This window comes from Amia ocellicauda, chromosome 2 (assembly GCF_036373705.1).
Source record: "Amia ocellicauda isolate fAmiCal2 chromosome 2, fAmiCal2.hap1, whole genome shotgun sequence".
NCBI lineage: Eukaryota > Metazoa > Chordata > Actinopteri > Amiiformes > Amiidae > Amia > Amia ocellicauda.
Genome location: NC_089851.1, coordinates 34,408,216 through 34,480,304, shown reverse-complemented (window position 1 = coordinate 34,480,304; position 72,089 = coordinate 34,408,216). Strand labels below are relative to the sequence as shown.

The following is a 72,089-nucleotide window of genomic DNA, read 5'->3' as shown; positions in this document are numbered from 1 at the left end:
TGTTTACAAAGCAGTTTACACTGTAAATTTTGTAAACTTGTAGATTACTTGAGTTTACAAAGGGTTTGAAACCTTTCATTTCATGTAGTGTTTTCTGTGTCAGGTGTACTCAACTCTGGAGGGCTGCAGTGTCTTTAGGTTTTCATCCTACATTAACTTCTAACTACTTAATTCAATTGAACATTTGTTTAATAAAGCCAGTTTGAAAAGTGCTGATGATTCAGAGAGCCGTATATAACCTGCTGGAATACCACCCCTAGTCTATCACATCTGTGAATGTACACACATGTGAACATCACATTAGAACCAAAAAATAAAGTATTCTTCTGTATTTTCCAAAAGCCACATTGCTGTTATCTGAAACTATTATATTAACCTTTCCTAATTTCAGACAGTTGCAAGGATGAACGCATTTCGCAAGGGAGTTTATGGAATGTGACAACTTCTATCTTTCAACGTCATCCTGTTTTTTTATTCAAACTAAGTATCTAACTATACTTTGCTCAGTAATATTATTGAAATGTCAGTTAAGAGTTCTCAGTATGAGTGACTTATTTAATGTATTCAGGCAAGCTGATAGCTAAAAGAAGGATATAACAGAAGGAGTTCTTCATTTTATGCATCTCAGAGCTTATAAAATTGCTTTATTCCTGTACAGCAGGGGCTTTCATCTCTGGTCCTTAGAGACCGATAATGGCCCAGGTTTCCGATCCAATAGGCACCTAATTATTTATATTGACATTTCCCCTGTTGCACGTTTAAAGGAAAAGTCAACTTATTCTTCAATCTGTTTTTAATTGTAATGTGTATTATTATTATTATTATTATTATTATTATTATTATTATTATTATTATTATTACAAACCCTAATGGAAAGAAACAAACAGATCCCTGCCAAGATCATCCTACTTCATGCTGCAGGAGATGCTTTTTGTTGTTTTATATAATGTGGTGCCAAGAATATCAGCAGGTTTGCAAGACTGCATATACATTAATTGACTTTAAATGAAAAACATCACTAGTTATAATTTGCAAGAATTAATTTATAGTGCTTTTTTCAAAAGAGACTTGATTTAAAACTTGATTTTTATCCTTTGGTGATACTCAAACACATATCAAATAACGGAATTGCAGCATTATAGAGCAATGTGCAATTGTTTCATTGTAAATGAATAAATAGTCCTAACATGTGGCAGGAATACTTGAATACGTGAGAAACTCTATTCTGTTATATATATTCTCCTGGTCTAATAGTACAGGAAAAGGTGCAACAGTGTTCTTTCAAAGGTGGAGTAGAAACATAACAGAAACAACAAAACCAAATGCGCGTCTATTTTGTTGAGTGTTCTAAAATCCTATCATCCTCACAATTACATATTGATATGGTTCTCTCATTGGTACCATTTTTAAAGAATACATTGTTATTCTGTGGGTAATTTAGCCTTTTCTGTGTTCATCCTCTCATTTGCATCATTTGAGGAAACACCCAAGTGTATATTGCTTTGGGTAAAATGAAAATTGCAACTAATTAGATTTTTTTAAGTTAGATCAAAAGCTGAATTAATTTGTTTCTTGGACAGTGTAGGAGACACATCAGGTAACAATATATAATGGTTATTACAATATTAATGTTGTAAAACAGGTTGTGGCTAACAATAAATCATCCAGATAAGGCATATCACCAAATTGGCTTTCCCAAGCCATCCCTGTTCAGGATTTTTGCACATTATGTTAGATTAATAGAAAATTCTCTAATGCCTCAGTTTATTGAATACAATGCAGACTTATTTCAGCAGGTTAGCACAGTACAGATAGAAATGGGATCAGACCCTACTATCAGGCACCTCACAATGAACCCATTACAGTGAGCCCCAGTAAAACTAGCAGACTGGACACCTTGTATTGAAGCCCTTTGTTGGGCTACCCTGCCCCTGGCGCTGCACCAACCAGCTGTGAGCATATGCACCATCAGTTAGCACTGCATGCATGCTTCAGATCAGGCAACCTCAGCTATACTGACATACACATTGTGGCACCCACAAAGGTTATGGTTGGAATATTCTCGAACCAACACAATAACACAATATATACAGATTATTATGCAGAGTCCTCACAGAATACCCCCTGGCACATTACAATAGTATATATCTTTGCAAATCAACAAAATGTTATGCACTAGGCAGATTAATTGTAATTGTTTATTTCTATAGAAGGTGCATAACCAGTGTCTGAAAAATCTTTTTCAGGTATTTCTTTGTTAGGTATGAATGTTCAAAATTATAACTTTGCACTGAGTAGAGGAGACAATAACGTGTCTTTTAATACTTTACCTATGTTGTGCTAACCTTGAGATTTAGCATTTGCACACATGTCAGTTTGTCAGTTGTCTCAGTGAGCTTGGGGCAAGTCTTAATGTTGACATGTGACAACTTGCCCCAGTATACATAGACACATAGAACATGCTCAAAAAACATTGTGAAATTGTTTAATCAGCTCTTAAATGTTACTGTAAATTGATTATTATATATACAGTGAGGGAAAAAAGTATTTGATCCCCTGATGATTTTGTACGTTTGCCCACTGACAAAGAAATGATCAGTCTATAATTGTAATGGTAGGTGTATTTTAGCAGTGAGAGACAGAATAACAACAAAAAAATCCAGTAAAATCCTTTTCTAAAAAGTTTTAAATTGATTTGCATGTTAATGAGGGAAATAAGTATTTGATTTGCTATCAATCAGCAAGATTTCTGGCTCTCAGGTGTCTTTCATACAGGTAACGAGCTGAGATTAGGAGCACTCTCTTAAAGGGAATGCTCTAATCTCAGCTCGTTACCTGTATAAAAGACACCTGTCCACAGAAGCAATCAGTCAATCAGATTCCAAACTCTCCACCATGGCCAAGACCAAAGAGCTGTCCAAGGATGTCAGGGACAAGATTGTAGACCTACACAAGGCTGGAATGGGCTACAAGACCATCGCCAAACAGCTTGGTGAGAAGGTGACAACAGTTGGTGTGATTATTCACAAATGGAAGAAACGCAAAGTAACTGTCAGTCTCCCTCGGTCTGGGGCTCCATGCAAGATCTCACCTCGTGGAGTTTCAATGATCATGAGAACGGTGAGGAATCAGCCCAGAACTACACTGGAGGATCTTGTTAATGATCTCAAGGCAGCTGGGACCATAGTCACCAGGAAAACAATTGGTAACACACTACGCCGTGAAGGACTGAAATCCTGCAGCGCCCGCAAGGTCCCCCTGCTCAAGAAAGCACATGTACAGGCCCGTCTGAAGTTTTCCAATGAACATCTGAATGATTCAGAGAACTGGGTGAAAGTGTTGTGGTCAGATGAGACCAAAATCGAGCTCTTTGGCATCAACTCAACTCGCCGTGTTTGGAGGAGGAGGAATGACCCCAAGAACACCATCCCCACCGTCAAACATGGAGGTGGAAACATTATGCTTTGGGGGTATTTTTCTGCTAAGGGGACAGGACAACTGCACCGCATCAAAGGGACGATGGACGGGGCCATGTACCATCAAATCTTGGGTGAGAACCTCCTTTCCTCAGCCAGGACATTGAAAATGGGTCGTGGATGGGTATTCCAGCATGACAATGACCCAAAACACACAGCCAAGGCAACAAAGGAGTGGCTCAAGATGAAGCACATTAAGGTCCTGGAGTGGCCTAGCCAGTCTCCAGACCTTAATCCCATAGAAAATCTGTGGAGGGAGCTGAAGGTTCGAGTTGCCAAACGTCAGCCTTGAAACCTTAATGACCTGGAGAGGATCTGCAAAGAGGAGTTGGACAAAATCCCTCCTGAGATGTGTGCAAACCTGGTGGCCAACTACAAGAAACGTCTGACCTCTGTGATTGCCAACAAGGGTTTTGCCACCAAGTACTAAGTCGAAGGGGTCAAATACTTATTTCCCTCATTAACATGCAAATCAATTTATAACTTTTTTGAAATGTGTTTTAATGGATTTTTTTGTTGTTATTCTGTCTCTCACTGTTAAAATACACCTACCATTAAAATTATAGACTGATAATTTCTTTGTCAGTGGGAAAACGTACAAATTCAGCAGGGGATCAAATACTTTTTTCCCCCACTGTACTTAATCAATGCACCAATGTGCTTTAATAGAATCTAATTGAGATGATTAGAGTCATGAGATTATTCATGAATTAATTGTTTAATTAAGCTCCATGACTACATGACCACCTTGCAGTGGGAGGAATGAACTGCAGCCTAACAACAGAGGTCACATAAAATGCAAGGCCCTAAGTTTTTGAAACTCTGAAAAACACATATTTGTTAAATATATATATATATATATAAAATACAAATAAAATCATTCAAACCAGCAATAAGAGAAACAGCTTTGACGCTCAGGTTTCGATTTGCCTTGGCCTCCAGGGATTTGCCATGTGTTGTACTTGGGGAGACTCAATTTAAAATACTTGTAAATTTCTCCATAAAATAATGTATTAATCTTCAACAGATTACCATGGTTACCAAAGAATGGGTTACAGTCTGTTTGTTTCATAAGAATAAAGGAAATGATGTTCCTTGAAAATGCAGCTTTAAAAAACGTAATTTCCATTATAAGAGAAACCATAAAAAGGACATTGTCAGTTTTATTAGGGAATTAAAAGAAACTAGTTTTGAAGTGAAAGAAGAGAGAAAATGGAATAAAAATAATAAACTGAAACACAAAGTGAATTATTCATTGTAAAAACACAATTATATCCAATTAAATTTGTAAAAATGCTTATAGTTTGTATAGCTAGAAGGAGATGATAATGAAAAAAAACTTTTCAGAAAAGATGTATGACTTCTGACTTCAGCAGTTTTAGAAATGGATCGGCATTCTTGTCATGTGACAGTAGCAGGACCTTCTCAAGGCAGGACCTTACCCCAGTAACGTGATATCATCCAAATACAAAGCTATCAAACCTAGCACAGAGAGTTCTCCAATTTCACATTTAGGTGTCTTAAAAACATTTCCACACGTCTGCCTTAGACTTTGACTTTGAAAATGGCCTTTATTAGACCCTCAGGTCCATGTCTTCATTTTCTTCCTCCTCATTTTTTACACCTTCACATGTCACAAGTCTTCCTCAGTGAGTTCCGGTTCATTTGATTATAGGAGTTTCATCACTTCCTGCTCCTCCATGTCAATGAATCCTTCCCCTCCGACTTGATGGCCGAGCTCCATGATTTTCTTAATCCCCAAGGTCACTGTCGGGAAACATAATAAACCTTTAACATAACAAAACATTATCAACATGTTTTATTAAGATCAGATTTTCAAACCTTTAAAATCATGCATTGCCTCCTGCCACAGCTTCCTCCAACACACGTTGATAGTTGATGATTTTACTTCATCCAGACACACTATCACGTATATGTGAAGCAGTCGATTATGTAGTTCTTCCAACATTGCTGATTATCAAGGTCAGGGTCTGTATCCATCATCTCATGAACCCTGCCGAAGGTATGGTGTACTTAGTAAGCCTTAAATGTAGAGATAGCACCCTTAACCATAACGCCCACAGCATTGGCACAGAGGAGACGGGTCATTTGGGTTTTAGCCACCTTAAATCCAGATGCCTTACTTTCTTCCTCGGATAAGTACGTGCACGTGGCCATCCTCTTCCACCAGGGGGCAGTCTCATCAGCATTGAAGAATTGTTGAAGAAGAAGAAATCTGAATTCTGAACTGCCACCACCACCAAAAGGTTAGAATGATGTATCGCTGATGATGCAGGAAACGAAACAATTGCCAGAGCAGTGTGTGACATTCTGATCGTCAATGGCATGGTTTGTGAGTGTCAATTTACTGCAAAGTGAATTATTTGAATGGCATTGTAATTGTTTTCTGGTGGAAGCCTTGGCCTAGATGGTACGGGCATATCCAATGGTAGACAGAGTAATTTTTGAGAAACCAGCAGGACACATCTCCTGAAACTGTGACATTGTTGTGTATACTCACCACAACACCAATGATAACTGTAGAATCTGAAAGATGTTTCTCCATGCTGAAGAGAATTTAAACATTCTTAAGGAACACAATGTCACAGGATCGATTCATTGGTCATACTGTCAATTGAAAAAAATGCAAAATGAGGAGATCATGGGATTAAATTAGTGAACCGTTTAAAAATGTGCTGCCCTAAAGGATCGCCGGGCAAAGTTCATGTATAGGTAGGTGAGTACATTTTCTTTTAAGAAATAGACCACGGTAAGATCAAGCTCTTACGTACTTGTCAGTAAAATGTTCTGCTCTTTTAAAGCCCATGATTGAACACTGTTAATTTGACATTTTTAGTATGTGTATATATATTTGTGACTTTTTAAAAACAAATTAGTACTGAATGTATATGGATGGCATGTAACATAAATGTTTTTTTAGATCATCACCACACCTATTTTCAAATTCACCATCTTCTACTGGTCTACAGGCACATTATTCTCCTTCATGTTTTCCATCAGGAGGCTTAATGCTCTTTCCATTTTCACCAGTGCCTTTTCATGTATTACTTGGCACATTTTAGTATTTTGGGGGGTATTGTAAGTAAAACTATCCCTTATTTATTTTTATTTTCTGAATATAAGGTGCCATTCATTTTTTTCATGACAAATGCTCTACCCACAGTGGAAGCCCTTTTACTGGTAGCAAGTGTATCCAACAAATATATCTTTTGTACAAGAGTCATCACTTTCTTCTCCCTATTCGGATCTTTCACATTCCCTTCTGCTATCACCACTTCTTTTAGCAGGCATGGCTGTGAGAATTACATGACATTGTTTGAGGATTGTGAGTGTTATGTTTATAAAGGTGCAATACAGACTGAGTGTGGCTTGGGGGTCATGGACGGATGTTTGTCAGATGCATGTAGGGCATGAGCTGCTGTGTGACATTTTGTGAAGTGGATCAAATACCTGCTTATACAGTTCCAGATTCAATATTCAAAATCACAAATGCTATATTGGAGTGGAGTAAGTGGATATAAGTGGAGCGAGTGACCAGCATTCTTCCTCATTGCAGAGGCGGATAAGGAACTAAGCAGTTTCAAAGTTAACACAGCTGCAGTAACAACTACCCCAGGGATTCCAAAGCACTTTGGCTTCATGGCTTGCATGTACCATAGTTGTACCAATTTTTAAACCAGTGAGGGCACATTGCCTAAGATTATTTTATTTGTTTCTTGCAACTATCAACTATATCAAGAAGTTAATCTGCAGGGATCATATTTGCAACCTGCTCATTATAAACCAAATGAGCCCCGTTAAAGCAGGCATACACTGCAGTTAGTCCAAGATTTTCTTTGCATGTACTGAAGAAAATAGGTCTGTTTTATAATCAGGTTGTATGGGCCCCCAGACCTCTCACCCATTGACACACAGACGCACGCACACACACACAAAACCAAATCGTCTCTGAGACCATGTTGTCATTATTTGTAGTTATCTCTAGAATGATAAACCAGCAAAGGATATTTTAAAATATTGTAACATATGAACATTTTTCAATATCTAGGGCACCTGTTTTGTGACTATAATTTCAGTGCATTAATAACAATCTGACAGATTAATTCTGGACTATGACCATTTGATGCTTGATAGTAGTCTCTTCAGGTGATTTATATATTGTTTTGCAACAAAACTGCTGAGTATTTGTCTGAAATACTGCTTTATTATGCACTTATCCTTTTTGTGAGGCTAGGTAAGGAATTCTTCACCTAAAAGTGTCACTTTGAGGTTAAGGAAGCTGTTGCTCTGATTTTACCATGTAATGGAAAAGTTAATTACATAACATTTTACATAAAAATACAATGTATGTTTATAGGGTGAGGATAAAATCTAAAAAAACACTGTAAAAATGGTTGCAATGGTATTTTAAGTCCTTAGGAAGATAGGAAGATTAAATAAATATTTACTGGTGTAACCTGGAAAAGAGATGCTAATGATCAAAACAAGTGGAAATGTCTTGGGGAGGCCTTCATACAGCAGTGGATTGATAAAGGCTGATGATGATTTAAAAATATTGTTTCTGTTAATAATTATGTTTTCAAGACATACATTTCAGCTGACCTTTATTATCAATACTCATACAAAAAACAATTAAATATCAAATAATTTTATTATATTTAGATATGTTATTTTACATTCATATAGCATATATTCATAAGGAACCATTGCACTTTAATTACATTATTTTTGTGTCCATTTTCAGATGTGTAACATAAATGTGGCAATGGATTACATATTACAATATAAAAGTATATTTATTTTCAAAGTAATTCCTTCGAGCACAAACAATATATGTTTGAAATACTATCGATTAAGATTTTTTTATTATATATTAATGTATTTGAACATTGAAGTACACTGAAAAAAATGATTTGTTGGATTTACCTGAAAAAAACTGGTCACAAGTAGCTGAATTGTTCTCAATTCAAAAATAACAATTTGTTGAAATTAGTCGAAAAAGTTAGTCGAACATGTTTTTGTAATTGTTACAAAACTAATTATTTGGGTTTAATTCAAATCAACACTTCAATTTATAATACATTAACTATTATTAGGTCAAGCCAAATCAAGTTTGTTCACAAACAAACAAAAAAAACTATTTAAAATCCAATCCAGTAAATTTTATTTACTGTCCAATAACTTGCCATACACATGACAAAAAATGTAATTTCAAGCCACTGTCATTGAAACATTGTTTTGGGAAAAGACCCATAAAGAACATGTCACCAACAGCAAACATGCCAATTAATACAGCAGCATAAACAGACTTGGAATGCCTCACTAGTAATTTAGCAAGACAACATGCCAGGGGACATACGTGCACTGCCACTTCCTTTTCAAATAAATCAAGACAGTTCTCCCATTTCTCTCCTTCTCAGTGTGAAGACAGGTCACACCCTTTCCCCGCACATAACAAAATGTGAACCGTTTTTAGATACAAGACATTAATACAAGACACATCCAAACTAGGCAAGCATATCAGTTGAGGGAACACTCATATTTGGACCCTCTCCTCCAATCTCCCTTTCCTACCCAAACCATGTTAACATTTTACAAACTCACAAGAAAATATATTTAAAAAAGTTCACCTTGGCAGACATTCTGTGTACATCCAGCTGCATGAGAATCTTGTGGACTGTCTCAACAGTGTATCGGTGGAGCTTTGGATAGCTAAGATTAAGACAGTATATGAGTCCAAACAGCATGGCGATAGCTGATGCCACCGACTGCAGTTCATTGAGCACTTCTACTCCCTCAATGACAAGGCCGATGTCCTCAGTGCAACCTAGAGCTGCTTCCCCTTCCCTACATAGCACATATGTGGCCATGGTCTGCTTCTTCAGCTCCCTGTGTGCCTCGTCTCCTTCAAAGTCCTGAAAAACTAGTAGAGGACACACATAAGGACCCTCCATCCTTCCTCCTTTACCACCTCTGAGTACCCCACTCTCCCCTTACACCCATCGTACTACCCCACCCCACCTGTATCCTACCCATCCAATATCTCACTACATGGAACAAATTATCTTACCAGATACTTTTTGATAAGGCCTGCCTCATCCTCACCCATGTACATGATGAGTACACACTCTCACCATATACTGATGTCCTTGGTCTACAGACAAAAGAAGTTATAAAAGTCACATTAACAACATACCTCATCAAATGCACAGAAGATCGCCTCAGTCTTGGTCCGGATTGCTCCTCCTCTGGATCGGATTATTTTGATGAGTTTCTCAGAGAGGGTGTCCAACTATGCCATTAATCTGGACTCCAGGGGAACAGTCATCAGCCTCCATCAGTTTTTCATATTTAATTGTTTTGTAGAGTTGGTTGTTTGCAAACAAATGTGATGTGCATGCTCAAATGTGGCGGAAGTGAATGAGATGAGCTATCTGGATCATTCGTTCATCCAAGGGATGAATCCCAGACCAGTCAAAGGAGAAAAAAGCTAACAGTTTTATTGCGAATGCAAGCAAAATGTGATACTGGGTATGGAATGTGCTCTTATGGATAAGACCTTTCAATGCAGATAGCAACAGCTCCATGATATTGCCTCAGTTTGTGAAACTTGCTTCTGAACTTTTGTCATTTCCCGTATTCCTCCAATTTTATCACTGCGGTTCACTTCCGTTAAAAAAAAGCGCAGCGTCCCTGCATACATATATTCTTGTTAACATGCGGAGGATCTTTGAAGCTGCAGACGCCAATAGCTGTATTTTTATGTTGGTAACTGCAACCTAAAATCCCTTATTTTGCTAGACCTGAGCACATGTTCCACAGACGTTATTCTGAAACTCTATCTGCTCCGATCTCTCACTACACTACACGTTTGTGCCTGAGAGTGCCAGACAACTATTTTTTTTTTTTTTTTTAGATTAAATTAAAACCTTTTGTTGCTCTTCCCCTCAATAAACTTTATTATGTTTATTTAATAAAGTTTATTTAAAATTTAGAATAAGCATCGCGGACACAGCAGACACCTCTCGCGGGAACGACATTGCGGACCACTGGTTTAGAGGAATGGGGATCTTACTGTCATTAACATTTCTCATATTCAATCAAAATCTTTGTTTTGCTAGCCTAGATACAAGTCATTGCTGGTGGTGCACTCTCCTGCTAGTTATAGCTAACGTTACTCTAGGTACTACTCAGGACCTGACCCAGCTTCCAATGTGCAATGAATACCCTTGTCAATACAACAGCTAGCTAGCTATCTATCGTTATCTTCCCCATGACAAACGAGACACCTAGCTAGTTAGCTAGACTACTTAAGTTAATGGGATAGATGTTATTAGCAAGACAGGTGGATCATGGGTGCCTAACTTAGTTTAAAAGCAGGGGGGTGAAAAAAAATTAACATTTTTAATTTTGAAATCAGAATTCTTCATTAATGTACACTTGCAGATCTATGTAAGGTTTTACAATTCATGGTATTTCACACACACAAAAAATACCTCTGAAACGGCACATGCAGACCAGTTCTAAGACTGTACAAAAACAAAGACTGGAAACATGATCACCCTGTTTGTGATAAAAGTGTATTTATTTATGAGATCACAAAAATTATGACAATCAATGCAATCATCCTAATATCTTCCTCAGTGGAGTCTTCTTCTGTGACAGTATCATGTGCTGGAACTGGCTCTGGTCTCCAGCCATCTTTTGGCCTGCGCTCACACACAAACACAATATTGAAATTATTAATAACTCTCCATCCTTTTGCATAAACATTGAAAAAGTAAACTAACATAGCTAAATAATGACTCCATCCATTTATGAGACACACATCACTGCTATGCAAAAGTCAGTCATGTATTCAAAACTTTTACTTCCCTTATGCGTACCTTTGCACAGCAGTGTATAAACAAACAAAATATATTGCTGAATAATGAGCCAATGCTAAATAAGCAGTCCTTACTTTTACACACCGCTGTAAACCAAAAATAACTAATATTAAATAAAATTACATCAAATGTTGACAGCTAATTACTAAATTGTACACACCCAGCTAACACACAATGTTGCCACAATTTTGTATAACGTTGTGTGTTAGCAGAGATACAGCTAATTTATAAAATTATATAGAAACAAAGACAAAGGTAACTACTACTATGAATAGATTGCTAAATAACACTAATGAATACAGCTAAATAATGACTCTCCATCAATTTTACACACTCACAAAGAATAATATACTGTTTCTATTCATCTAAAGTGATCTTTTCCTGCACTGCAAGCATGGTCTCACACACGCACACATGAGCTGGGGGGACAGGTTTATTATTATTATTTTACAAAAAAAAGATGCCCTTTTCCGGGATGTATAACAATAGCACTATAGGTAGCTAATCCAGTTACTCACCTTCCCAGATGAGTTGTAGATCAGTACTTCTAATCTGGAAACAGGCATTTGAGGCTGACTTAATTCTGGTGAGTTCGATAATATATGATTGACCTCGACATTACAACACTCCAGCAAAAAGGCTACAGCCAAAATAGTCTAATGAAAAACATATTTTGTGCACAAAAGTGGTACGTCACGTCCCACTAAAAAAAAAAAAAAAATGAGCTAAACTGAAATTAAACTTTTTATCCATTAAATGAAAACTCTTTTGCCTTTCGTGGAAGATATTAAATTGTTTTTGTTTATATATTGTAGACAAAATGGTGCACCAATGCTTTAAAAAAATGACAAAATAGGATTGAGTTTTTGTCACCGGCAAAGACGACGGAACACAAAATCACCCAAGAATGGTGGGCTTTGCCTTTTTGTACAATATTTTGAGCCATACCAATTTAGTCATGAAATGCGTATTTAACTAAGATCATGCTCCAAGCTTACTACCTAGCTATAGTTAACCAAGGATTGTTTGCTAACATTACAAAAATGTCAAAATGTAATACAAATTCAAATATTTTACTGGCAATGTTCACTAGTTTAAAGTATTAACTGAATAACACGCAAACATGAATGGATGATTATTGATTATCTTGCCTCGAACATAAAAACAAAAAGAGCCTCGGATCTTCCCCCTGGCCTGATTTTAGCCCTCGCATATTTTGACGTTACGTGCATCACTTACGTCAGACTGGTATGTAATGTGCATGCCCAAGAAATACTGAATTCAAAAAACAGGATTCATTCAAATAAAAAATAAAAATGTAATAAATATAATATAATATAATAAAATATAATTCTAAGTAATACCCATTCATAAAAATTATTAAAATCAAAAACAGCCCAGTTACACTTTTTTCAGTGTACGTTTTAATTATAAATGCCTCTGTACTTAATTACAGTTTTTGTTTTTCCATTTAACTTTACCAGATGTAATTTTAATAATGTCTCAGAAGCACATTAACACACCATGACTCATTTCAGAAATGTGGATCTGCTATTTTGATGGATACTCTGTAGCATATTTGTTGAATATATGTAAATTAATTTACAGTAGTTGATTGATAATTTGCTACAGCATTTAATTAAATGAAATTCAATACTGATTAATTGCTTAAGAGAACTCTCAGGTAAATTGAATGTGGAAGAATGAACCCCTGCAGGAAAATCATTGGTATTAGCTCTGAATTTAGCTACTACCCTGTCTAGCACTGCTGTGATGTATTCGCAGATTCTCATGTTCCGCCAACAATGCTCTGAGGCAAAATAATTCACTCAAGCATAATGGCCCTGATTTATCAAGGCCTTTACAACAAAATTTGATTTGCACAACTTTTTATGAAAGGAAATCTGTTGCTGCTACAAAGAGCAACCAGCTGAGGTACTCTATTAGGTTTTATCTTAGTTTTTGTATAATTTAGTTTCTACTACAGGGCATGAGGCTTTCATTTCATGTTTAGTACATACCTCCAATGCAAATTACATTCTGATGAATTGTATATGTCCACATATCCCAAACTACAATACTTTACATTATTTTTCTTTAGCTCCTACTCAAATGGCAGTACAAAATCTGTGTTCTAATATGCAATATGAAGAGCATAACTAGAACAAACTACCCAAGTATATCCTGAGATTAACACTTGTGGGATATACATGTTGAAGAGACAAGTGCTAGAAAGAGAACTATACATTAACATGCTATTGAGTTTGTCATACTCTCATCTTTGGGACAGGACAGCTGGATTTTTATAAACACTGTGGGAACAGCGACCCATCAATCAATGAAAAGGCCTTTGTTAAAAAATTTGAACTGAGCTGTAATTCATATTTAATGAATGGATTTTCCTGTTAGGGGACTGGATTCTAGACATTTCCCCCTACACTAGAGGCTTTTCAGAAATGAACCAGGGTTGAAAAACTGTTGAGAAAAGCGAGGAAAAACAGACACTGGAATGTTGTTTAAAGCAACACTTTCCTAAGATATTGATGCAAAAGACTTTAATAATTTGTGTTTAATTGGTCTAATGGTAGAGTAAATATTCTACTTGTATGCTGCTTTCCAGTTAAACTAAATATTTATAACATGTCACAACTAAACACACAGCACTTTGTGATACACACTATGAAATGCATCTGTAAAATATTGAAGGTGATTTCAAAAATGAAAAATCTGATGACATCTTGCATTCCGATTTCAAAACAAGATAGTATACAACCGTTTTTTTGTAAAAGTTTGTGTGTGTGGATGTATTCTGCATTTTATTGAGGTTTAGTGACCACCTTTTACTGAATCTATGATAAGAGTTTAATTCTATCGTTCAGTTAAAAAGTGTATATTCTCCAATATGCAGGCATTTTCAGTTTGACTGCTGTATTTTGCTGTTTCCTACTGGATCTGACAACAACAACAAAAAGGTTTAATTCAAGTGTTTGCATCCTTTTGGATACACACTCTGGACGGTCCTAATTCGTGTATTTCCCCTGATGTGCTCCAGCCTATTTTGTAATGTAGGTTAATATGCATCAATATTGATCATTGTAAAACTGAATAAATGTGTGAACTATATTGAAATATACACATACATACACACACTAAATTCAAATGAGATTAACAATGACTGCCCTCTAGTGTACCACGACTGCCATTTCCACTCAGTTTAATGCCTGTGTATATGCAAAGTTACATTAGGTCTGTTGTATTGACAGTGCTGATACACACATACAATGCTGTTCGTTAGACTGAATTCACCCTGCTGAAGAGCAAACGTTGCAGGATTTGATTTTTTATTTCCCAAATTGTCATTCTAGAACAGTATTGTCCAGTCATAAAGACATAGCCTGTTACGTTATACTATACTATCTGTCACATGTAACATTATTTACTGTGCCTGTTATAAACTGCATAGTAATATAACTATGCACACAGACGCACGTTTAGATTTCTACCAAACATTAAAAACTGCAGTTACTATAATAATAAAAAGAATAATCATGTATTTTATGTTGACAGTGCAACTCAAATCTGAAGATATATCCACCCCCAGCTCTACTAGATGAAGCCTATATAGCTTGGCTCATGAACCCAGATGCCATGACGCCGTCCAGAGAGGGAGTGTTGTTATAGGCAGCTCTGTTGGGGGTTCTGAAGAGCGCCTGCGCAGTAGCGAGAGGTCTGCTTGAAAATGACCAGCTATGCCGCTGAGTGAAGGCAGCTAAATGTGACTGATCACAGCATCAAATCTGCAACCACTGAAACAAAAGAGACAGCGGACCAACAAACAAAACAAAAAAGAAAGAAAAGAAAAAAGGAAAGAAAACACATCTCCATCGTCTCCTCTGGATCTTTTTCCTCTCGACGAATTCCTAATCCGGGCAGCTGTATATTCCCTCGACCCATGTCTTTCTCTTTCTGAAGCACGGGGATTTATTTCATATCTGGTTTTGTTTTGTATTCTTGTTTTTTCATTTTTTTGTAGATTAAAAACAACGGGTCATTATGATTTTTTTAACCTTCCATCATAGGAGACGCTTGACTTGTTTTCAGTCGGGGGCGTTTTGCGCGCAGTTTCTGCTCTGGATTGTATGCGCCGTTTGCGGAGAGGAGCCGCCGTTCAGTGTGGAGGTAAGGCAACGTGACGGGCTGCTGTTCATCGCAATGCGAGCTCAGGACGACGTTTCTTTTGTCCGTGCCGTTGGATCAGGAGCATAATTTTCTGTAGTGTAGGTTTAATGATTTCAGATGGACCAGCAATGAAATAAAATGAAGCAATGCTGCCGGTTTGCAGAGCCCGTGGCTTAAAACACGACCATAGTTCCCGTGTGCAGCTGGATGTTTGCATGATGGATTGTGCCTACAAATGTAGCAAACAGTACTATCACTGATAACACTGTTGGCTACATTGTAGGCACAATCCATCATGCAAACATCCAGCTTGCACACTGAAACTACATGATCATCATTGTGGAGACTTTAGTAGGTCACTACTGCACATATAGGATCTCTGGGAAATAAAGGAGCACATATCTGCATTTATTTGTGGATTCATACTGGTGGATTCTTGTGACGTCCAATGCCCAATCAAGTCAAATGTATTTACACCCCACAGCAGCCTACAATACTACAGCTCCTTATCAATGTATACAAATAACATAAATCAGGTACCTTTTGTTTCTGGTGTTACCTACTGTGGGTGAGAATGGGTAAGTTTAGCACTTGTAGACGTAAATATGTTGGAGTAAAGATAAACATTTGCCACTTATACTATTAAACCTAGCTCTTTTTATGTACCAATCTACTAAACTGAAGCATTTCCAAGGTCCTTTCCTAGCTACACAGTCTCTATTAAAAAACTTTAAAGATCTCCGAGTGCATTGGGTTTTATTTGCCATACTTAAAGAAATGGATTTCTTATCCAAACCCGACTGCATGGTATTAGAGTTTATATAGTGCATAAGCAGGATCAAGCTAATCTCTTGCATATCTATATTAGTGACTCAGGCAGTCATTCAGTTATCAATTGCCATTTATTTACAAGACAAACTCCAGAGCCATATTGCCGCACATGCAAAGTCGTGCTGCTCTACTGTATCATCACATCAAAAGTAGACAAAAAATACCATATCATTTGAATTTCAAGCCTGTTATTGATTGGGTACCGCGGACAATCCATATGACCTATGTAATAGCCTACAGTATTAATGGATGTGTTGATTATTATTATTAATATAATTATGTTGTTTTTGTGGTTTTTATGAATTATGCATGCATAGAAGTGGATATTTATTCCCATATAATAGTAGAACAATTTGACATAAGATTAAAAATAGTTTCCTAGCGGCCATTGACTAGTTAATGCCATTGGTAACATGTTTGCTTATACATGCAACAACACAACATTATACAATTCTCGTGAACTGTTACAATATGCTACATAGTGTCAACTCATTAATAAAATGCAATCGTGAATAACTTAAACACTGACTCAAAAATACAGAACAGATGGGCATGTGATGAATTCAAGAAACTAGAATGTCTTAGGACCAAGACACGTCTATTGTTGATCATGTTGAAGATGTTTTGTTTGCTCAAGAGATCAAATCTTAAGGCTGTACAAAAGGATCTGCCATTTCCGGGGGCTACAACACTAAGTATGTTGTATCGAAGGTCTTGTCTTGTGTTTTTTCTCATTGAGTCTGGATTTAAGCAAGTATATATTCTGTGAATAAAATGAGATATGGAGAACTTTTGAAAAGTCATGTTTTCCCCCCTGCATGTGTGCCACAGCTATCCACAGCACTAGTGGATGCGTTTGGTGAACTGTGTGTGTGATATTTGTGTGTTGAAATAAATCGTTTTTCAAATAAATTGTGCCTACATTGTAAAGGGCAAAGTCTCAGAAAGGTGCTGGATATATATGCAATTAAACACACCGCCTCCAATGGAACATGATAGTGCTGTGCAGTATACTGCCCCACAGTGTCAACTCCACTGGTCTTCCACGAACAATGACAGGATCAGTCTTTTTAAGTTATAATCATATAACTATTATTTGGAGTATGGTAATGAATGAGATGACCAAAGGTTAGCCTTAACTGTAATCTAATATATCCCCCTAAATATTTTTTCATTTTCATATTTGTATTGCATTGACTCCTAACCCTCATGTCTCAGTAATATTAAATGCCTATACATTTATGCTAGTCATGTGATTCTGAGTTATGTATTCTGTGTGTTCTTCCTAGGTTTGGCTTCGAAATGAAAAGACAGAGTTATCGTTTCCTCTGTTTTGCGTGGCATATTAACTCCTTTGACTCTGCAGGGGTCTCAGAAGTCTCGGCCGTGAGATAAATATACAGATATGTACGTTCATAGATAAACTAATGCATGGCCTGATTTGCTTTGAATACAGGGATTAATACCCCACACATCCTGTGATGATAAAAATGGTAACGCCAACCAGTTAACACAATGACAACTGTATAGCTCTAAACAGGATTTGACTCTTGTTTGTTTTGAATCAGAAAGCACTTACAGAAGCTCACTGTGGCCCTGCTGCATCTGCACACAGCTTAGTGAAAGGAAACGGCACTTCTAACAGTATAAGATGGTTTCTTGGCCAAATTACAAGCTGAGTACAAGCTTGCCAGTGATTGGCTAAGATTAGGCCACAAACTCTCAGGAGTGAGCCAGTGTATAGTATTTTTAAAATACTTTTTTTTATCTCTACCAAGCTATAGCTTAGCACTGTACTGGTTTATTGTTCCTGTGATGAAATCTACTCTGTTTTGTGCTCTTAAGGGTTCATAATTTATTTCTCAGTTTTCCACCTCCTAAAAAGGCATTTCATTGAGATTAAGCTATTACTGAGGCACAGAGGCATTTTATTTTATTTTGGTTATGATAGCAGCAATTCTGTGAAACTGCCATTTTCTGGCAGAGAATACGCTTTTTGTGTGACACTAATAGTCTGGCTTACAAAGGAGTCCTAAACTAGTGTATTAAGAATTGACAGGATTTGTTCTTTGTCTGTTATGTAAGTAGGCTTTCAACAAAATGTTTTATGTAAAGAAAGACACATTCATTGGAAGGTAGTAAAGGACATGTAGCCAGTTTCTGTGTTTGTAGAGGATTGTTATGGTATTTTTATGTAAAGTATTTCCACAAGGTATTGGTTATGTATCAGATTTTAGTTTCAGAAATACTGGTTCTCCTACTAATTAAAAAAAGCATATGTCTTAAGAAAGGTTTGTGTATTTGTCAGAACATTTATTTTGTTCTTAATGTCTGGTTAGTTGAGGGGTCATATGGCTATAGGTTATATAAATGCCCCACTAGAACATTCATTTTTTGTCAGTATGAGGAAATTAAGCTGCAGTATTGTGGAAGGCTGGAGGGCAATACAATACAATTATTTAAAATAAAAATGCTTTGTGTACCGACAGATATTTTGATAATGAATGTTAGCCTTTTCCCTCTAATTCATTAAATTGTATTGTATTATCTATGACATGAAAGAAACTCAACAAAGAAGTTAGATCTCAGTGTTAACAAAGGAACTGGAGTTGCCTAATCATAGCTATAATCTCTTAGCTAAGTGCTTAAAGAGTTAATAGAATGAGTGACAGCGTTTGAAGTCAGGGATCTGTAGCGACCAGCAAAACTTAATTATGGTTGAAGTTGCAGGCCTCATGATAAGAGTCTGTTTTAATTAGCGGTATCTGTCGTCTTTTAGATATAAACTGGAAGGACAACCCCAATTCCAGTGACAGCATTTCCAGCATTCATATGCATAGAGAGCAGCGCACACACAAGCAATCTGTGACTGTCAGGCCAGATGATGAGCATCTCCATAAAACAACAAGGCCTGTTGTTTCTGGGGCGAAAGCCTGATTTTTATAGATGAGGAATTGTTCCTGGAACATGTAGCAGCCAACTTATCACTACAGTAGCTGTGGTTGCATTTTATCAGCAAGCTAACAGCATCAAACCGCTTTAATGAATGGAGATTGAATGTTCACCATTGACTCCTACCTTGCATCTTGCATTTAAAGAAGACATGTTTTTCTTATTGTAGGAAATTTCTAGAAGCTGCAATGCTAGTAGAAAATCTATAATCTAGGTCTCACTCTTTAATGTTTTTGTTGTTGTTGTTGAGTTATAATGGAAAATGGATGCCTGCTGCCACTGAAATAATTTCTGTATTGCCGTATGTGACTTTCATGATCAAGATCCCATAATTAACTAGATGTAATGAGAACTTCGCAAACACTTGTTTTGTAACACACAAGCTTTCATCAAGCTTTTAATTGCAATGGAGCACTGACTTCTAGCAGAATTGCTTTGCCTCACTGTAAAAGGAAGGTTGTTTGGCTTTATTCAGCAGCTCATCTTGTGACGATGCATATGAGCCATGCAGACAAGTTAATACCAGGACACACGAGCCGGAGACATTAAAAAAACAAAACAAAACAGGAAGTCCTTGTTGTGATATTGAAGATGGCAGTTTAAAAAGAACAGTAGAACAAGTGTGAAAGTAGTGCATTTAAGGACTGGAAACAACTTTGTTGGCAGCATAGGTGTTGACTGAACTGCAGCAAGTTGAACCAAAGCTTTTTACATTCAGTCTAGAATTATTAAAAACAATTATTTCTGAAATGGGTTCAGTTGTCTAATCTACTACCATCCCTCTCGAGTCAGCTTGTGTAACGACTGAAAAGCATATGTAACGGGAATTTAATTTGTAGATATCGCAGAGCTGATAAAGTTGGCCTTGTGTTTGAAACATTTGTGTTTTCAGCTGATCTCACTGCTGAATCAGACTGTTAGCATTACCCTCATTGAGAGTGTAACAATACACTTAATTTGAAATCTGATCATATTACTGTTGTCATTTCCAAATGCTAAGGCCAGGCTAAATAATTGAAACCTGGTGCTGGCATACCAACAGAACATGGTCCATGTGGGAAGGGGGCCAACACCAACCTCCCCTAATTACTTTTAAATGAACAGGACTCTGTTTATTTGCTCAGTCCAACCAGTTATTTATTTGATCAGCACCAGTACCAGCCAATGCCTTGTGTTTATCGGAGTCAAATAAATACTGAAAATTGTACAAACACGAAAAATGCAAATAGTTTTACAGACTTTTTTTAGCTTCTCTTTTCAAATGTAAAATTCTACTTTTTGTGCCATATCAGAATGCATTTAATGCATTATTTAGCTTTATTAATCATATTGTTTAATGCGGCTATTTGATAATTGCCTAATTGTCGGTTTCTAAACATAGGCTTCATACTTCACAAAGGTGATGTCACTGCCCAGTCAGGTGATAGCAGCATTAGAGACACATTAGCTACTTGCACAGACAGATTTTAACCTGGCAGGTCATCAAATCAGCTACTATATAATTGTCATTAAAATGCAAAAGAAGCCTCTCAATATAAAAACGCATAACATTTAAGGTCTATAATGTTGTTGTCGATGCAGATCTAAATGAATTTATATGTCCTGACAGGACTATTACAGCTTCTGCAACAAAACCGGAAACATCTAAAACAGGTCAACATTTCAGTCACAAAATCTCCCGCCCAAGCATTGTCTGTAGCATTCGCACATTGAGATGGACACCTTAAGACTATGTTTTTAACAGTATCTCTGTGGGATATCTAGTGCTTTCCAGAAAAAAAAATATGTGTCTGGGTAATTGTAGAGAAATATGACAATGATTAATTATTAAATTCACAATCAAGAAATAATGTTTTGCTTCAGCATCTTTGCCACTGCAAACATATATTAATCATATCTTAAGCATCCATTGAAAACAAACAAACAAACAAACAAACAAACAAACAAACACAAAATACGTATTTATTGGAAACTATATTCTATGGGAAAATAAACTACTGAAAATTGTGTTTTGTTCCTCTAAAGACGCTGACAACTTGCAAAAGCGAAGAATGGAGATAAAAGGAGAGGTGTAAAGCTGTCAGTTCACCCCTCAGCCTACATTTAATAGGTAGTAAATCTCTGTAATGTACCCCCTGAGAAAGTGGAGACAAAGCTATGCAGTGAAGTACAGTAAAGATCAGCAAGCTCTGTTGCCATGGCGACCGTGGCATTTCCCTGCTGCCTGTAGGTTCAGCACAGCACTGCACCCTGCTGAATTATTTAGCCTGGGCAAGAGGAAAAATATAGCAACAATCTCCTGGTGAGTAATTGAGCTGAGAAACCCGATGACGTAAAGGGGGTCCATTCTGGTGTCAGATTCAAGACTCTCATCTGTTAATGGGGACCTTTCGGCACCGATCTGTGTGGGAATGTCTTACAGACTGCTTTGTCAAAGCAGTGAGAACTCAACAGGCGAAATCATTTCCAGCTAGAAACGGCACCTCTCATTACAAAGCAGCTACACATTCGCCAGGACCACAGGAAGCAGGACTAATACAAGACAAACTGTGGGCAAAGAAAAACACAACTACATTTGCATAGTTTTTTCATGTTGATTTTTTTGGATTGCTACAAATCTTCGCATCTTTGGTGTTAGTGCTGATAACACTATGATATAGTGAAGCAAAAGCACTGCTGCATTTGAACAGTTGAATTGGATACTCTGAACTCAGTAACTTCAGCTTAAGTTGAGATATATACATGTACTGGACGTTATTCAACATTAATTTATTAATTAATAGAGCTGTGGCCCTGTGCAATGGAACTTATTTGCATGTTTTACAAAACAAACATCAAGGGTAATTATCTACTCCACTGCAAGCTACAGTCACCAACACATGTAGGAAATATGTGAGACTACCAAAGCAACAAGCAAAGGAGTAAAAGAGCAGAACTCAAGAATTGTGCTTTATGTAAGCTGAAATACTTACATTTGGTTTGGCACTCAAAATCATACTTGCAGGTTTCACTTGCTTTATAAGTCCTTGACCAATCTGCCCCAGACTAGCTTTTATATAGGGGAAACCTCTCCTTCAAATTAAAACAGGAATGTTTTTTGTAGCATTTGTTTAAATCTGTATTTACATTTCCCTCTCATTCTCTTTTGACATCTCTTTATGATGAGCAGGGTTCTAATTGTATTCATTGTTTTTCATTACTGAAATTTAAATCTGGTATGGGTCTGATAGACAGCTAGCAGTAGCTATTAGATCCTTTTTACATTGTTGCTAACAGGTACACTGCTTTTCTGTTTTGAATACACCACTTCCTTTCAGTTCTGGCCCTGCCTGAAGACATTGCTAATTTGTTCACAATAGTTCTGAATTGGCTTTAGGATTAATGTCCTCTAGGGGCTAAACTAATGTTTCTCATTAACGTGTGACCTGAGTCCGATAAATCCTCCTGGTATCAGAGCTCTGAAGTAGCCTGCTGCACAACTTAGTCCTCAGGTCAGATTTCCTGTGATGTACCCAAGCAGTGCATAGAAAAAAACTAAAAAAAAAACTGTCTCATTCATTGTTTTATGAATTATGAATGTCTTATTAGTTCACTCTCAGAACTGTAGCATTTGCTTGATGTTTCCAATTTTAGCAAACTGGCTGCCCTGGTAGAAGTTAATTGCAGGGTTTTTCCCTGTCTCTTTGACCAATCTGTTTAGACCCAAAATGTATTTGAAAGAATGCATGTAGATATGTAACGTATTGTCCTAAATTCACCCATCATCATTAACAGTGGGAGCAATGCAATCTTAAGGATACATATATTATATATATGTTAGTTAAATTGGTTGGGATGGGTTATATGAGTACAGAGATGTGGCTTTAAATATGTGTTTGTTGTCCTTACATAAACTGAATTAGAATAGATTATTTTACACAAAATATTCAGTTTTTTTGTAATCCCATTTGAGCCTTTATAAAATCCTTTTGGTCCAGAAATGTCAATGAAAGCAGAATGTAGCTTAAATCAGATCCTTCACACATTATTGGTTTTCTTAACTGGTGACTTCTTTATCAAATCTACTTGTATGGCTTAGCAATAATTAACTTAATATACTCTCTAATACGATACATAAATAAACAGCCTACATTTTAGTATAACCATTCTGCTAACATTTCTACTGGATATTTTACTTAATGTAGGCCTTTATATACCTGGGTCTGGGTGGTAGCTGACACTTGGTTTCCAGATCAACATGCTCAGGTGTTGTTTCCGGGGGTTAGGTATTGTCGTGGTCGTTTTGGGGAAGCGCAAGTTGTAAGTTATATTTAGGTTCGTAGTCTGGTCCAGTTCAGATATCCGAAAAGGCCGTTGGTGTCTGGGTGGTCAATTGGTATTTCGCCCTCCTTGCTTTTCCCCTCAGGTACTCTACAATATGTCTAAAGGAGGGCCTTAATAGTACTCTGGTGATTAGTGTCGGCAGTTGCTTGTGTGTCCCGCCCGGCAGACCGTTAGGGGTAGGGGCCGTTCACTGCCCATGTATGTGTGTTTGCCCCGCAGGTTGTCAGCAGTGTGCGTACGCATTCTAGTGTAGTGTAGGAGCTGCTCGCTTGACAGTTCGAGCCGGGGGACCCAGCGTGTCCTAATATAACCTCCTTTGTGCACTACGCCTATGCTGTGCTACAGTGTATTTGTTATATGACTGCTTTTGCTTATTCCAAGTCCTGTCATTTATTTCCATACCACAGTAAGAGAATTATATATTTATGTTATCATATCATAAATGTTATCAAGGTATTAGAATATAGGATTTTTTGGAGTCAATGGTCTGAGAGAGGAAAAATGAACAATGTAATCTCTCATCCCATTACTGCATAGTTATTGGAACAGAAGGAGTTAGCAGACTGTGACAACATCAATCTCATCTGTTACAAAATGTTACCCACCACAACAATTCACCAGCACATATGAGTTGCTGTTTAAGACCTTTCGATGGTGAAGGTTATTTGTTTGTCAGACTTATTCTCCCGCTGGGAGATGCACTTCAATTGTATGGTCAATAAATTATCTTGCCATTCATGATAGACCTCCACTAACGGAAAGTGTTAATGGATAGAGACAGATTCACCCAAGTTCGCGCAATGGGAGAGATCCTTAATAAGCTGCAAAACAGCTGTCATTTAACTTGGCTAAAAAAGGTTTTTTTATTACACTACAGCTTGTTTGCCAGAGGTCTACTGGGGTCAAACCAAAAACCCAAGAGAGACAAGCTTTGTAAATTAGAAATGTCTGTCTCCTTTTTATTATTATTTTCTTTCTGTGTGTGTGGGGGGGTGTAAGATAAATTATTTCCCACAAAACTACTTCATTACTAAATCTTTCTGTTCCCCAAAAAATATGCTTCTTTTGACAGATCACCTCTCTGCCTAATAATCTTGCAAGAAGTTGTAGACCTGACCTACAAGGCATTAAAGATTACCCTGTACAATGTGGGGGCAGTGGATTTTCATAGACATAGTGTCTATAGAAAGTCTACACCCCTTTGAACTTTTAAATTAGGTTTTTTTTCACCACTGATCTACATACCATACACCACACTGTTAAGGGGAACAAGTTTCTTATTGTAATTATATATTAAAAATACAATCATATTATACTTGATGGAAGCACCTTTGGAAGCAATTTCAGCTGTTTGTTTCAGTTGCAATAGGTCTCTACCAACTTTGTAAACCTATATTTGGCAATATCTGACCATTCTTTTTACAAAACTCTGTCAAGTACCTTGAGGAAACATTGATGGACAGCAATCATTAAGACATGCCACAAATTTTAGATTGGATTTAGGCCGGAGCTCTGATTAGGCCACTCAAGGACATTGACCTTTTTGTTCCTTAGTCACTCCAGTATAGCCTGGCATGTACCCCAGTCGCTGCCTCTGAGAAACATTTCCATAGCATGATGCTGCCACCACCATGTTTCACAATAGATATGATGTTCTTTGGCAGATGCACTGGGCTGGGTTTGTGCCAAACATAACACTTTGCATTTAGGCCAAAATGCATTTAACCACAAAACTTTTTTCCATATGGCTACAGAATCTCCTGAGAGTTTTGTCTTGCATACTTCAAGGTAGGCTTTCTTGAGTACCATATAGGCCAGATGTGTGGACTGCTTGGGACATTATCCCTAGCACTTTGACCAGTCTTGGCAATAAAAGCCTGTAGCCTCTCTGATCAGTCTCCTTCTTGCTCGGTCATCTAGTTTGCAGGGATTCTTAGTAATTGTCTTGATCATGGTCCAAGGGATAGTCAAAGCCTTTGATTCTTTCTATACCCATCCCCTGATCTGTGCCTTTCAAACAGCTGTGCTATGGAGTTATTTTGAAAGCTCCTTGGTGCTCATGGTTGTGTCTTTGCTTTGAAATGCACCACCTTGCAGAGGGAATCCACAGGAACTGCTAAATTTATCCTGATGTCATGTGAATCACTACAATTTTACACAGGTGGAGGCCACTTGGTGTGTGAGTTTGAAGGTGATTGCTTACGCCTGAGCTAATTAAAGTTTGCTATTACAAGGTAGGTGGATAATTATCCAACCAAGCTATTTCAGTTTTTATTTTTATACATTTTCTAAAATATTTTTCTCACTTGGAAGTTGTGGTGTAGGATGTGTAGATGAAAAGGGAAAAAAAATCATAATTTTAATGAATTTTAATTCCAAGGCAGCAACAGGTTTCAAACAGGGTGTAGTCTTTCTATAAGTTTGCTGTCCAATTTTGATGAAGGTTATTTCTACAGACATTCGAAGTAATGTGACTTGATACCAAGGTCTATATTAACAATTGACACATTTTCATTTTGTAAGTTGCTTTTTATTCCTCAGAAAATAATAAAGCATTTCCAGGTGCATACTTTTAAAGCTGACACATAAAGACAGCTCATTCTCATTAGAAGGCAAGATACAGATAACCAAAATAATCGGGTCATAAATAAAATATATTTATAATCCATAAACCATTTAGTGAACTGTACGTTACTTATTGCCTTATTGTCACACAACAAAATACTTAAAATGATTTTATATGATACAAATAAGGAATTGCACCATGTAGATCTGTAAGTATTGTGATGTATAGCTCACATTGTGATGGATTCATTGCAAGATGGGTGGATCCAGCATTCCTTGACTTAAAGGGGTTACAGAAAATGGGTTACTATTTATGACAAATACATGACTTAGTACTGCAATATCCAGTGGTATATTTATCCCTGAATTTTTTTTTTCACCATAATTGCTTTTTTATTTTATTTTTCACATGCCAGAGAAAAAGCTTTGACAGCAGGTTTGCACACTCAGGGTTTGATACAATAATAGCTCCCTTGTCATCCAGCAATAGGGAATGAAGGACAAATGGAACAGAAAAACAGTTATCAGTCTTGAAGGGGGTGTGTGTGTGTGGTGGTGGGGGGAGTCTAAATTCAATTCTGCGTAAAATAGCAGACTGAAGTAAAAGAAGGGCAATCCTTTATAGTTTTCAAGTGATTTATATAAAAAAATTAGACAGGCCAATGGACATGTTATACAGTGTTGTGGAACTGTTTTAAGTCTAACTAACCCAAACCCGTTGCTATAGCAAGAATGATGAAATCCTTTATCTCAGCTGAAGAGCCTCATGTTAACTACTTTATGTTAATTATACAAATGTTGAATGTATTTAGTTCTGGGTAAAAAACGCACATTATTGTGAGAAAGAGATCTTGCAATGGGGAAGCAGTGACTTTCTGCCTCTGAAGCAGCAATTGAGTTGTGAAAGTGCAGTATCAGCAAGAAGGGAAACAAAAACGCTTTCATTACAGGTAAATCAGCCTTATCTCGATGAGAAGTTTAAGCAAATGTGTAGCTGTTATTAAAACGTCTTATCAATACTAATGTAAAAATAGGATGAGCAGTCCGATACACCCTCTTGTTTGAGACAATGTGGTCTACATGCTTTAGAATACACATTTATAGTAGACATATGTGATCCTAATACTTTTCATATGGCAGAATTGGTCCCTTTTTGAATATTTAAAATATATTGGATATATGCATATGTTTATGTAAGGAAAATATATGGTGAGGTTAATTTCTACAATATATTTACAGCCGATGTGGTTTATAAATAATGTAAAATAATATTTAAAATGCAGCCCATATTTTTACAATTTACATGAAATAGGGGATTTCTGGCATATGAGAAATATAAGGATTGCCATCTATTAAATAAATATGTTGATTCTGTATGGGTATCCACAGCATCAAGAGAGTAAACCAGATCAATGGATTAGAAAGTCTGTTTCACTTTGTAATCTGTAATTTATGTTTGTGTGTTTGGTTTTAGGTACTTTACTGATAGTTTATGTACATTATTTTAAAGCACCTTTAAAAGCAAAGTGTCAATTAATTTTATATGGTCTCAATCATAGTCCTGGCAACCGTTCTTATTACATGAGCCTCGAAGGCACCAGTAAAAACAGAGCAGTAAAAAAACCTGAAGGCTTGGAAAGGATGTTGTTTTGAAAAGTAATTTGTCTTGTGATGGTGTGTGTTACTATCAGATTGTAAACAGTCTGAGTAAACAGTTAGGTTAGTCCCACAGAGCCTAACTGGTTCCCAGAAGATTTAGTCATATTGAGGTTGAACGTTTCACCTTATATCATTTAATCTGTTAGTGCAGCCTGAGACACTTGGCTAAAACTGCTCACTAGGCAAGAAAGAAAACCCATTTAACTCAATTCATGGGTTACTGAGGTCCTCAGATGACACTGTAAGTAAACAAACAACAAAAAACAATACTATAATTATTCCACATTCCACAAGTATTTCAAATGTGTGATGGGACAAGACTTCTTTTAAATTCTTTAAGGTCACTTAAAAACTGCATTTGAAACTTCTTTGAAACTTTCATTCAATTCATTCCTAAGAAAAACCTGAACAGACTTAGGGTTTCTCTATTGAATCATGTTAGCACAGTATAAGAGAGCATTCATTGTACTTGAGGTTTGTGGGAAGTACAGTGCAGCCACTGTGGAGAACTTCAGGGCTCTGTTCAATTCAGTACATTTCACTACCATACAAATCAGAAGTAATTTCATAATGTCAATACTGAAGCAAAATGAAACTGTTTAAAGCAGCTTAATGTTTTAGTAAGATCAGCACACACTCAACAAGGGCATTGTAAAGTCCAGAGTCCAGACCAAAGCCATGGTGAGAAGCAAATGGATTTAGTACATTGGCATCTATGTGTGTAAAAACCAGCGGCCTACAATCTTCAGTTCACCACAGAGCCTACGAGACAAATCAAAAACTTTTGTCAAGGAAAGTTTAGGCAGCTTCACTTTCTGATTTCCTGCTACTTACTACTGGACTTGTTTGTAGTGAAGTAAGCACAATGTGTTGGCTTCAGGTCTCTTAATAAACTCTTTCAAAAGGGTTTATACAAATGTATCATGTATCCACTTTTCAGCAGCTTTAAAAATACAAATGCAGTTATCAGTAAGTACCTTTTTACATTTTGAAATCCATACTGTAAATCTGATGGTTGTTTTGCCTTTGTGGAATCTCAAAATACTCCTACAAAGAAAATTGAATATTCTTTATTTAAATGTTGCAAGATTCAAACTGGGTTGTGATGGTTGTGACACCTGAATATTGACAAGACGATTTTTAAGTTCCCAAGGAAGGAGGTAAAGGAACATGTTTTGCCAGGCCACTGCAGAAAATGTGCCCTCTGATAATCAGAGGCATGCAGAGCATTTGCTGTAGGTTTTATCTATGATGTCCATCAATATTTTCCCCCCATGTAATAATAGAAATAAATATATTTCTGGCAGTTCTGCAGATTCATTTTTTAGACTGTTGCGTGCTTATCCACAGAGGATTCTTGTGGAGACAGCAAAGGGAATTTGGGCCTGCATCAGCTGTATTATATATATATATATATATATATATATAATATTAAATTATAAACTTTGCAGGCATGGCATGGAAATGGGAAGATATAGATTGAAGGCCTTCTTCCAGCAGTAGATCGATATAAACTGCTGATGATGATGATGATGATGATGATGATATAACACACACACACACACACACACACATATATATATATATATATATATATATATATATATATATAATTTTTTTTTTCTTATTTTTTTTTTCTTTTTTCCATTGAACACTTCTCTAATCGGACATAAAATGAAAGCTGTTATGTTGTTTTTTAGTGCTGTCTGTGCAGGGTCTTGTGCAGCTGCTGGTGTGGATGTAAATTTTTAAGAAGTACATTTTGTTTTTATCTAGAAAAACTGATTATAATCGGGGGGGAGCACATGATAAAATGACCCACTATATAAATTGCTCTCTAAACATTTGCAGTATACATTTGTGTATTACTGCGGCTGCTTGCTGTTGATTGAATTGCTGTTTGAATTCACTCATGCTGTGATTTAAAATAATGTGAGCGAATCTATTTGATTTTATGAAGCATTCCACAACACTCCAGCCACCATTAGCCTGGATGATTGTATTGATATGTAGGCCTTTTGTTTATTGTTAATACCTAGGGCCTCTCTATGTTTTTAACTTCAATCTGATTTTGTGTTTAAGAAATGTGTGGAATACTACAAATGTGTAAGTCCAGGAGGAGATTTACTTTTTACATCCCATCATTGGTCTTGGAGTTCACAATGCAAAGTCAAATTGTAAAGGCCCAAAGCAGACTGCTATTTAAACAAACAATATATACTTTTTTTTTTTTTGTATATGCATTTGGGTTTTGACATGCATTTATTTTAATTCAACTGTACACCTTTCTTTGCAGAATTGAATGGTATTTTTGTTTGTCTTGCTTGCTTATCATTTGTTTGTCTGTGCCTAGATATCTATACAGCTTGCAGGATGATATCGGCTTTCTGATCCTCATGTAGGAATTTAACCAGTACTTTGCAAAATGCAATGTTCTTGCATCATACTGTAATCTAGTGTCTAATTTTCAGTCTGCAGCTGTGGAAAAAACAGTTTAAATCAAAATTAGCTGGAAATTAGTTTTTCTTTCTCTAATGGCTAATTACAACAGATGTAATAAAAAAAGAGAAATTCTCTGGTGCACCATTCTAATATATTCAGAGATGATTGGTGATTGTGTTCAAAATTGAAAGCCTCAACATTTCTCCTTTTCTTGTCTTTGCAGGCCTGGTTGCAGAGATATGGCTATCTCCCCCCCACTGACCCCCGAATGTCAGTCTTACGCTCCGCACAGACCATGCAGTCTGCTATTGCTGCTATGCAGCGCCTTTACGGCCTCAACATCACAGGAACACTGAACAAAAACACACTAGAGTAAGTATTCATTCTAAGTGTTAATGTTTTACAACACGCATGCATCCACAAATGGCCAACCTCCAGCTCATGGGTCATGCGCACAATATCACCAAGGAGATATTCAGTCCTTGGTGACTGGCATCATTATCACACAAGATTAATGCATTTTGACACAAATCAGATTACTGTATTGCATTGAAATATGGAAACCTCGAGCCCACAGTGTTGTGCACCTCATTGAACTGGCACATTGCCTGATGAGTCAGTTGAGTCACACATCCGGGACTCCCCTGGTACATCTGACGGCCAGCCTGTGCTACTCATCCTGACTTCAGACCTGCAAGCAGTACAGAATTACTCTATAGATTTAGCTAAGGTTGCAGTAGTTCAGTAAGCAACACATGCATAATATTGTAGTCTACTATATTGTATTATATTAAATTCATAGTTTTTCTTACATATTTGGAAAATGGTAGGTTTGTATTTATGTATTTGTGAATTTATTTTATTTATACAGGACAGTGCTGGTTTAATAAAGGAAAACATCCAGAAAATGTATAAAGGGTATAAGGCAGAAAGCACAATCAGTTAAATGAGGAACAACAAGCCAACACTAAATGTATTGGTAAAATAAACCTAATTGGCCATCTTGGCCTTGATGACCACTGCAGTCCTGAAAGGGACACCGACACCACCCTTTTGACATGTCTGGCATTCCAGTTCATCCCATAGGTTCTCGGTGGGACTCTGAGCATGCCATGGGATGTTTTCTACGCCATTCGTCTGAACCACTGTGTTACGCTACCAGCTCTGTCACATGGTACAAAACCAGGTTGACCAATATTATGGGCATTCAGTATAAAATTGCATCAATGTAGGCAGGACATCATTGTCCATAATATCATAATACATAGTGGCATTCATGGTGCCCCTCACAATTATTTTTTTAAATAACTATGACTTTAGCCCAAACCATGAGAGGAACGTCTCACACTATCACACTGCCTCCTCCATGCATAAGAGGTTGGACAATGCATTGTGTGTCTGGTCTCCCGCCCCTCCCAGACACTCTCACTGGCAGCAGACTTTGTATATTGTGCACCATCACTATCCCACTTTAGACTGAGGACTTGACACTATGTATTTGTTGATCTGACTTCTAAGCCAAATGGTTGAACAGGTCTTTTAATGTTTCACTGTTAGCCTTGCCCTGGAAATGCAGTGTATGTGCTCATTTTATTATTATTATTATTATTATTATTATTATTATTTTTTTTTTTTTTTTTTTTATTATTATTTTTTTTTTCTTGGCAGGCGCCCTTATCCAGGGCGACTTACAACATAAGTGCAAAACACATTTTATTTTGTGTGAATTCCATGAACAGCATGAGACTTCTGACCATACTAATTCATCTGCACATGCATTTGAAAAAAAAAACTATGTCTCAGTGCTTTATGATGCATTATTTATGATGCTAAGATGATCGCTGTAAGTGAGCAAATTTGTTGACTTTAAACGAGTTAGTTGAGGGCTCCAGGGGAGTATGTGGTAAAAGCCTGTGTTCAAAGTGCCAGGTGAGTACTGTAGCCTGGATCTTACAAGTTCAAATCCAGCCTGCATGTAGCAGCAGAACGTTGTACAAGACCTGAGCTGGGTTATTCAGAATTGGCTTGGACCTCCTTGGCTCGCTGCACAGTAACGGTCCTTGTTGTTGGCCAGGCGTCTGTGGTATCAGTGGGAGCTCTGTCTGTCGTCTGTCTGACAAGTAGACTCCACTGTTTCCAGTTTGAATTTGCAGCACAAAAGAAGCAGTCAGTTGGACAGCTTGAGCCCCATAGGGTGTATCTGTGCCTACCGTTCAGTTTGAGGCTGCAGAGGCAGGGCAGGCTGAACACCAATTGCCAATTCCATATTGGGGTATACTTAAAAAGAAAAAGAAAGCAAGAAAGCAAACAGCACTAAATTGATAAATAACGGGCTGGATCTGGCAAAGTGTTCAGTCACCTATAATCGTTCTGACTCAGTCTTAATTACAGCAGTTCAATAAAACAGGGAATTAAGAATTGACAGTTGATGATGTGGATTGAGGGTTGAAAGGGGACATAATATTTGGAATACATGGAAATTCTTGTACTGTGTATTGCATAAAAATTCAGATTGCCCTGTCTAAACATTTTAAGTTTTCTCCTGTACCATCTTAATTCTTGTTTTGTTTTTGTTTTGTTGTTTCCTTTTGCTTCTATAATATGATGTAGTGATATCACCTTGAGGTGAGGCATTATCTAATTTTATTTTTTTATTTTTTGTATTACATGCTGTGTGTTAAGTTTTTGATTGATTTGCATATATCCCTTGAACTAATGATCACTGGGTAAAATCAGTGCATGATGTAGTGAAAACCAAATATAAGGACATGTTTCATTAAACATCTATATAATAATAAGTTCCATCGTATGGTTCAAATTTAGGTTTAGGCATGCTTTAACTATAACTACTGCCTAATAATTAGGCAGTAATGTACTTTTACTGGTAAATTATGTAATCTCAAAATAAGAAGTATCCTTGTCCAACCCTTGTTTGATATATTTTAAATCACACCACAGAAATGAAAAGGTTTTAGTCAATTTGCTTTACTAAACATTTCAGAATAAAGTTTATTTGCTCCTAGCAATTAGTATGCACTCACACACATTCACACACACACATGCAATATGTGTATATAGAACATTCCTACTGTATTGTCTTGTTGGGTAAGTGTTCATGGTCTAGGTCTGTAAATTGATGTAATTTTAGGTTGTTTTAATATGTGCTTTTTTACTATATTGCTTAAAACATATTAGACTTGATTAATGGGCAATTACTAGGTATGAGCATCTTATTAATGAAGCTGCTCATGTGTACTGCACAATCACGTAAATGTTCTAAAAGATGCATTTTTTAACTTATTTTATGGACTATGCATCCATAGAGAACAATGATTGTGACAGTATTTGGCATGTAGGCCATTTGCAAAGTGTGTGGAGCTAGTGGTGAAACCATAAAAGGACCAGGATTTAACTCCAACTACACCGATACTATATAAAGGAGAAAAAAGAAAGCGAAGAAAACTTCCTTCCTTTACTACATTTGATTTTGCTTTGCAGTGTGTAGTTCCTACAAAATGAAGATGTACTGTGGGCTTTCAAATCTAATCGTAAAAGTTAAACTACTAGTATTGATCATGTGAACTACTTTCCATCTCTAAAAAACCTGATTTGATTTCCAATTAGAGTTTATCTACATACTACGTGAATTGATGATGTTCCAATTTTCTCCTCTGTATATGCAGATGAAAGACTTATTCTTAAGATATATGTATGTATATATATATATATATATACACACACACACACACACACACACACACAAATAGTTGAAATGTGTATGTTTTCTGAAATCAATTATAATATGAAAATGCTACATAGATTTTCAGTGACTGTTTTTGTGGTCTTTGAGGTAAAACACACTCACTCAACAAAATAAAAAATACATATCCACACATGGTTGATCAAAATGATAGTCACCTGGAAACCTTGCTGAAAGAAAATCAATCTATGAACCAGCTTTCGCTGAAGTTTAATGAAGGAAAAGGGAAATATAACAGTTGATATGTTTAACTCGCATTTTACTGTTATCCCTTATGGAAATGTATGGTGAGTTGCTGCACAGATATAGTAAAGGAAGATAATAATTCCATTGTTAAACGTATACTAAATACCTTCGGTTGTCAGATTGGTAGGAAATGGCTTGGTTTTCAACAGGTTAATGACCAAGAACACACAGCCAGAAAAACAAACAAATAGACAACAGTAAGTATTTAATTTCCTGTAACGGTCTCTCTGTCAATCTGATTTTGTCCCTGTGAACATTTATGGTATGTTATTTTGATACTAAAAAGTTTAGTAAAATGCCAAAATAAGATACCCTCTGTTGCATTTTGTATTTGCCTTTTGAAATTAGTTGCTTTCCAAATTCCTAGTAGTTCAGTTATGTTTCCAGGTGATCCCATACATTTAACAGACAACATGTATGTATTTATATATTCATATTTCTGTGTGTATGTGTGGCTGTGTTTTCTGGTGGGTCAGTGTGTTTGTGTGTTTCGATTGATTGTCTTTGTTTATTTTTCTCCTGCCACCCTTAGGAGCTACACAATACTTTATACGCATAATGTTGCCCAACTTTTTCATATGCTAATTTAACCTTTTCTGTAATGCAGCTCATTGGTCTGTACTTCCTTTTAAATAATGAATGGGTCGTATTTATTTGTTCACCACAAGAAGATTGCCAAGGCTGATGGCTCTAAAATGCAACGTTGATACTCACAAGAAAAACCTGAAAAACAAAAAGAGAGGTTCTGATCTGTGTACTTGCTATTAGATTTAATATATCCAGGTTGTGACTACAGTTCAAATTTCTTTATGTAAAAATAAATAAAGGATAAAATGAACTATAAGAAGAAATTTGATAAGGCTAATTTCTCTGATATGCCCAATGCATGAAAACAAATATAATCCTGCTGCAGTTTAGTATGCTTTTGGAGAGGTTAAGTACTTCTCTGCTGTTTGACAGTCATTTTGCACCTTTCACAAGGGCTGAAGATGATATCACATACATATCACATAAAGCTCTCGGGCATTTTGCATCACAGAACCACAACAGATCTCATTTGTCTACAAACCAATACACATTCTAGGGGCAGCAGAGATACTATAGCCAGGAAGAGCATTCTGAATGGAGTGAAATCTCCCTTGACCAACATTCGAGAAAAACTGACTGCTCAGGTAAGCATCATAGAAAAGGAAACTCTAGCACAGGATTAAGACGGGCAATGTAATGCTTAAGGAAAAGAGCTACAAGCTGAGGCCTCAAATTGGTGCATTTGACCTTCACAGCTGGATGAAGAAGCCGCGGTGTGGGGTACCAGACCAACTTGGAGGAGCATCCAAATTCAGCGTGCGAAGGAGGCGGTACGCCCTTACGGGACAGAAGTGGCAACACAAGCATATCACTTACAGGTATGGGGTTCTTCGCTGGGTTTTCTTTACAAGACCCATGACATGTTGTCCCTTTACTTCATCTGCTGTGCGTATTCAGACTCTAAAACAATGTGAATCAGCTATTTTAGTGAATTTGGAAAGTGCATTTGTCATCTTTAGCGTCAACCACCAGTACATTTCGTAACTGTCACCAATTATCAGTATACAATACCATCCCAATCAAATTATATTTTTCCTATATTCTTATATATTTATTTCTCAGTATATTAAACTGTACATTGAAATATATGCATTTGCAATATGCCATCCATTTCAAAAAGAGAATGTTTTTTTATATACATTTTGCTCATGAGAAAAGATTTATTGCAGCATGATGCATGCATAACACTAGGTTATATTTAACCTCCATAAGCGAGGATTGCTTTTTTTGCATGATGTCCAATTAACTTCTAGACATCCTGAATATAGTGATCGAGGACAGTGCAGTTAACTGTCATGTGCATAAGAAAACGGTTATATGAATCATACTAAACCACTGTAAAGGCAAGAGTATGATGATTCTAGGTTCATTTCAGGTCACCATTTATGATCATAGTATATGGATATACCAGTATGTATGATGATGATGATGATTATGATTATAATTCTTATTATGATTATTAACAATTGATTTTGATGGGCCTGCAAAGTAAAAATAATGTATTATATGTCTCCAAGATCGATGTGATGAATGTGGTTAGGCAATGACCTCATGTTTGAGAAATACCTCAAACCTATTGAAATCTCTGTGAAACGCTGAAAGTTCAGCCACTCTAAGTAATTATGTTCAGATGTGTAGGATAAATGCATGGTGCATCTTCCAAACTTATTAAGGGTGTTTTTTTGTTCCTCCTCACTTAACCTCACACAATACACCTTTTCAGTAAATCTCCTTTCGTGAGCAATATCAGGTACATGATTGAGCTTGTTTGGTGTAAGGCTCCCAAAGGTTCAGCAGCAGATGGTGGTGCAGATGCTTTTCTTCCTGACTGTTCCCTTCTCAAGTATCAGAGCCACCCCTTTGTCCGTAAAATGAACATCCTGCAGGTTAAGCCAGAACTGTGGTGTGCTGAGCTGGCTCTTGGGTGCTATTGTCTTTGTGTAGCTTTGGGGCATAGTTCATTCTGAGTGGCAGCTCTGTTATTACTTAATAAACCAAATGCATTAAATACATTTTATCAGTGTTCTAGATTAATTTGTTGTTTAATTTTAAGCTAGTGTTTTATAAAAGTATACTGAAGTAGATTGTGTTTATTCACAATACCAAAGTGTAGGGTAAAAATACTGTAAAATAATTACGGTAAACTTATCTAGTACCTGCACCGAATTCAAAATTCAAAATTCAAAACTCAATACTTGATGAGAGATTTAATTTTGGACAAAAGACAAGTATTGTAATTGTACATTGTTGGAAGTTTTATGTTGGGTCTGGGCATATGCCTAGAAACAACGGTTTTGGCATGTGAAGGAAGACTTTTAATTATTGCTTAGCCTTGATTGCTCTTGTGATTATCTTGATTATCAAAAACGAATATGAAATATATATAAAATGAAAAACATTGCGTACTGATACTTTCCAGAAAAGAACAAGCAAGTGTTCACAGTGTTCTAGAAAATACCAAATTAAATTCAAAACAAGACATTATGAAATCAAAAATAAAACGTATTCTATACCAAACCTCTATGGATTCAACATTTTTAAAACTATCACTGTATGGAAATGTAGTCAGGTTATAAAAAGCACTGGAGTTTTATGTGTAATCCTAAACAGTCAAAGATTAATGAAGTGCCTTCATGGCAAATGTCTCCTGGGAAATAATGGCAAGGAATTAAATTTGTATTTGACTGGAGGTGACACATTCATTTTCAATAACATTAACACTTTAAGAGAAGGAGGAAGAAGGCCTTGCCCAATTTAGCTGTGATTGATGACAGCAGCAAGTGATGATAAGGATTTAACAAGTTATTCAAATTCTGTCCTCTTTTAATTCTATCACGGACTCACCTTTTCAAATAAAATGTAAATCGGTGAAGGGCTGGCAATAAATGATGGATTGCTGACTAAAGTGTCTGCCTAAAAAACAGATTTCCATTTCCTGTAAACTTCTGCTGGTAGATAAAAACCAAATGTTAAAGTTCAGCAAAGCTGTTTGGATTTTTTTTTTTTAAGTAAACTTTCCACAGGTTTCATTGTTTTTTGTAGATAAAACTTTTTTTTTTTTTTTTGTGTTTGTTTGTTGTTGTTATTGTTGTGAGTCTTGTTTTAATTGTCTGGAATCCAAAAGGTTGGGAAGAAAACATCCATATAATTCTAAAATAGTTTTTTTTTCTCAGCTATTCATCCACTTGCACTAAAAAGTATGGAAAGGAACACTTTTGGCAGCTGCTTAATTATAACGTTTGAAAAACAGACTAATGTTGAAACATCTATTTCCCATGGTACATTTATTTTAGCATTCTATAAATGTGATACTTAAGTGTTTGATGTTATGCATTAAAATGTTTCTGATTTTCCTGAAACCAAAACAAATAATAATAAAATGAAGGGAAATATTCAGCTAATTTGGTGAACTGTGGAATAAGCTGGAACCTCATTTGCTGCTTGTTTCATTGTAGAAGGGCTTAAAAATCACCCAAGCACAACATCAATCGTTCCTATGCAGTCAGCTGTTTATAATCCTAATTACAAAATAAAATTTACCCAGAAGGAATCTTGATTTCTCCTAGCTCCTACAGCATTTAATTTACAGACATGTAGGGCAAATTCTACTTAGATGAAAGCACAAGAGGTGTATGTCACACTTATTTTTCTTGAGTAGAGCCGGGAACAGCTTGGAGGATATGTCATGGTCCTTATCGTATTCCTGAAGGTGGTGGTTGTAGAATATGCACCAGCCTTCTGCTTCACAGACCAGAGGACTGTGACTGAGCTTAAAGATCGAGGCTTTATTAGTGGAGCAGACAGACACTCCTGTATATTCAATTTGTGTCAGCTGTCAGGGAAGTTTATCACAGAAATGCAAATGTTTTTAAAGACGTCTGAAATGGACAGTCCTTTACACAGATTCACAATGGAATACGAAAGGCAGGTCACAGCTATCTTAAGTTCTTATGATAACCCTTTTTCTTTCGTAAACCTTGTGACATAGGGATTGACTGATGTTACCACAATAACCTTTATTTTTATTTTATTCCTCTACGTGATGAAATTATTCAAATTTGCCCTGACACTGTTATCAGGAGAAGTCTTATGCTGATGTAGCATATCAGTCAAGGCTACAAACACTGTCTTGATGGGGGGAATTACATCACACAATTCAAAAGCAAAAGAGATGAAATGGAGCTTCCATTTTTGCAACAGTTAGCAAATATTGCACTTAAAAGCATCTGTAATTTCAGAACCAAATTCAAGCTATCTTGTTGCTAGCTTTACTATGAATTTTAAGGTGGTACATTTTCCATGCCATGTTAATCAAGACATTTTCCTGATAGTGGTGTCTCCTCTTCTCTCTGTTTCACTCCAGCATAAAGAACGTCACACCTAAAGTGGGCGCAGAGGAAACTCATGATGCCATCCGACGTGCCTTTGACGTCTGGCAGAACGTCACTCCCCTGAAATTCGAGGCTGTCCCTTACAGTGCCCTGGAGAACGGCAAGAGGGACGTGGACATTACAATTATATTCGCTTCAGGTTTCCACGGGGACAGCTCTCCATTTGACGGAGAGGGAGGGTTTTTAGCCCACGCATATTTTCCAGGACCTGGAATTGGCGGAGACACTCATTTCGACTCGGACGAGCCCTGGACTTTAGGAAACCCCAACCATGACGGTAAGAGCACAAAACTGCACAAGCTTAGCAGTATGTGTAAAGCAGTGTCTTTGATTGCATCAGAAACTGGGTTTACTGTGATGATGGTGTTAGGGCAATCAAGAGGCTAATTATAGTGAATTCAGGACCGCACTACACCTAGTCATTCAACTTCCAGGAAAAATCAGCAACCGGCCTCAGTTTAATTATAGGTTTTATTCAGGCCTCATACTGCAATTTTGTTGTTGTTTTTTATAGGAAGAAAGTATTGCTACAAAGATCATAAAAGTGGTATTTATTTTGATTTTTTTGCAGAAAATATTACAAGAGTAAACCCTGCTGCACAATGCATTAATCATTAACAGACCTTCATGTACCAAAATCACAGGGGATGAAACCATAACAAAACATCTGTCACAGACAGGCCAAAACCTCCATTCATACAACAGGGTTCAAGTATCATGAAAAAATTATTATACAACATAATTCTGAACTGTGTGGTTAGAAGAACCATTACTTCTGTTTGTCAGCCTGTTACATTTGCACTTGTGCTAGGTATTATTAACATACCAATGACCTGGATTTTTCTTCTTTTTTTATTTTGCTTTTGTTAGACACAGACAGTGGGCTCCAAGCGATCTATTATCCCATAAGATTACTGAAAAGCACTATGGGCATATCCCAGCATTCACAGTGTATGCTACTGTGTGCAAAGCTTTTAAGGGAGGGCAGCATTTAGAAAGAAGAAATTTGGTATATTAAGAAGCTGACTATGCCCCTGAGAAGCACATCTGCAGAATGTCCCCTCAGGATTTGTATTGAATTGAAGGGAAGATGCAGGGGTACTTAATGAATCACAGCTTGTAGGGCTTACAGCATCACTTGCTGCATTGGTTCCAATTCAGAAGAATCCAACCAGGGAAGTCTGGGACATTTATCTAACCAAGGAGAGGAAATATGGACTTGTTTTTGAGACGATATTCTCGGAACACTACACTTGCCTTTTGGTGATTGAATAATGAATAATTGGTGATTCCAAATAATAAAGGCATTCATAATTTAGTTACATATGCATTTACATACACCCTGTCTCAACTGGAATCTTTTCAGTTTTATATAGGCTGACCCTTGTACTAACTCTGAATAAATTAATAAGTATGATTTTAGGAATACCATGTATTAAACTAAAAGAATCACCATTGTAGAATACGTTCGGCTGCAACTGCATATGTAGATTATATGTATTTTCCTAAAGTTTTTTTCTAGTTGGCATAATACTCCCATAAGTGTTTATGCTAAAGCTGCTGTCAAACCAATACAGATCCAGTTTCTTCGAGGCTTGAAGATCAGTTTTGTGATTCATACTAACAATGTAAATACGATAAAATAAAATAAATTAAAATAGTACCACGTAAATATGGAAAACAGCTGGTTTCATCACCCATTTTTGTCTTCTTCAGGCTAAAGATTTAAATATAGCAATGATCCAAAACAGACCAATTTTAAAACATCCTCCATTTTAAAAGCATTTCTGTTAGTTTGAAGTGCCAGATTACAGAATCTTCTGACTTCAAAGTGGCTGCTTCGTCTAATTCCATTTGTGAACGTGTTTGAAATCTTTGTGGCATCCTCATTACAAGCCATCCTAATCTGTCCAAGTGCTGAATACAGCAATAAACCACTGCTGCTCCAGCAGGTCTAACTGGCAAGCCTGTGACTCGGTTTAAAATCTGTATCATCAGTTGAGAACAGATGAAGACTTATTTTAAATCACATGTGAGAAACCAGCCAATCACCGAGCAGCATTTCAGAAAATTCCTATACCTCTTTCCTTGTGTATAAATGTCATGTGGTTCATAGAATTATCAGTATTTAAAAATTCAGTTACCAACATGTTAGGACATGTAATATTAGTGGTGCAAGATGTACATTTGTTTTTATTAGTTTTGTTACATTTAACTGGCAAGAAAACACAACACCAAACATTTTGTAGACAAAGGGCAGGGAGGTTGGTTGTTAAATTAAAAATGTTTTTTTTTTTACTGTAAAGATATTTGAAAGTCTAATCTTTATGTGTGTGATTTATTATAAGTTAATAGGTCATGTGAAGGTTTGTCTACAAGAAATGACATTTTGTGCAGTTTGTGCAGCCAGAACCTCTCACCTGCGTGAGATTCAATTTCTTATATAATGAGAGATCCTTCACACAACCTATTGCCTTATACAAGAAAGGGAAGAAAATATATTGCAAGATTTAGGATGGAATATGTACACTGAAGTCACTGGGGGCTGGAAAGCAAGTAGTTAACAAAGCAAAGCATTACTTACAATTATATTAGTTGTATCACTAATAATAGGAGAGCAGCATGAAAAAATCGATAACTCTTTACTCTTTATAACAGGAAAGTGATACACTTTGTTTTCTCCCCTTGCGTTTTATGACAGCTTTTATTCAATTTTCTACTACATATTGAACGACATCGAACAACTGTTTTTTTTTTAAATCACATCTCGTAGATTTTAAACAGCTTGTCAATGTTGTGGATTGTAATAAGGCAGGGTTGTTTTTGTTTAACACCTCAGAGTCACCTGACCCAAACAACACCCACATGTTATACATAACCATGTCCTGCTATCTGTGATTTTAGGCCTTATCTTTATCAATCAAACATTGTACATCCACACGTGTCCACTCATATGACTCTTTTTCCTCGTTCCTGAACAATTGTCTGTTTGCTGCTCTCAGTCCTCCGTGGCTTTGTCTATAACCCTGGTGTGCAGGGAAATGAAACCATGCTATTACTGTGCCTTAATCAGTGCCTACCCTTGAGAGTTGTCCCTTAGGATCCCCCGTCTCCCAGGATATTATTTTACCATCAGGATGAAACTTGTTTTTGCTGGCAACTGTTGCTACAGTATTTGTTTATTTATATTTTTGATGTTCAGTTTTTCGCTTTTTTCACTGCTATAGTAGGTGCTGTCCCAGACATGAATCAGTTCTGTACTGCTGGCCTCTCTGTCTGAAACATGCCTTATTTATTAAGCAAAACCTGCTTATCAAAAAAAAAAAAGCAAGAAAAGTAGGTCAGGGCATTAATGTATAACCATTTTGACAGTGATGTAGAGACTGTGGAAATGAATAGGTCACATTTAACAGTACATTTATATTGGTGCCCAGAAATCCAAGCACAGAGCTTTTATCTCTTTCTGCGCCATTTATCTGCTTTGTCAAAAACTCCCTGAGGATAACAGCACTAGACAGCAAACATTTCTGAACTGGAGAGAACAGAATAAAGAGACATGATTAAATGTATAGCTGTATACATTGAGTTATTGGGGGCAGCACAGAGTAGTAGTTAGGGCTCAGCACCCCATGCCCAAGTCAGTGTTACTTATATCCTTGAGCAAAGTACTTTACTAAATTGCTCTAGTTGTATAAATGTGTCTCTCCAGTTCCACCTTTTGTACTCTCACATTACTATGACTACAATAAACATTTACCCATGTTTCTTTCATATTATTGTTATTACTAGTACTAGTAGTAAATAATAATAATATGCAGTTCAATTCAAACAACACCTTATTTATTAGTATTTCAAGGGATTTGCTGGAATTATACAATATGCAGTGGAACGGATGTGTTGTATTTGCTAAAATCTCAAGGATGAAACCCAGAATACTTTAAGCCGAATGAATTGGTGTGCTTATCTGGAAACATGAACACATGATCAAATCATCAAGGGAAAGGAAAAGTGTGTATTAGTGCCCTTGCTGTGATGTGTTATGCACTCAATTGCAAATATATGGATAGGGAGGAAAATAGTGGGCTTAAGAGTCCTAGTCGTACCAGAAGTATTAATCCGGTGCCTTGTCCTCTATATACCAATCACCATGAGAGACCCATCCCTGGATCTAAACAGCTCAGAGTCATTCTCTAATGAGTGCCTAGATATGGTATGATATAGATGGTATAGACTGTGCATCGGGGAAAAAAGAAAACAATACCAACAAAAACGAAGCAAACAAAAGACCCGTTTGAGTTTGATTCAATAGCAGCATTCGCAGGTTGTAAGCACAGTATAGACCTTTGTATTCCACACAGGAGAGTGGGCTATGTAGGAGCTGAAGGAGCTGTGCGATTAGATCACCGCCTCAGTGTTTTATTAAGCACCCCGGAGTCCGCGCTGGCTGCTGTGCTCAGCCGTGCAGAGACAGCAAGCTCAAGTCCTTATACCAGACTACCTTTGGGATTTGCCCTTCCCTTGACTCTCCAAGAAATGGCATCTTTGCGTGGAGTAATCAAGACCTGAGAGACTTGAGACAGCCCAAGGTCAAACAGACCCCCTCTCTTATCACAGGAAAGGCAGAAATGTCATTCAGCAACAATCACGTTTTTTCTGTTTTTGGTGGGGGTTGAAGTTATTTTTAAATCTAAACTGTGAATTTTTTTTGTTTTAACAAGAAAAGGTATTGCTTCAGTGCTGTTAGACCTGTATAACTCTTGCACTGCCCTCAACTGCAGTCAGTTAAGCATCTCTCTGTTTTCTCCCTTTTTGCCTTATCCCTGAAGTTGGTTTGACTCGTTTTTATGAACCTGCAGCATTATAGATCACTAGTTTGCTTTATGCAGCCTGTCGATTTTACCTTATCGTGTATTTTTTCTGATGAATGGCTGTACCTGGATCTGCATGAAGTTCTTGGACTATAAAAAATATGAATGGCAGTCTTATGTAAGCAGGTACTACAACTTTGACTGTTCACTGTTGGAAGCTACAGCAATGTTTTGATTTTGAATTGTCACATGTATGTAGAGAAAGAACATTTGTGCACTCAATCCTTCAATCCTTCAGGAGGTGATGGTGCTATATTACTATATAAGGCGATTTACAAGTGTTACAATATATCACATTATTTTCACATGGATGCAAGCTCTATAATCTCATTCTATAATGAGTGTGTGGCTAAAGACACTGTTTCTATTAAATATATATGTATATAATTATAAAAAAAAAAACGTAACCAAAAAAGGACATTAAAAATATTTAGATGTCCTTGGTGGCTATTTATAACCTGCTTCTTGTGGCTGATAGGCAGCAGGAGGATTTTATCCATTGATAAGAGTGTGCAGCCTTTTAACTCCTAACCACAGCTATTTATTTTCTGTCTAAACCTGATCATTATCAGTGCAGTTGCAATACATGCCAAAGATAGTGCAGTGCATCTGAAATGACCTGTTGTGTGAATAGATTTAACTCAGGCAGGAGGGTAATATTTAAAATGGTAATTCTGCTGCATTCAAAACACATGTTATGTGCCAAGGTCAGATAAAGCTTCAATGACTCTTTGGCTAAAACACAATCCTTGATTCCCCCTGAAACTCCAAGAGACCCTTTTAGAAGAAGCTTGTGGTAATTGCATTTCTGGTATCGCAGGCCTCTTTACGAAGAGCTGTGTTTACTCAGTGGAGGAATGCAACCTTGAATCCATTGAGAGTAATGTGTCATTCTGTGTCAGTTTCTTCATTGACATTGAATTCTGTGAATATACTAGATGCACAGGTTAATGCATTATGATAATGCAATGCCAAATTATATTTAAAAAACATTGAAATCTCTGGACCTTCACACGTTATTCATTTTTTGAGTAGGCATGATGTTTTGAAGTGCTTTACAACAAAAACATAATTTGTAAATTAAGGGCCGGGATAGAGACATTTAGAACTACTAATAATAGTCCAGTTTTTAATAATATATTTTATAAAGCACAATGCATTATAGAAAAAGGTGCCACTACTGACAAAAGCAGTACTGTGTAAGTCACATTTTTGTTTCTTTGCACCCAGGTCTAGGATTCAGAACAACCTGATCTAGTTGGCATGCATGAAGGAAACACAAAAAATACTAAGAATCTGAACACTCGGCTCTCTGTTAAATTTACTTGGAAATAAATTATCTTTCCCAGAAACAAAAGTCTACGTGTTTCTTTCATTATTTTACTTGTGTTTATCTGACCTTTCAAAATTTAGTTAAGATTAAAAAACGTTTGAAACATCGAAATGTCTGTTTTAAAGGTACACTATCCTTGTATATTGGCGTTTTTGGCTGTGAATTCATGTCTTTGGACTGCCATTGAGCTAAGTAATGAATAACATTTTGAAGTATTCTCTGTTCCACGAACGTTAGATAACCACCATGAGATTCAAATTCAAAATCCAAACATCCTTTGAAAAATAAAATGGGGCTATAGGGGGATATTCAATCTGTCTGAAAAACAAGGTTTTACGCAGGTCCTTCTATTCGCGAATAACCGCAATTATGACGGAAACAATGGAAGCATTTACATATAGCAGCCCACAAATTCTGTGTAGCCCAAAGTGATGCAGAAACTAAACAAGAAGACAAGAAGTATTTACATATTTGTGGTAGGTAAAACATACTGTTCTTAGTGTCTTTAGTTGGTTATTTTTATATTTCTGTGTTTTTTTTTTTCTTGTTATGCAACACAAATGAAAGGTTGTAAATGTCATCATGCTTTTCCAGACAAAGGCCTCAATTAAATTAACAATAATAAAAAAGAAACTGTCAGTCCCAATGTCCAGACCCAATACTTGATGGTGGCTTGCGTTTTGCCAGAAATGTCCTCAGTCTACCCGATGGTAAATTAAATTAAATTAAGTGTAAGTTGCAATTGGTTGGCAGATTCAAGTCTTGGGTGGAATGTTCACAAGACATTTTCTACTGATCGTTCACTGGATTTCAAGTGTCTGAGAAGAAGAAGAAGAAGAAGAAGAAGAAGGAAAAATCATAATAAAGCCACTTGTAAATACCTCTTGATTTTGTATGCTTATTTGTGGTGGCACTGCTACCAGCTCACATTGTACAAATCACAGTGTTCAATAAGTGATGAATATGGGCCTCACCTTTAAGCATTCTCCCAGCTGAATGGTTCAGAGTTATGGAAGATAGCTGTCTGACATGGTGCCTGTCAATGAATCACCCAGTCCTGTTTTCCATTGAGAACAAATGTAGCTCACTCCCTTCCCAGAGAGGATGTAAAAACCCCATCAAGGCCAGTGGGAAGAATCTATTTGAAAACATAAATACATAACTTGCAATAAATAATACATCTCTCATTGACTTTGGTTCCTCCTGTACAAAACATGTAATGACAGATGATCTTCCCAGACAAACCCTCCCAGATAGTTGTGACCAAGTTTGTGGCTCTTCACAACCACACTAATAACCACTTGACATAGACAGTTTAAGAAGGACTGGACTGGGAAAGGAAGACATTCATAACAGGAGAAGCCCAAACATGGAAAAAATAAGATGCATATCAACATACATCACATCTGTATAGTAATAGCATTACTGAATTGTGTTTTATTTGACTTTAGATTTTTGTATCTTAGTGATTGATGTGCTGTTTTTAAGAAGGATTTTTTTTTTTTAAGCTGTGGGTGCAAAACTATTTCATATATGCAGGTATTCTTGTTGGTGCTTCTTCGTAGTGACAGGGGTAATTGAAATTAAAAGCCACATCTGGGGGCTAATGTTTTTTAATGGCATTATCATTTACTCAGCTATGCATTTTTGCTACTGCCTGAAGTGTGTGTTAATAGTTATGAAGGAAAAAGACCCCCTGCTTTGGCAGTTAAGCAGTTATCCATTTATAGTGTATAGTTAATTAGTCTTGTCTATTCTGTTCCACTTCAGATGTTGAAGAATTCAATCTTAACAATTTTTTGAGGGACTGACTGACAAAGCTATCAATTTCCTTTAGTTTTTTATTTATTAACACCCTCCCCTTCAAATAAAAACAAAGCCAACTTCCCCCCACTCCAAAATTTCCAGAGGGTCTGACAAGGAGGCTTTTTAGTTTTAGTCTAATTGTCTTTTTCACCATTTTACATTTGAAGGACTGCTAGAGCATCTGCAGCTATTCAAGCATCAGCTTTACTCTCTTTGTATTGTATTCAATGTACAATTTCAATACAACACTATTCTTGTGTTCTTTTGTTCTGGGTCCAGAATTGTCGGATTAAAATTCAACCTTAGAGTGGAGAAATGATTCTCCTAAATGTTGATTAAAATAAAATAACACATGGTTTTAACAGCAGTACTTTCCAACTTATCTCTCTTGCCCTTGCACACACTTTTGTACCCTTTTTTAAAGGATTTGTTTTTAATAAAAGTAAAAGATTATCTGACAGTATTTGATGGGCATTTTGCAATTTTGTCTCTGTGTATTTCAGTATAGAGTACTGTAATGTTTTGAGATATCAGTTTTATATATCAAACTAGTATAATACAGTCCCTTTTACCTTTTTATGTATAGATCTGATATTTTCATACTCTAGATATTTTGACCAACCTGTAGAAATACAACTTTATCTACACTAATCACGTGAAGACAGAAACAGAAGCATTTCTGCTAAAATAAAACATTATTTGTGCCTTTCTAAGTTGCATTGGTATAGAATAAAAAGCTATAATCTGATGATGTGGCTTGATGAAACCATGCCTGTTTTCTGTGGTCAAAAGCATTCAATCTTAGCCCAGATCATGACCCAATGTGCATATGAAGCATTTCATTGCTGTGGGCTTTCCTTTGGTTTAAAGGAGCACTGAGCTTAAAATGAAGGGCTTAACTAACCTAATTATATGGTACAGGCTTCCTTTGAAACATTTGCCAGAGTCACTGATTTAAGAAGCATAACTGGAAGATGTTCTTATGACCAGAGCACTCTCACTGAGTAAGCCTAGCTCAGATGTATTGGTACTTGAAGGGTTATTCATCAGCACTCTCTAACGGTGTGTTTGTGTGTGATGTTAGGTATTATAAAACATATTATTTAATAACCACAATGTGTCTGAGTATAACTGCTTTGAAAACCCTTAAGATTACTGCAGCACAAAACAATCACACAATTGTTGAGATGTTTTCTTCTGGGAGTGATATAGAAAAATACTGAGGTGATTGACAATTGCAACTGAAGAACAGCAATAAGCAACCGAGTAGGAAGGAAATGAGGGAAACTGATTCAGCTAGCGAGAGCACAAGATAAACCCTGAAAAGGTGGTCATGTGACCTCTGACAATCAGCTTCCCTGATTTATTTTCTCTGCACCGTGCTGATTAATCTATACAGACTCTTGCCGCTGCTCTTCAATTTTAAGTGTCAATCACCACAGTCAGTATCAGTGTAAAACTACCCAAAGAAAAAATACCATAAAATAGGCGGCTACTCATTTTGTGCAGAACTGCTTATGTTGTTTTCTGTTCAAGTGGGGTCTTTTGTGTGAGTGTGGGTTTTGCTGACGTGTCTTGCCCCTGTTTATGTCTCTGCAGGAAATGACCTGTTTCTGGTGGCTGTCCACGAGCTGGGTCACGCACTAGGCCTTGAACACTCCAACGACCCCACTGCCATCATGGCCCCTTTCTACCAGTACATGGACACCGAAAACTTCAAGCTGCCTTATGATGATCTGCAGGGAATCCAGAAAATATACGGTATGAAGTCATATCATCTCCCCATTCAGCATAATTGGGATATGTTCCAATTCATGGCGATCAGTAAATCTTGTGGTCTTATCTACATCTGACGTGTGGGTTGATGTTTCCCTTGCAAACCCTCCTTGCCTTCCTCCTCAGGGAATGCTGAATATGACTTTTGGGTTTCCAGCAAAGGGATACACTGTATTTTAGTGAAAACAGGAATTGCCCTTTTAGTCGTTAACTGCACTTACAGCACTCAGCAACAGTCTGTTTACAGAGATACATACTGAGGCGAAAGGTAGACTCTCTCTGACCCGGCCAGGGATCAACACAGAGGGGAACAGGGAGCACAGGACAACTTCACAAACTCTCCCTCCCACATGCAACTATTTATACAGTATCCACTCCCACCCACTTTCCATCAGTCCACCATCTAGTCCAGAGGAGAGCTCTCCCAGCATGCCTCAGTCCAAATATACTAATGCATATTTCATAATATATATATATATATATATATATATATATATATATATATATATGCATTGGAGAATATATAGGCCTTAGTACACTTTAGTATTTTCTATATTATGGGAAGCTCTAAGGTTATCCATCCTCTTGTTCAGGTCACCTTTGTAGCAACTCAGCAAGTGTACAAACATTTAGTGGAGTCTTTGTACAAATGACTCATTCCTAGAATATATTTTCCTGGTAGGAGTTTCTACCCCTGGGGAGTAAAGGTGAAGAATGAATTGGGCTCAGGAGTTAGGAGTTGCCTTATTTGGGCCAGCACCTCATAGAAGTGAAGACGCTGTAGTGTACGGATGTTCTTAAGTTACATTTATGTATATATATATATATATATATATATATATATATATATATATATATATATATATAATCCTGATGAAGCGCTGCTTGACCGTGAGACAGGACTATAATCTTTATCGATGTATTTATTTATTTATGTTGGGGAGGTCTCCATCCAGAACTTGATTAATATAGGCTGATGATGATATATGTATATATATTACGTTGTCACTCAAAGCAGGATCCCAAATGAATGGCTGATCCCGGCTGATTGCCTCAGTTTGAGAGATGTAAAATAGTTTTGTGTAACACTACAGGGGTTCTCATCAGATACACCTTTAAATTAGTTTCAGCAGTGTACTTTGTTGACAGCATCACCTTTCATATTAAAGTAAGGTCATTAATAATCAGTGAAAAAGATGATGAGCCAGCTATAACTGAATGGGGTAATACTGAATGGATCGTTAATTGCTTTCTTATTGAGGAAATAAAGAGGATCCAATTAGTTTTTGTACACCAAGGGCCTGATTAGGCAAAGACGGCAATGGCGGTTGCAAATTATATCATTGAAGATGAGTGTTCTGTACATTTACTAATTTTTGCAGTTGTTGAGATTAAGTTCATTTGTATTTTACAATCACATTTGAAGTACACTTCTGCTAAGTACATTAATGTATTTGAGTAATTATACATTGTACACTTCAGTGCACAATCTGCACAATTTTCAAGTGTCACTACATGCAGAGCCACTGCATTGGAGAATATATAGGCCTTAGTACACTTTAGTATTTTCTATATTATGGGAAGCTCTAAGGTTATCCATCCTCTTGTTCAGGTCACCTTTGTAGCGACTCAGCAAGTGTACAAACATTTAGTGAAGTCTTTGTACAAATGACTCATTCCTAGAATATATTTTCCTGGTAGGAGTTTCTACCCCTGGGGAGCAAAGGTGAAGAATGAATTGGGCTCAGGAGTTAGGAGGGGAACAAAGCAGCCAACAGAAGAGTCTTTCAGGATGAGAGGTGAAATGAGGATAGATAAGTGATTGAAGATAAGAGGTCAGAGAGATGGAGAGAGGGGTAGGTGAAACCCTTGTGTTTTACATCAGAGGCAAGCAGAGATACATAGCCAATGAAAAATTTTACGAGAAGTTGCATTGATAAAGGTAGGTGGATGATATACCAGCAAATTGGTGCTTTGCTGTGAGAAAGAACTAGGTACCAAGACCTGTATAGAGTAGGATTGACAGACCTGCGTTTTTAAACCCTTTGCTTTTCATTGCAACTGGATCTTTCAGTTGTGTAATTAACCTAGTTAGTATTTAACCTGCTGTTATTTTATTAATTATACCATTGTAATGTGCATGGGTGGAACAAAAGACAGAGCCACCCTAATTCGAGAATCCTGGATAAGATGATGTTATTTAAATAACGAAGAATCCAAAAAAGAATGGATCCTAACACTGGGTATTGGAAAAGTGGGGTTAACAGAGGGAGACAACACACTAAAACACATAAGAAGGTTAATACAGAACAACCAAAGAACAATGACTGAAATGTAAAGGGCTGAGAGAGAAGAGAGGCGGATGGTTTGCTCATGTAGGTCCAAATAAGTGTAACGAAACAGGAGAATGCAAGAGTTGCAGCATGAGAGTAGAAAGTAGTTTTTCTATTTAAAAGAGTTTAATAAAATAGTACAAAATTTCCAATCAAATACACCTTTACATTATTTTGTGTTGGACAGGAGACAGTAGCTCCTTACATATTAGTGTCAGGTCATTATCAGTGAAATAGATGGTGAGCCAGCTGTAACTAAATTAAGTAATGCATCATTAATTGCTTTCTTATTGAGGAAATAGACTGGATCTTTACAGTTAAACCAAATTTAACAGCTTTTGGTCCAGTATGGCTCAAATATATTACTATCACCTGCATTACCCTTCCCTTCAGACATGTTTGTTGCTTCAGAAATTATTTAGAAAATAAATGCATGTTATAGATACTTCCAGGTGCTGTGCTTGTTTGCTTTTCATATTGGTTTAATTTAGACCCCTACAGTAGTAAGCACTGAACACAACCTTAGTACATATGCCCGGTAATGTATTATGGGCTCTAGCCTGGTTAAATCAATGTGCATTTCTGTTTTGCAGCGACAGCCCTGGGCTGACATTCAAACTTTCACTTTTTGTAGCTTCAAGGTCACCAGCAGCTTAAGCTGATGGGTAGCCAAGCTGTTGATGCAAGCCAGAGGAGATAGCATTTAAGATTTGAGATGACCTACAGTGGGACACTTTCAGCCCTGCAGGCAAACAAGAGAGAGTGTATAAGGGAGGGGGGCGTGGGGCGAGTGGATGCTCAGTTAGTATTCATGCAACAACAAATGTTTGTGAACAGAATAATGTAGAGTTAGATCATTATGATAGTATTGATTGGTCTCCAGTCATGTTTGTTTTATTCCCTGTGTTGTACAGCAAACTAGGCAAAATGGGCTGATCCTTTATCAGCTTTTGCTTCAGATCCACTTCAGTACACCTTTTTATTGTAATATTTACCAGGGAATGGGATAAAACTGTGCTTTCATAATTGTTTTGGTAAAGTGGTCTCTTAGCTAAGCAGATGCTCAGCAACTACTGTGTCATTTTTGGGTTTTGTTGCATAACGTATGCTGAAGTTCAGGGGGTTTGTTTTTCTCACAAGCGCCATTCCTTAGAGAGGCGATTCAATCAATGAATAAAACGCATTCTATTTGTATTTGTAGTCCACCGGTGTGTAGAATACCTAAAGGCATAACAATCAGTGTAAAATATAATCAGCACAGCATATTCCACATCTGCAGTTCACCTCAGGAGATCAAACCAACAGTTTGAATGACAAAGTTATATAATCACACATTTAATAAAATAAACAGGAGAGATTAGCCAGCTATTTGGGTCAGTAATTGGTTGTAATCTCCTTGAATATTTGGCTTAAATTGAAGGGATTTATAATAATTTTATCTACTGGAGCTATAAATATATATTTCCTCTCTAGCAGGAATTATTTCTGAATCTTTTTTTCTAAATGTGATTAAATCACCATCATTTTTTCTACTTGAATTTGATAGAGAGAACGTGATTAACAAACCTGTTATTTTCAATCTCCATTGGCAAATATAAATATAATTCATTGCTTAACTTTGTCACATCTTCTGTTTTTTTCTGTATTATAGAAGGGAATTACAAATTAAACATAATAGTGAATTCATAGTAATAGTAATGATATGAATTCAGCATGAATGTAACCCCTCTGGCTTATTTTATACTGCCAGTACTTGTAGCCCATATAAATGTCATTATTTCAAAAGGAATTACGTTGTTAATCATTTAGGGTACAATTCTAACAAATTAATCTTTTCTACATACAGGATTTTACAAAGTGAATATGTATGTGAACAAAGAATAATATGTCATGCTAATTATTCAAATTAAATGTGTTCTGTCTGTTTGTTTTTCTGAACATTATTGTGACGCTTTTTATCAGTATCACTATTTAGCAGTGTCAATTTCATTCTTGAGAGGAAACCACATAGTTAGTGACTTTTTGACTGTATACAGCATTCTGGTACATTCTCTTCACAAGTCTTTTCAGTTCTGTATGAGGAAAGGAAAGGGTTAAGGTTGGAGCTCTTCTTGATATTAAAGCAAGTGGGCAAAGGAAGGCAATACAAGCAGGTCTGAAGTCTCAACTAGGCAGAGCATGCAAAAGAAAGTACTGATGCTAAGTCAGCAGGGACAGAAGAGTGAAATTCAATTTCAGCCAGTCAATCTAGAAAAGTTTCAGTGAAAAGGTGCACAATATACACCCCCACACACTCACCTTCACCATGTACTGTGGTAAATTAGGCTTTGGTACTCCTTATTCCCCAGAGAAGGCAGATTCTATTGATAAAATAACACTCCTAGAAATTCTCAACACTACCATTCCTTTATGTATACGAAGACTCCAAAGCAGCACAAATGTGTTGCTATTGATAAATAATCACAGCTTTGCCAAATATTAAAAACAGGGATGTGTTGACGTAGGTATTTGGAAATGGCACATCATTTCAAACAGAACTATTTTGTAATTTGTTTTTGCTTTTTGGTTTCAGGTCCACCTGACAAGGTTCTACAGCCCACACAACCCCTGCCAACCGCGCCTCCTCCACGCTCCAACCCCCCATCGGACCCTCGCAAACACGACCGGCAGACCAGGCCCCCGAGGCCGCCCACAGGGGATAAGCCTTCGTACCCCAGTGCCAAGCCCAACATCTGTGATGGCAGCTTCAACACGCTGGCTATTCTACGGAGAGAGATGTTTGTTTTTAAGGTAGGAGGCTGGAGAAGCTACAGTTGGAGCAGCATTTCATAAATCAGTCAAACATACAGCTATGTACTCTATTTCATAATTGATATTAAGATGATGTGTGGTTTGATTGCTATATCGCATTTCAGAATTCAGCCTTCAGTCTATAAAAATCAACTGAATAAGGTTAGTGTTAATTTATATATGTAGAACATTCATAGTATCGATTATAAACTCTACTAAAACAGACATTGTTTGCTTTTGCCCAGTGAGAATAAATGCATACAAAATAAAAATCACATTCGCTTGATTAACTGACCTTTCGTAGGAGAGAAATATGGATTTCATATGTTATGCTTTAAAAGCATTTTTATTTATTTCTTTACCAGTATTTCTGAGTTCAGTACAATGTAATTGGCCAATATCTATGATTCATCTCTGCTTTTTGGAGCGATAGAAAGTTGGAGGAATTGGAAGGTAACATATTCATAACTCAGGAAGCCAGAAACCCCCTCCAGGAAAAGTGTCCAAGTCTGTCATTAGCTCTATGACCTTGGTCTGACTGGAAACTTCCACATCCTGAAAACCACAACGACACAACACCTTTCTGGCAGGGGAACGAGGCCGGCAGGGGAAAATGGCTTTTCAAGAAACAAAAATACAGGAAATTTGAAAACCTATTAATCTGGATTCTGAGCTAAAGGGTAGACTTTCCTTTTTTTTTTGAAGCATACATTTAAACTGATGGGGAAATGCTAGCATATGCGTGTTATAAAAAGAAATATCTTTCCCTTGTTGGAAACCATTTTTTCTTTAGTCATTTTAGTCTCAGATGTGCTGACAAGCAATATGTAAGGTCCACACCCACATCCAATAAAATGTATATTGTTCCTAAAGCTGTCTTGTTTTATGGATTGAAAAAAATGATGAACTATCTGATTTGAATTCGACTACAATATGGAACTGATTAGATTTAACTTTAACAGTGGTATCAGATGGAATCATGGCTTCTCTTTCTCCTGAGGTAACTTTGTCCAATCCTAATAAAAACTGAATTTTCCTGGTATATTTTTTTTCAGCAGGAGACTCATATGCCAAACCTAGAAATACTTCTACCCTTTTCTCTAAGCTGAATTAAACAGTGTTCAACAATTCAACAAGTTCAACAAGTGAGAAACAGATATAGTTTAATGAATAATATGTATAAAACTAATCAAAACATACATGCGACTGAATTAATCTGAAATGGAGATTCACAGACATAATGAAAGAGACTTTTAAGGCTGAACGATGTACGATGGCTGGCTTTTTTCGGTTTGAAGGAAGATTTCCTCCTAGCACTAACATTTAATTTAATTGAAGTCACATTGTAATGAAAGTTAAAAGGATTAAAAGGGGGGAAAACTCCTTGAGCTAGAAGCTTAATTAAAAAAAAGAAGATTTTACTACAGCCAATCCTTTTAACAGATTAAACTGAAACATTAAGTTAGATTAATAGATAAATGTAGAATCAGCTAAAGTGTTGTTGTTCTTTATTGTTCAAAATAAAATTGGCTGGAACGTTCTTGTAGAAGCATCATTATTCATGAAATTGCCATCTGTAAGCAAATCCTTCAGCATTTTCAGATCTACCTAATTAAATTTTTACTATTTGAATGCTGATAAGGCAAAATAAAAAACCAAAAGCAAAATAATTGATCATATTGTATTATATTGTCTTTCTAATTTGGCTTTCATATCCACCTACTGAATCAAACAATACTTTAGTTTAGTTGTTGTGAAGTCTGTACTATATCCTTTCATCACTGCAGTTTTCAGGGCATTTGGATTTCAAACTCTTCATGCCATTGAAAATGTGGCCGTCATTGCCTCATGTTCCAAACGTATTGCGTTTGTTGGAAGCAGGGTGTAGAGATATTTCCCTTCTGCTATATATCATTAAGACCTGCTTGGTTGACACTAGAAGATAACACTGACAATTACAAAACAACACACGCTTCTTTGGAATAATAATAGTAGGAAGGGCGAGAAGCTTAGTGGGCTGAGATCTCCTGAAAAGATCATGGAAAACATTATATATACCTTAGATTCCTTTGTTGCATTGTTTATGCAACCAAATATATTGAAGCAAAATGACATTAATAATATGCACAGGACAGATTTATCACAAAGATTGTAAATTTGATGCAAAGCCTGTGTCGTAAGAGCACCTTCTGGTTTGTCAAGTTGTAACGGCAAGAGTAACAGTTGTGTAATAAATCTAACCATTTGCGGTTCAATTTAAAGACCTTTATGTCATATGCAGTATACTTAATGATGGATGAAAAGAGGTATACTGCATGTATTTCTTTTTCCTCTTCATCCACAAAGAAATTTATAAAGTCAAAAGTGCATACATCTGCAAATAGACCAATTGATGTATATGGAATACATAAGCAAGAAATATAATTGTAAGGTTTTCCAAAACCCAATTGTCTTAATTTGCTTACATGTATTTAATGAATATAAATAGCACAAGTTTAGCAGAGGAACAGTCTTTGTGAAGATGGACATCCTTGTTTGTGACTTTATTTAGATCTTAAATATCAGTGGATATTCTTTAAAAGTTCATGCTTTAGTGATACCGATCTTAACAGTGCTGTGAAGTTTGTCATTAGGCTATGATATTTTTTTCTTCTACACCCTTTTATTCGTGTTCCAGCAATTGCCTCTTGTCATGTTTACAGTTGCACTGCATGTCCTTGCTAACGAGTCTCCTGTCTCTCTGAATGTGCGTTTGACATTGAAACAATTTGTCACTCATTTCTCTGCTGCTTTGAGATCACCATTATCACTTGTTTCTATTTTCAGTAGCATCCCTCAGCAAAAAATAGAAAAAATAAAAAATGTTGGTTTCCTCAAGGGCCATTGCCGTTATGCACCTGTTTTTTTCTTTATTTATTTTTAATTGTGAAGTACCAAGCAACGTGAATTGCTTATCTTTCCACGAGCAAGGTGTTTCTATCTCACGCTTGCGGCGCTTATTTCTCTGCACTTTGCCCTGTAAATTGGCTCTAACACTTCACTTTCTTTACTGTGATCTGTGAATATAAGCCCAGAGGCACAAAGACTAGACTGCCACATCATTGTCTTTGCTACATTACACTTTGAGAGACCAAATAGCAGTTCATAAACATACAATGTCAACACATTCCCACGTTGCTTGAACTGTTAAAACAATACGTTAAACATAAAATTCATAGTTTACCATCTAACCTCTGAAGATTATGTAGTGTAAGGTATAATAATAATCTAATATAAAGTGATTTATATGATATTTATATTTATATGATTTAAAGTGAAAGTTTTAGTGAGAAAAAGCAATTTTCAAAGCCTGATACATGTATTCATGTACACTACCATTTTAGAACACCCCAATTATTCCAGTTTTTATTGAAATGTAAGTAGTTCAAGTCCAGTGAATAACCTGAAATGGTACAAAGCGGTAAACTGACACTTTTGAGGTTAAAAATAAAGTTTAGGTTACACGCAGCTCCTGTTCATAGAAGTTACACTGTATTCCTACAATGCGCACATCGTTTGAAAGCTAATTCTCTTGGCTAGTAGTGAAGAGAATATCATGCACTTGACAAACAACACAACACATGGGATAAAAGAGAATCACATGGATTTGGTGCCCTTTTTACCAGAGGGCTTTGTCAGTTTAAGGGGTTACATTTTATTAAACAAAACGATTCCATGATTTCTTTTTTTATCTCCAATTTTTTATTTGTTCTATGCTTTAATTTCAGAGTACATTGAGACATTAAACTGCGTAAACATGCGTAAATGATTAAAACTGTTCTAGAACTGGAGTGTCAGTCAAACAAAGTCTTACCTCATTTGTAAATAACTATAGTTTAATTAAAACTATTTATAAGACTAAGAAGTCACAGAATAATATGGTTCAAACTAAGGGTATGAATACTTTTGACAGCAACAGTACGTTTTTGCTTTTTGAGTCTTAGGTGCCAAGTGAGTTGGATTGAGTTTTTTGGAAAACTAGTTTTAACTTAATCTCTCACAGGTGTACATTTGTAGTTTGATATTGTTGTATTGTTTTTTTTTTTTTTTTTAACAGTTGCAAACGAATGAACCCAACATCCATAGTTTCATCTGCTTTCAGTTAGATTCTGAAGCCTTCCAAAAAGTAAAAGAAATCTATTCCAGTTACGTGTCTTGCCCATGACATCTGGAGGTGACATAAGACAATGAGAGTTACCTTAACACAATCTACAGATTGATGACATTTCAATATACTGTACTCTGTATTATGAAGTTAATGTTACTTTGAGAAATGAGTGTGCAATAAATATTGTATAGGGTGGAGTGACTCTTAACAGATCCAGAATGTCTTTTCCAGCTGGATTTTTTGTTTCCTGTGAGTTTTGGCAAGTGTTTGCTATCTGAGTTTGGCTTGAAAATCGACACACCTTAGACTTAAAAGTCTAGATTTCTCATTGTTTACTTTTCACTTTTGAATTGAAGGGAGAGCTGGCAAGTTTCTTATCGGTCTTTCTGTCTGTTCATCTAGACCAATCAATCTATCCCAATGTCCTGCCAGAATTAATTAATTAATTAACTGAAACCTAAATTAAACTAATAATTTGTTTTATTTGATTTTTAAAATTATTTAAATTAAATAAAGTTTGAGAATGTGGGTGCCTTATATTCTTGTATATTTAACCTGAGGTTTAAAATTATTAATAAGCTCCAGTTAGGCCAATTATTAGTTCAATTATGGAACTGAGGACCAGGATTGGGAACTACTTGTCTATAACATATGTAATAATAGTTCTGCAGTTAAAAGTGAATACATTTTGTGCATGATTTTGTGAAATTATAGCTTTATAAAACATGAATAGTACATGATTTAGAATTCTAAATTATTGGTAGCACTTTACAATAAGTCTCCCTAGTTACAGTGTATTTACATAGTAGGTACTCAGTCTAATCTTTAGTTACCCTTAAGTACAGTGTAATTATGCATTATTACAATGTACTTAATGTGTAAAAATGATAAACGGTATATGTAAGTACACAATGTTCTGGTAAGGATGCCTACCTGGAGGCTACCTTTGATGCTGTACCAGGCATGGCCCACAAAAATGTACTACAGATGTAATTACTGAGTACCTACTATGTAATTACACCGTAACTAGGGAGACTTATTGTAAAGTGTTACCAAATTATTGCAAAATTATAAATGTATGTTTATAATTTAGCTAGTTTTGGAAGTGCTGCTTGGATGAAAATATTTTTTAGTTGTTCTTCTAAGTTAATCTTCTAAATAGTTTAGCTTTATTAAACTGTTTCAACATCTTATTACATTAAATAACATTTAGATAGCAGATATGATCAGAATGGTCTACAGGCATAACAGTAAGCTTGACAGAATGAGAGACGCTTGTAAATGTGACTGGAAAATGTCACCCTCTGTCTGCGGTGTAAATGTCACCTGAGATACCAGAAAAAAGAAAATACAATGAAAAGCCATATCTAGAGTATGTTGGTTTTCCAATTTGAATCAGTCTATCATTTGCAGTTAGCTGAGGTCTGTGGTTCTCACCACCCCCACATTGTTAACCAGTTTCTACCACCTTTCAGAGAGGCTTATGGGGAGTTTCTGCTTCAGCCTCTGTGCTTGGCTTGGCGTTTCTTTATGTTTCTGTGGAGAAATCATTCTTCTGTTTATTTGCATGGAGACAAAACACCCACCCATCCACAGGGATCTATGAAGTTATTTAAACTTTGTATAAACTAGCACACTCCATTTTCTAGAAATCCTGGCTCATTTATATGGGTGTATGTAGGGCTCTCTAATAAGTGAGTAAAACTGGACTAGTTACAGTTTCCATCAATATTCTTATCAGCAAGCCCGCAGGGGAGATAAGAGGCACAATCCTTTTTTTAGATTTGGGTCTGAGGCACATCGAGTTGATTATATTTCTTTCTATCTTTTATTAATTTCTAAGCATTTTACTTACTTCTTCCAAATAAATGTGTGTACCATTATAGAAAATACTCTACATCCAAAGATGGTAGTGTTTTGTGTTTTTGTAGGTCTCCACAGTAGCCTCAGAGTTGGAAATAATAAGAACATAAGAAAGTTTACAAACGAGAGGAGGCCATTCGACCCATCATGCTCGTTTGGTGTCCATTAATAACTAAGTGATCCAAAGTTCTCAGCATCAACCACATCGCTGGGGAGTTTGTTCCAGATTGTGATGACTCTCTGTGTGAAGAAGTGTCTCCTGTTTTCTGTCTTGAATGCCTTGAAGCCCAATTTCCATTTGTGTCCCCAAGTCCGTGTGTCCCTGCTGATCTGGAAAAGCTCATCTGGTTTGATGTGGTCGATGCCTTTCATGATTTTGAAGACTTGAATCAAGTCCCCACGTAGTCTCCTGTGTTCCAGGGTGAAAATATTCTAAACAGTTTCACAAACCATGTCCACGAGTAATCAAGCAAGTTATTTGTTGATAAGCAAAACTCAAATATATATGAATATGTATGTAGTTATTAGGAAGCTGTGTGTTTTATTTTGTTTAAACTGGGAAGGAGTTTGTGATTTGTTTTTGAAAAGCAATTGCTTTTTTTTCAGGACCAGTGGTTCTGGAGGGTGAGAGATAACTCAGTGATGCCTGGATATCCTATGCAGATTGCCTATTTCTGGAGAGGCCTACCTCCTAAAATTGATGCAGTGTATGAAAACAGCGAGGGAAAGTTTGTCTTCTTCAAAGGTAAGAAAGAGTTTGCAGACACAAAAGTATACTCTGCAACCAAGCTATTGTGAAACACTCAGTTTGTATTCTGGATTGACATTGGGGGCAAGGTTTCAATGCATCTTCAGTGTAGCTTCAGTTCAATTCTGTAATTCAATACAAAACAAAGAAAACAAATATCAATAAACCCTTTTTTTAAATAACATAACTAAAACGTAATACAATGTTATTTTTTATATTATTTTGGGCATTCACTTTGACAGTTAAAGTAATGGAATAAAATAACACAATGCTTTTATTGATGCAAAGATTCTGCAACATGTACAATTCAGCCCCATATGGTTTTGCTGCATTTTGCATAACAAAAACAAAGCAAACTGAAGTCACTCTAAGTATCTCAGTTTTTCCTAATAAAGCAAAGTTCTGTGTTGTTGAAGCGGAACATCATCATACAATAAAATACAGAAGGGTATTCTTTCAATCATATCTACGGAATACTTTTTTACACCTAGAAAGATTCAAAGTAATTACCAACTAAGTTATAGTCAAAAATGCATAATCAAAGGGTTTGATTACGGAATATATTATTTTTTGTCCTACAATACCTTGGACAACAAGATCATATATAAAAACGGCTTTAGAAATTAAACTCAGGGTTATCCTAGACATTTCCCTGAAAAACATTGTTCATAGTGTGTAGAGCATGTCATTTTTTTTTTTTCCCTTGCCACTGTAGCCAGCTTTCTGCACTTTTACTGCCAGGAAGCTTTCGGGTAGCATAGTGACCCCAGAGAGCATGAGAAAAGCACAGGTAAAATGACAGGCATTTCCTGTCCTGGTGAAACTTGCATCCCCCAAAGTGCTTGTTCACATATCATAAGCCCCAGTCCCCCTCCCCCACCTCTCCCCTTATAGCCTTCTGGAAAACTTCCCAACTGGGTAAGAGCTCCCTGAGGTCTCAGTGTTAGCACAATACTGTTTATTAGAATGTGAATGATTTCTCTATGATAAGATCACATGGAAATATTAAATTCCATGATCCACAGTTGTTGTTTTGTCTTGTTTTTTTATTTTATTTTTTCCATGAGCTCTGGTGAAAATGATATTTTAATTTAAGCTATATAAAGAAGCAGACCCTATCAAATAAGATCCTGTGTTTTCATTTAGGCAATGAGGCATGCACAGCTCAACTTGATGTGAAATTAAATGGTTCCGCAGCAGAGACTAGAAGTCATCCCATGTGAAGGTTAACCTCTTAAGTCGCTGGAAGAAATCCTGTCAATATCTCAACCAGTGCTCATTAATCAGCAAATAAGAATTTGCCACAGAAAGTGCCTGCATTGTGGGCAGAGCATCGCCGTGGGTTGGAAATTAATAAATATCCTGAATTCTTTGCTTGTTGAATGATGCCATAAAAATCAGATTCAGATTCATGTTCGGTTCCTTGAGCTGGCAGTATAATTGAAAACCGTCATCTCAATAAAAAGATGGATGTCATCATACTTGCTTACTCATCACCCTTTTTTCTTATTTTTTTCTTTACATTGTGTTATAGGTAACAAATTCTGGGTGTTCAAGGATACAACTCTGCAACCAACCTACCCTCAGGACCTGTCAATGTTCGGCAAGGGGATGCCAGCTCAAGGCATTGAAACCGCTGTCTGGTGGGAGGATGTGGCCAAGACTTATTTCTTCAAAGGTGACAGGTCAGTATAGAAATCCCAGTACGGACAGCCTTAAATATGGTATAGTTTTAAGCCTGAGTGTTGCTCAATACTCACTAGCAGTTAGCCAGTTTAATTGCATCCTTGGGAAGACGTCATGCCAAGGCAACAAACAGAGTGCACCGCATGTGGAAGTGCAAATCAAACTTGAGTGATACCATTTTTATTAATGAGAAGTGTGATCGCACAGCTCTTGCTGAGCTGTGATCAAATTTGTACACCTTTTCCACTCATCGCCTGATTTACATGAAAGGTGTCTGTGAGTGTTATGAATTAATAAACAAAAAGAGGAAAAAGATTTTGGATGCTTGTTAGTGATTGCTGAGAACTGCTGTGGACATCAGTTCATTGCTTTTGCTTTGGCTGTGCAGGTACTGGCGATACAATGAGGAGATGAGAGCCATGGATCCCGGATACCCAAAGCCCGTCACCGTATGGAAGGGAATCCCAGACTCTCCTCAGGGCGCCTTCGTCGATAAAGCCAACGGTATGACTCTCTACCCTTTACCACCTGCACCCATCCCCACTGAAGTGGAGGTCAAAGGACGATGCCCAAAATACACTGAAATAAAGGAGTCTTCCTAGACCCCAGTGGCAGTAATTTGATGCCACTGTTTATTCCTCTAGTTCATTGTTTTATTTGATTTGCGTTTGTGTTTTCCACAGCACAGACTACTCAAATTGCCATTTCACTATGACTGGAAGTAAAACTCTCCTCAAGGGAATAAGGGTCATTTATAAAAGCTTAAACATACATTTAAGTCTTTAAATACACTCATACAAATGCATTATTTGCTTTCTATGCAACTGAGTAGGTGTTTTGTAATCCTGGAGGGACGTAGTGGTGGGGACGATTCAATACTAAAAGTGTGCGTTGAGGAACTACAGTCTTTTGCTGTAAATTCCAAAGGCTGTTTCCCAGATCTAGGAGCATTGAGGGGGATAAGACGATAAGTTTTTTTTTGTGGGGGGACACAATGCAAAACACAACATTCACAAGCACAGCAGGGACACTATACTCACAAGTGCAAAGAAGCTGGTTCCATATGCTCTGTGGTTGTTGCCAACTTTCCAGTGGTGCATGGACACTCATCAAAGCGTGAAGGGTGTCTGGATTTATTTTTGTATTTTTTTTAAATAATTGTATCAATAGTGACTGTAATAATTGCTACCATAGACTGTCCAATAAATTGCCTCTTCGTGGCAAAAATACCGAGCTTTGATCTTCACATATTTGTTTTTTTTTCTTTTTATATATTGTGCACATCAGACACACACACACACACACAAAAGGTGACAGTGTTAGATCCAGAGAAAAACAGTGCAACATTGTAGAAATGCCATTCAGAACTTAGCATGCATGCATAATTCTATTGAAATTTGGGGACTACCAATAATGTTATACTGTCGAGTTTGTGAGTCCACATTATTCCTGTGCTAAGTGTCACAGTTTTGGGTTGTTCTTTTTTTTTCACAATCCAGATTCCCTAAATTAATCATTCAGGATTAATTAACCCTTGCAATACACAATTTGGCTACTTCAACGATGTATAGCATCTCACATCTCCTATGAAGAAAGCAATAATGCTGCAGCCAAACCCATTCCAGACTAACATGCAGTTTTTTTTCAGTCTTAATGAAAACCACATTATTCCTCAGCATTCAAGAAAACCACTCGCATAACAATACATTAAAGAAACCCTCAGGAAATCATAGTATTACCCTCCAAGTGACACGTTGTAGGGCAGACGTGTTCCTTTAGCTGCCAGATCCAGTCTGAAGGAAACAACCACAATGCTATTTTGACTTAAATTACATTTTACCAACAGAAGTTTGATTGTTAGAAATGATATATAGTAAGGTATACTTGAATCAATACTGTGTAAATGTATGTATGTATTTATTTATTCATTTGGGGGGGGTGGAAATACATTTTAGGTGTGTGAGGACCATCCGATCCAGACAGTTTGCTATCTTCTCATTAAATACATGAATTAGAAGTCAAACCCCAGTGAGGCCTCCGATTTAATGTTTGCCTCTTCTTATTTCAACGCAGGGTTCACATACTTCTACAAAGGGAAGGAGTACTGGAAATTCAACAACCACAAGCTGCGCGTGGAACCAGGCTACCCCAGATCCATCCTCAAGGACTTCATGGGCTGCGATGGGTCTATAGACAGGGAGAGGGAGCGACACCCTCCCCAGGACGATGTGGACATTGTCATCAAGCTGGACAACACAGCCAGCACAGTGAAGGCCATAGCTATCGTCATCCCTTGCATACTGGCCCTGTGTCTGCTGGTGCTGGTCTACACCGTCTTTCAGTTCAAAAGGAAAGGCACCCCCCGCCACATACTGTACTGCAAACGCTCAATGCAAGAGTGGGTGTGACGGAGGCTTGGTTTCCATGGCAGTGGAAGTATGTGGAGATGTAACCTGCGGACTACAGCCCTGCCCCCCCTAGACGGGGAGCAGGCTTTTGCCTACCCTGACGGGGGCTGACGTATTTTTCCCCCCCATCTGCTATGTGCATCTTTAGGGGGAAGGTTGTTCAGCTTGGACTCTTCCATGGTGCACAGTATCCTCCTACACACATCAGGTCTTTCTTTGGCAAAACCGTTTAGTATCTAGGTCTTACTCCCTCTGCACGCTCAAAAATCCTAGTCAACTTGCTGGAGTTAACAAGTTAACAATTCAATTTTTTATTTTTTTTTGCCTTCCTAATTATTTTTTACACGTTTTATTTTTAAACTCCCTTTAAACGTCTTATTTCTGAAGAACAAAACACCCAAACCAAATAAGAGCTTTCTCTCCAAAGAGGATTGCTTTCTTCTTTTTTATTTTTTATTTTTTTCTTCTTCCTCCACTGCTCTTGATCCTCAGCGACGAGTAGGAGTTGGGAACTCTTGACTGTTGTGGCAGTCTGTCTCGAAACAGGGGCCAAAATTCTCTGCAATATTTTTAACCGCCTTAATTATACATCTTGTTTTCTTGTGTTTTTGTATATTGCTTTGTTTGTTCGTTCAAAGAGCTGACGGTCCAAATTCATAACACTGTTCCTTTCTACCATTCGTTTGCTCGATAGGCATTGGTTTACAAGTTGCCAAGAGCCCAGACACAGACCTGATCTGCCAAGAAACGGGAAAAAGTCAGCCTGTATTTAGAATGAAAATGTTTCAGTCAAGAAGGAAGAGATCCAGGTCACACTGCGAAGAAGCCACTAAGTTGAGTTATGTTACTACGGCTCGTTCCGATGGGTGTATTGGTTTTGTAGTAAGAATCTACGAAGTAAAAGACGTGCTTAAAGTCTGTCACTTGCCTTTGTTGTTCTATCTACTTAAAAAGGTAATAAGAACAAATTGTTAGACAGTTACACTTGAAAAGGAAATTGTATGAGTTCTAGTATTCCATAGACTTCAAGGCTTTCTTTTACAAGGTCACCTGGGACATCAGGATTTTAGCACGTTTTAGCCTCTCTCTCTTTCTCTCTCTCTCTCTCTCTTTCTCTCTCTCTCATTAAAACTTTGTTTTAACATTTTATTTGTGCTTAAGCGCATGCAAGCTTCACATCTAGCTTGGGCTGACCTATTAATAAGAAGTTTAAAAAATAATAATTCCATGGGAAAGTCATTTTAAACAGGTTGCAGGTTTTGATAAATGTTAATTCTGTTAGTCTGGACTATTATTCTGCCTTGTGGCATGCAGCTTGTAGGTATGCCTACAGCATCAGCAAAGACTCAGTGTCCAAACTGTGCAGTATTCCTTGGTTGCTTTTCTTGTTATTGTTTCGTTTGTTCGTTTTCTTTTTAATTTTATTGTTTTTACTGGTACAGCTAAAACAGAAGAAAAGATCAAAACCAACTTCAAGGTATAAGTGGTACATTTAATAACTCATGTAAGCTGAGACTACTCGATACATTATGCTCTTGGCTTCTATTTGGTATACTAAGCAAGCAGAATCTTGTTTTTAAGTTTGGTCACTGTGATCTCAGAAATGCAACTTAACACTCACTTCATTACTGTATGACAGACAATGTTCGAATGTGTGTCTGTTGCATTAAAAAAAATGGTTTTCTGTTTTTTGACAGTTATGGGGACATGGATATGGGGACTATGGTTAACTTCAAAATGTAAGATTCAGAACTGAGCCTAAAATGGAAAGTTCTATGAAAATAAATAAATGGATCAATACATTAATAAAATGCCTTGAACCTTTTGTTAATTGTAGATAATGCAGCAGCTTCGACAAGTTAGGATATTTTCTAACATACATTTTTCCATTCTATTAAGATCTATTTCTGTGCTTCGTGCTTGCTTTCTGACTTTGCAGCTGCTGAACCAGTCCTGGGTCTTCCTGATAAGTAACTACATTTAACCAAAAATAGATTATGTCATGTACTTGAAGGTATTCCCCAGGACATTTTGTGGTAATAATCTGACATATTAAAAGTCAAAGGCAATTTCTTCTTCATATATCCAAGACCTCTCTGGTTACTTTCCTGGTTTCCATTTGATTTCCTTTCATGTTTAGGATTATGCACCATCTCCACATGCAACATTTAAGGCTACAATATATTTTCATTTTACTTTTTTGTTTTAAATGTTTGTATAAATTGTGTTGCTGACATACCAAGTAAAGATAAAAACACAAAATTAAGTGCAATCTGCCCCTTATAAGGAAAAATATAAAAAGCACATAATGTATAGTTCAATATATCCTGAAATACTCTAAGCAGACAGCACGAAATATGTAAATCATACAATTTTATCTGTACATTTCTCCTTTGTTCATCATAAAACACTCTCAATGCGTATTGCAGGACGATTGAAATGTGTACATGGGAAACAGAATCTGCTGATGGGATATTTCAATTTGTGAAATAGAAAGTTTAGGCTTGTTAAGCTCAATACAGGAAAAAAAGAAAGCACTTTTTCTGAAGGGGATAAAAAAGCTCTAAATGTTAGAATAGTGTCTCACAAGGTACATTGCAACATAACCACAAACTACTCTCTGTCCCAGTTTAAGGGAAAACTGAGAATCGCTGAAGGCTCCAACTTCTCTTCAGACACCATTAGACAGAGCTAAATGCATTACAACATGCACACAAATAAAAACTGTGAACAGGATGTTTTTTTTGTCCTTGAACTGCCTGAAATGTTATTTTCTCTCATATGGTTGTGAATGTCTTATCTGTCACAGCCTGTGTCTGCAGGGGCAAGGGTATCACCCAAGAGTGTAATAAAAAGCTTGCTCTGTGAAGCTCATGGAGTATCTTGCGTGTCCAACAATGTCTGCAGTGTTCAAAGATTTTGCATGTTAGTTGTCGAGATCATGGTGCTAAAGATACACTGGCAGATATAAGTAACAGTAATCGCTTGGTGCTTTCGTTATTTATTTGTTTCTCTCCATCAGTTAGGTTAATTGGTCGCACCAACAGAAATTTGTTTCCATATTGCACAAAAGGCGACAGTGCAAACATCAAATCGTTCCGCAAAACAAATGTGTAGATCTTCTAAAGGATCTGAACTGATGAAATTGCTGCTGTATTCCTTTTCAAAGCACGCTACAAAAGGTCAGAGAGTCGAGTGGAACACACTTCAACAAATGGGGATATTGGCTGAATGCATTAGCAAAGAGTATTTATGTTTACAATTTCTTAAGTGCATCCTTTGCATACTGTGTACTCTTTTTGTGGCATTGCAACACATCTGTTGTGTGATGTTACATGAATTCTTGAATTCTAAACAAGCCCCACACCTCATAGCAACCATTGAGTCAAGGGCTATGCGGTGACTATGTGTTCATTGTCCTTTATTTATTTTTTTGGTTAGTTTTTTTGGGTGAGACTAACAATTCCCAATTGTCCTCTGTGTCTTAAGTCTGGGGAGGGATATATGTTTTTTTATACTATTTTTCATCTTATGTATTCAGCATCACTGTCTCATTGTGCTGTATTTACGGAAACTCATCCTGTCAATAAATGGATCTAAATGTACTTCAGATTCCTTGTTTTCAGTCATGCAAGTGTATGATTGTTTTATTCACAATTGTCTGGTAAGGCCCGCTGAGAAACCACTGAGCCGAAAGTGGAAATGTTTTTCCTCAGATTTAATTTAGCACATTGTGATATCCCTTTCATTTTTAGCCCTATGACTTTGGACTCCGTGAGCTCTTATACCATAATTTGTTTCTTTTCTAAACACCCCATAAGGATAAGACACTGAAAAGAGACATGAAATACATATGGATTCCATTATTTGTTGAAACATCTGGAAATCATCCATACCCAGATAAATTAAATATGTATTTTCCATCCATATCGTTCACTTTTATCATTAACCCATTGCATTTTTACATTATTGATGAGATGGAATGGTTTTAGCCTTTAGGTTACATGTATTTAGTATTATATTTGTATAGTATCGAGACTTACAGTTTTGAACTAACATTTTTGGGGACAGATATATTTACATTTGCAATTGATTTTGGTCTATATGTGGTGTTGAATACTCCCATAGTGCCCCAAAATGCTTTCCAGTGGCTAGTAAAAAAAAGTCATGTTCAACTCCTTTGCTTAGCTTATTTGTTATCTGGCTTTTGCCCCTGATATATATTTAAAAGCAAGAAAAAGCTTATAGAAATTCCTGTTATGAAAATCCATCATCTTAACAAAACACTGGGGAGACTGTCAGGTACGGTCCTGGAATAAATAATCCCTCCTCTTTACACAAACACTGAAATCTCATTGGCCATTTGTGAAATTAACATTAAGAGCAACTGGACAGCTGTAAAGTCACAATCCTCTTGTGCATGCTTTACTTCTAAGATGTGGTGCCCAGCTTGATACATTGATGTAAATATTGGGTTATAACACTCTTCAACGCCACTGGTAGAAGAACATTCTGCAGAAAAATATCCTTAATGGCACAGCTGTTTCTTTAAAATTACTGCCATTAATCATGGTATTGAGCACACCCTGTATTGCCTCCCTGTCTCCGTTGCTGCTCTTTTCACAGACTTTCTGAAGACCCTTATCAGTGGCTGTTCATTCCACCATCTTTGTGTCTCTCCATCAAGAGCTCTGAAGGGTTCCCCTACAATGGAAGATACTTAAGAGAAGCAACATAATAGCAATCCCGATTTAGCATCCCTGTAAATCCTACCTTCTCTTTCTGTTAGAGTATTATTTTTTATCCAGATGTAGCCGTGTTCCTTACGAGCAGCCTCTCCTGATGTGACAACATAAAAAGAATGGGTTGAAAGACTCCCAAGTCCATTGGGATCCTGTTACATGTTCAAATGAACCCAAAAAGGGGGCTGATTTAAGTCAGAACTGAACACGGTGTGGCCGGTATTCTGACATGGTCACCAAGTGTTTTGATGGTCCAGTATCAGTACAAGACATTATGTAACTGAGCATCTACATTGTACTATCAATTACCAAATGGTTCCAATACATAACAGGGGTCTACCCTCTCCCCGGGCAAGGTCAAATGCCTAATTCATTTCAGTTCGGTTTTCCGTTCAACTTCATTGAACTGTTCCTCTTTTGTTTATTGACAAAGCCTCTGCACTTCTTTTGTTTGGTATTTGATCCTTTGTTTCTTAACAGCAATGATTTATTGTTAAAGCAATGCTTATTTGTGTAATAAAACATTATTTTATACCACATATGTAGCACTGGGTCTTCCATGACCTACATGTGCCAGAGAAATATATACAATTATTAAAGGAATGGTGTTAATACATACGGTACTATTTTCAAAATCCGATTCTTGTTGAAAAATAAAGAATGTACACCTGTGTCTTATTTGCTAAATCAAGGTTAGTTATACTCTATTGAGGGTATGAGTACATTTGGAGGCAATTGTATCAAAATGATTGCACTTCATTCACACCCACTTATTCATATTAAGCACCAAACATTTTTACATACAGGGTGAATCAATATCAATCTCACCACACAGCTGGAGTGTAGCATAATCTAATGTATACATGTAAATATAGGGAATTATGTTTAAACACAACGATATAGTGCTTTTTAGGTATTTGCAGCAGAAGAATCAACTTGCAGCAGCAGAATACTTAAGGCATTTTTACACCCAGAGAAGGGTGTATTGACATGGCAACAGCTATTGGTAATGCCTTTGCTAGCAAGAAGATTGTAAAACAGTAAAATGACTCATAAAATAATCCCATTAAACTGGAAAAGAGAAGTGGAGTGCAGGAGGACTTCCCACATGCGTTTCCACTGAGAAAGGCTATTGTTCTGAGAACCACAGTAATGAGGGAGTGGATAAGCAATGCACAGCAGCAGACTGAGGCTTGTTCTGTTTAAGGAGTTGCATGCAAATATATATATATATATTGGAGAACTAACCACAGTTCTTCTGTGGATTTAGGCAGCCTCAGTTGCTTCTCTCTCTTCATGTAATCCCAGACAGACTCTGTGATGTTGAGATCAGGGCTCTGTGGGGGCCATACCATCACTTCCAGGACTCCTTGTTCTTCTTTACGCTGAAGATAGTTCTTAATGACTTTCGCTGTATGTTTGGGGTCGTTGTCATGCTGCAACATAAATTTGGGGCCAATCAGATGCCTCCCTGATGGTATAGCATGATGGATAAGTATCTGCCTGTACTTCTCAGCATTGAGGAGACCATTAATTCTGACCAAATCCCCAACTCCATTTGCAGAAATGCAGCCCCAAACTTGGATGGAACCTCCACCATGCTTCACTGTTGCCTGCAGACACTCATTTGTGTACCGCTCTCCACCCCTTCGCCAAATAAACTGCCTTGTGCTACAGCCAAATATTTCAAATCCTGACTCATCAGTCCAGAGCACTTGCTGCCATTTTTCTGCACCCCAGTTCCTGTGTTTTCGTGCATAGTTAAGTCGCTTGGCCTTGTTGCCACGTCGGAGGTATGGCTTTTTGGCCGCAAGTCTTCCATGAAGGCCACTTCTGACCAGACTTCTCCGGACAGTAGATGGGTGTACCAGGGTCCCACTGTTTTCTGCCAATTCTGAGCTGATGGCACTGCTGGACATCTTCCGATTGTGAAGGGAAGTAAGCATGATGTGTCTTTCATCTGCTGCAGTAAGTTTCCTTGGCCGACCACTGCGTCTACAGTCCTCAACGTTGCCCGTTTCTTTGTGCTTCTTCAAAAGAGCTTGGACAGCACATCTGGAAACCCCTGTCTGCCTTGAAATGTCTGCCTGGGAGAGACCTTGCTGATGATGTATTACCTTGTGTCTTGTTCAGTGTTGAGGGTAACGCATAACTAAGTAACGCATAACAGTAATGTAATTACTTTTCGTAGTAATGAGTAATGTAATGTGGTATGGTTCCAAAAGGAGTAATAATATTATAGTTACTGATTAAAAAAAATTATCATTACT

General features: G+C 36.9%; 1 protein-coding gene across 2 annotated transcripts; it reads left to right on the top strand.

The window, feature by feature from the left end:
- The first annotated feature begins 15,021 nt into the window (after positions 1–15,021).
- mmp16a (matrix metallopeptidase 16a (membrane-inserted)) lies at positions 15,022–68,682 on the top strand. Of its 2 annotated transcripts, XM_066723313.1 has the most exons (11): positions 15,022–15,562; positions 30,558–30,706; positions 32,945–32,959; positions 35,624–35,746; positions 39,292–39,596; positions 48,926–49,087; positions 54,008–54,225; positions 60,842–60,980; positions 62,518–62,668; positions 63,058–63,173; positions 64,743–68,682. In XM_066723313.1, exons 1-11 carry the CDS (start codon positions 15,437–15,439, stop codon positions 65,075–65,077), a joined length of 1,839 nt encoding a protein of 612 aa, XP_066579410.1. In that variant the 5' UTR covers positions 15,022–15,436; the 3' UTR covers positions 65,078–68,682. The 2 variants fall into 2 exon arrangements, with proteins under 2 accessions (XP_066579410.1, XP_066579411.1); XM_066723314.1 differs by lacking the exon at positions 32,945–32,959 and having other exon boundaries at positions 15,023–15,562.
- The last annotated feature ends 3,407 nt before the right edge of the window (positions 68,683–72,089 follow it).

What these genes read in the sequence shown, in the direction of transcription:
- mmp16a (XM_066723313.1), top strand. Translation starts at nt 15,437, where the DNA reads ATGATTTTTTTAACCTTCCATCATAGGAGACGCTTGACTTGTTTTCAG. An exon ending in AGCCGCCGTTCAGTGTGGAG is followed by an intron (nt 15,563 to 30,557) that starts GTAAGGCAACGT and finishes TTGTCTTTGCAG; the next exon opens with GCCTGGTTGCAGAGATATGG. An exon ending in AGGAAACCCCAACCATGACG is followed by an intron (nt 39,597 to 48,925) that starts GTAAGAGCACAA and finishes ATGTCTCTGCAG; the next exon opens with GAAATGACCTGTTTCTGGTG.